Raw genomic sequence first — 72089 nt, 5'->3', positions numbered from 1 at the left:
CGTTACGTTGACGACACGTTCGTCATCTGGCCACATGGTATGGATAAACTCCTTGACTTCCTTACACATCTAAACTCCATACACCCCAACATCAAATTCACTATGGAGACTGAAACGGAGGGTAAATTACCTTTCCTTGACGTCTTGGTCAAGAGAAGGGCTGACGGCACCCTAGGTCATGGGGTGTATCGGAAGGCTACGCACACTGATCTGTATTTGCATGCAGACAGCTGCCACCACCCTTCACAGAGGAATGGGGTACTTAAAACTCTAGTACATAGGGCGCGCACTATCTCTGACGCAGAGAGCCTACCCCAGGAATTGGAACATCTGAGAACTGTATTTCGAAAAAATGGGTACTCAGAGTGGCAGATTCAACGTGCTCTCCGCCCAACCACTGCAGCACAACCTGTTGAGATGGATGAAGTCACGAGGGAGGAGGTAGGCACTGCATTTATTCCATACACAGGCGCACTCTCGGGAAAAATCGCCCGCATTCTGAAGAAACACCGAGTCGGAACTGTGTCTTGTCCTCCAAATAAAACTCGTGCACTGGTGGGGAGCGCCAAAGATGACCTCGATTTGAGGAAGGCCGGCGTGTACCAGATTCCGTGTCAATGTGGCAAGTCGTATATCGGTCAGACGATGCGTACCGTCGAGGATCGATGCCGTGAACACCAGAGGCACACTCGACTGATGTATCCGAGCAAGTCGGCGGTCGCTGAACATTGTTTGTCGGAAAATCACGCCATGGAGTATGACAGCACGAGGATTCTGGTACAGACGTCGAGATACTGGGACAGCGTTGTTAGAGAGGCCATCGAAATTCGCACCAATGACGACCTCATAAACCGTGACTGTGGCTATAATCTTAGCAAGGCTTGGGAACCAGCGATCGGGTTAATCAAGAGTAAATCGAGCAGACGTATAGTTGTGACGACCACGGCGGACAGAGCCATCACACCGACGTCATCTCAGACGCCGTCGCAATCTGTTCCACCGCGCGACCGTGGCGCTGGGCGCGGACGGCGGAGGGAGCGCGCCGCGGGCGGAGGGTATTTAAATCGACCGCCGCCGCGACCGAACCCAGTTCCCTCTGAGCAGCCATAGCGTACGGATCTCCGTGCCGGCACGTTCACAGGAGCTCAGTCCGTCAGTTCACCTGATGATGGCGACATGTTTGATCGCCGAAATATTGTGCCCGTTGGACACTATAGACCGGCAGCATACCCGTGGATATTTTGATTATCAAATACGCCGGGAGAAACTCAAGAATCACAAGTAAATTCTAAGTTCTACATATTGTCACCTCTTCGAAGTTGTAGCCGGATGTGAACAGTGAAACACCCTTGAATTTGTATCTTTTAGCATTACGGTACTAAATAGCAGTTATTACTGTTAGTTAATGCCAATAATCCCGTAATTCATATAGCTATTACTTTAGCCAGAAAGAATTTTTCACAACTCATTTGTGTAAAAATAGAATTACGTTATCTTAAACGGGTCAGGAAACATCTGAGGCGAATAGCTTTGCTGAATCTCTCTAATGCCGACTACAATTGCATCAAGCGGGGTAAACAAAACAAAAAATTAAATAAACAACCACTGTTTTTTGCCTTGTTTCACAGTTTTATTATTAATGTTACTGCAAAACCTTTGATTCGGCTTATAAGCCCATTTTCAAGTACATTTTCTGATTCCCAAATGTGACAGTGCACAGATAAACATAATGACAAGGAAAGATAATCATCTCGACTTCTTAAGGTATCGATCCACAGCTTAATGCACAATCACGTCAATGCCCATTTTTAACAAATTACATACATTATTTCACCATTCAGGAATCACACTGCAATGACAGGAAAAAAGTTAAAAAAAGTTATGCATCAGCCAAGAACTTTTTAGCTACGATGGACTGGGGCCCAATTTTTTGCTTCTATCCAGGGGTTTTGATCTCATCTAAAAGAGGTGAATTATTGAATTGGGTTTGCTCGTTTAATAATGGTTCAAATGGCTCTGAGCACTATGGGACTTAACTTCTGAGGTCATCAGTACCCTAGAACTTATAACTACTTAAACCTAACTAACCTAAGGACATCACACACATCCATTCCTCAGGCAGGATTCGAACCTGCATCCGTAGCGGTCGCGCAGTTCCGGACTGTAGCGCCTAGCACCTCTCGGCCACCCCGGCCAGCGTTGAATAATAGGTGTGAGAATATACACATGTCTTTTAATTTCTAAAATTTCTAATTGATTGAGTTTGGCCCCCGTTCCCTATGTTTGTAAAATTTGTACATCTTTTGTGTATTTGTGGTTATTGTTCAGGCAATGTTCAGGCTTCTTCAATCTTCACCGTCTGTGGTGTTCTTTAAGTATGGTACAGATTGACCTCCCCGTCTGTCCAATGTAGCAAGACTGAGACTCAAGAAATGTGATTTTATAAACCCCACTTTTTTGTGATGGCTCGTTGTTTTTTATGTCCCTCACACAATAGGTAGTTTCTTGTTCAATTCAACAGACAAACAACAAGGCATCACAAAAAGTGGGGTTTATAAAATCACATACATCTACATCCATACTCCGCAAGCCATCTGACGGTGTGTAGCGGAGGGTACCTTGAGTACCTCTATCGGTTCTCCCTTCTATTCCAGTCTCGTATTGTTCGTGGAAAGAAAGATTGTTGATATGATTCTGTGTGGGCTCTAATCTCTCTGATTTTATCCTCATGGTCTCTTCGCGAGATATACGTAGGAGGGAGCAATATACTGCTTGACTCTTCGGTGAAGGTATGTTCTCGAAACTTCAACAAAAGCCCGTACCGAGCTACTGAGCGTCTCCCCTGCAGAGTCTTCCACAGGAGTTTAACTATCATCTTCGTAACGCTTTCGCGATTACTAAATGATCCTGTAACGAAGCGCGCTGCTCTCCGTTGGATCTTCTCTATCTCTTCTATCAACTCTATCTGGTACGGATCCCACACTGCTGAGCAGTATTCAAGCAGTGGGCGAACAAGCCTACTGTAACCCACTTCCTTTGTTTTCGGATTGCATTTCCTTAAGATTCTTCCAATGAATCTCAGTCTGGCATCTGCTTTACCAACGATCAACTTTATATGATCATTCCATTTTAAATCACTCCTAATGCGTACTCCCAGATAATTTATGGAATTAACTGCTTCCAGTTGCTGACCTGCTATATTGTAGCTGAATGATAAGGGATCTTTCTTTCTATGTATTCGCAGCACATTACACTTGTCTACGTTGAGATTCAATTGCCATTCCCTGCACCATGCGTCAATTCGCTGCAGATACTCCTGCATTTCAGTACAATTTTCCATTGTTACAACCTCTCGATATACCACAGCATCATCCGCAAAAAGCCTCAGTGAACTTCCGATGTCATCCACAAGGTCATATGTATATTGTGAATAGCAACGGTCCTACGACACTCCCCTGAGGCACACCTGAAATCACTCTTACTTCGGAAGACTTCCCTCCATTGAAAATGACATGCTGCGTTCTGTTATCTAGGAACTCTTCAATCCAATCACACAATTGGTCTGATAGTCCATATGCTCTTACTTTGTTCATTAAAGGACTGTGGGGAACTGTATCGGATGCCTTGCGGAAGTCAAGAAACACGGCATCTACCTGGGAACCCGTGTCTATGGCCCTCTGAGTCTTGTGGACGAATAGCGCGAGCTGGGTTTCACACGACCGTCTTTTTCGAAACCCATGCTGATTCCTACAGAGTAGATTTCTAGTCTCCAGAAAAGTCATTATACTCGAACATAATACGTGTTCCAAAATTCTACAACAGATCGACGTTATAGATATAGGTCTATAGTTCTGCACATCTGTTCGACGTCCCTTCTTGAAAACGGGGATGACGTGTGGCCTTTTCCAATCCTTTGGAACGCTACGCTCTTCTAGAGACCTACGGTACACCGCTGCAAGAAGGGGGGCAAGTTCCTTCTCGTACTCTGTGTAAAATCGGACTGGTATCCCATCAGGTCCAGCGGCCTTTCCTCTTTTGAGCGATTTTAATTGTTTCTCTATCCCTCTGTCGTCTGTTTCGATATCTACCATTTTGTCGTCTGTGCGACAATCTAGAGAAGGAAGTACAGTGCAGTCTTCCTCTGTGAAAAAGACATTTAGTATTTCGGCCTTTAGTCTGTCATCCACTGTTTCAGTACCATTTTGGTCACAGAGTGTCTTGACATTTTGTTTTGATCCACCTACCGCTTTGACATAAGACCAAAATTTCTTAGGATTTTCTTCCAAGTCAGTACATAGAACTTTACTTTCGAATTCATTGAACGCCTCTCGCATAGCCCTCCTCACACTACATTTCGCTTCGCGTAATTTTTGTTTGTCTGCAAGGCGTTGGCTATGTTTATGTTTGCTGTGAAGTTCCCTTTGCTTCCGCAGCAGTTTTCTAACTCGGTTGTTGTACCACGGTGGCTCTTTTCCATTTCTTACTATCTTGCTTGGCACATACTCATCTAACGCATATTGTACGATGTTTTTGAACTTTGTTCACTGATCCTCAACACTATCTGTACTTGAGACAAAACTTTTGTGTTGAGCCGTCAGGTACTCTGTAATCTGCTTTTCGTCACTTTTGCTAAACAGTGACCGTGTGTGTCAGTCTTGCTACATTGGAACAGACGGAGAGGTCAATCTGTACCTGGCTTAAAGAACACCACAGAAGCTGGAGCCTTTGCAGAACATTGCCTGAACAATAACTACAAATACACAATAGATGTACAAGTCTCACACACAGAGGAAAACGGGGCTTAACTCAACCAATTAGAAATTTTAGAAATTAAAAGACATCTGTATATCCCCATACCTGTTATTAAACGAGCAAACACAATTCAATTATTCACCTCTTTTAGATGAGATCACAACCCCATGATAGAAGCAAAACATTGGGCCCCAGTCCACTGTAATTATAAAGTTCTTGGCTGGTGAATAACTTTAGTCCTGTCATTGCAGTGCAATTGCTGAATGGTGTAATAATGTATGTAATTTGTTAAAAAATGGTCGTTGACGTAATTGTACATTAAGCTATGGATCAATACCTTAAGAAGTCGAGATGATTATCTTTGCCTTGTCACCATGTTTATCTGTGCATTATTATCTTTGGGAGTCAGTAAATGTACTTCAAAATGGGCTTACAACCCGAAACCTTCGTTGTGCAGTAACATTAATAATAAAATTGTGAAACAAGGCAAAAAACAGTGTTTGCTTAGTTAATTTACAATGTTTCACCAGGAACCCACAGTTAATTCAATTAAAAAACAAAACATATTTTCGCCTTACAACAGATATATCCCACATTGGTCTTACATTCATCTACATCAAAGCCTACTATCAGTTAATGATGGACAAAGAAAATAAACTGCCTGTGATATCTAGCAGATGCAGTGAATTTTATGAACAGCAATTGGAGATGAAATCCAGATACATAAAAAGAAAAAATCAAACACGTGGGCCAGCAGCAAAAATGGAGCGTCATATTTCACGCACATAAATAATGCCAATTTTGCCTTGCTACGTGGGCTATAAATAAAGATGCAGTTATTTTGCAATGGTGCAGGTGGCAACTCACGATCGATAACCGCAGTTTCGGATTTAATTGGTTGACTGTAACACACGATGGCGCCAAATGCACAACTGATGATCGCGACTTCTGCGTCAGGGTAGGCTCTCTACATTTGTGTTACGTGCAGAAGCAAAAACTATTACGCATCGCGAAATCTGGAGTAGGCGACTAAGACAGCCTGCTACGCGTCATGTCGTTCCAAAGACGCCTCTCAGCAACGTACTCTGTAGGACAGGCTACAGATGGACAGCCACATTCAGCTGCTAATCGCAACACAAGCCATCCATAGTAGCTCTGTGTCACGCATACTATACTGGGTGAAAATAACTGTATCCTTTTAGTGTGTTTCGAGCCCGCGGAGACCATTTAATTTGTAAATATTCCTCTCCCAATATTTAACACGTTGCTGTAGTTGTTGTGGTCTTGTGGTCTTCACATCAAATATTTGTTTGATGCAGCTGTCCATGCTATTCTGTCCTGTGCAAGCCCCTACATCTCCAAATAACGACTGCAACCCACATTCTTCTGAATTTGAGTACTCTTCATCTACCTCTACGATTTTAACCCCACATCACTCACCACCAGTACAAAACTGGAGGTACCATGGTGTCTCAGAATTTGTCCAATCAATTGATCGCTTCTTATACTCAGATTGTGCTACAAACTTCTTTTCTCCCTTATTCTACTCAGTACCTGCTCATTACTTACATGATCAACGCATCTCATCTTCAGCAATCTCCTGTAGCACCAAATTTCAAAAGCCTCTATTCTCTTCTTGTCTAAACTGTTTATCATCCATGATTCACTTCCATAAATGGCTATACTCTAGACAAATGCCTTCAGAAAAGACCTCCTCACGCTTAAATGTATATTGGATGTTAACAAATTTCTGAAACTTCCTGGCAGATTAAAACTGTGTGCCCGACCGAGACTCGAACTCGGAACCTTTGCCTTTGGCGGGCAAGTGCTCTACCATATGAGCTACCGAAGCACGACTCACGCCCGGTCCTCACAGCTTTACTTCTGCCAGTATCTCGTCTCCTAGCTTCCACAGTTTTAATCTGCCAGGAAGTTTCGTATCAGCGCACACTCCGCTGCAGAGTGAAAATCTAATTCTGGTTAACAAATTTCTCTTCCTCAGAAACTCTTTTCCTGCCATTGCCAGTCAACATATCTTCTCTACTTTGGCCATCGTCAGTTCTTTTGTATTCCAAATAGCAAAACATGCCTGCTACTTTAAGTGTCTCGTCTTCTAATTTAATTCCCCAAGCGTCACCTGATTTATTTAGACTACATCCTTGTTTTGCTTTTGTTGATGTTCCTCTTACATCCTCGTTTCAAGACTCTTATTCATTCCGTTCAACTGCTCTTCCGAGTCTTTGGCTGTTTCTGACAGAATTAGAATCTCATCAGCAAACGCCAATGTTCTTATGTCTTCTCCCTGAACCATTATTTCTACTACAAATTTTTCTCTGGTTTAATTTACTGCTTGCTCGATGTACAGACTGAATAACATTGAGGATAGGTTGCAACCCCGTCTCATTCCCTTCTCAATCATTGCTTTCCTTTCGTGCCCCTCGATTCTTTTAACAGCCATATGATTTCTGCACTGGTTGTAAATAGCCTTTCAAATGGTTCAAATGGCTCTGAGCACTATGGGACTCAACTGCTGTGGTTATCAGTCCCCTAGAGCTTAGAACTACTTAAACCTAACCAACCTAAGGACATCACACACATGCATGCCCGTGGCAGGATTCGAACCTGCGACCGTAGCGGTCGCGCGGTTCCAGACTGTAGCGCCTAGAACCGCTTGCCACTCAGGCCGGCTTAAATAGCCTTTCCCTCCCTGTATTTTACCCCTGCTACCTTCAGAACTCGAAAGAGAGTATTCCAGTCAACAGCCTCAAAATCTTTCTATAAATCTACAGATGCTATAAACGTAAGTTTGCCATTCTTTAATCTACCTTCTAAGACAAGTCTTCGCTTTAGTGTTGCCTCGTGTGTTCCCACATTTCCTCGAAATCGAAACCGATATTTTCCGAAGTCGGCTTCTACCAGGCTTCCCCATCCTTCTGTAAAGAATTCGTGCTAGTATTTTGGAATCATGAATTATTGCGCTAATTGTTCGATAATTTTCACACCTGTCAGCGACTGCTATCTTTGTAATTGGAATTATTACATTCTTCTTCATGTCAGGATATTTCACCTGACTCATACACCTTCCACACCAGATGGCAGAGTTATGTTATGTCTGCCACGCCCAATATCAGTAGTTCTGACACATAGCCGTCTCCTCCAGGGACATTTTTACTACATAGGTGTTTCAGTGCTGCGTCAAATTCTTCTCGAAGTATAATATCTCCCATCTCAACTTTATCTACGTCCTTCTTCATTTCTACAATATTACCTTCATCTACCTTGCATCGACCCTCTATACACTCCTTCTACGTTCGAGCTTTCCCTTCTTTGCTTAGTACTGCTTTTCCATCTTAGCTCTTGATATCCATTCAGGTGTTTCTCTCTTCTCCGAAAGTCTCTTTTATTTTCCTGTAGGGGTACATATTTTTCTCCTAGTGAAATATGCTTCCAAAACATCACATTTGTCCTCTCGCTATCGCTGCTTAGCCATTTTGTACGCCGGCCGCGGTGGCCGTGCGGTTCTGGCGCTGCAGTCCGGAACCGCGGGACTGCTACGGTCGCAGGTTCGAATCCTGCCTTGGGCATGGGTGTGTGTGATGTCCTTAGGTTAATTAGGTTTAAGTAGTTCTAAGTTCTAGGGGACTTATGAGCTAAGATGTTGAGTCCCATATTGCTCAGAGCCATTTGAACCATTTTTGAACCATTTTGTACTTCCTGTCAATCTCATTTTTAAACGTTTGTCTTCGCTTTCGCCTGCTTCAGTTTCTGCATTTTTACACACTGAAGTGCGAAAGAAACTGATACAGGCATGCGTATTCAAATACGGACTTATGTACACAGGTAGAATACGGCGCTGCGGTCGGCAACGCCTGTATAAGACGACTAGTATCTCGCGTAGTTGTTACATCGGCTCCTGCTGTTACAATGGCGGGGTATCAAGATTTAATTGAGTTTGAACGTGGTGTTACAGTCGGCGCTTGAGCGATGGGACACAGAATCTCCGAGGCAGCGATGAACTGTGGGTTTTCCCATACGACAATGTCACGAGTGTACCGTGAATACCAGGAATCCGGTAAAACATCAAATGTCCGACATCGCTGGGGCCGGAAAAAGATCCTGCAAGAACGGGACCAACGACGACTCAAGAGAATTGTTCAGAGTGACAGGAGTGCAACTCTTCCGTAAATTGTTACAGATTTCAGTGCTGGGCCATCAACAAGTGTCATCGTGTGAACCACTGAACGAAACATCATCGATACGGACTTTCGGAGCAGAAGGCCCACGCGTGTACCCTTGATGACTTCACGACAAAAAGCTTTACGCCTCGTCCCGGCCCGTCAACACCGACATTAGACTGTTGATGATTGGAAACATGTTGCCTGGTCGGACGAGTCTCGTTTCAAATTGTATCGAGCGGATGGACGTGTACTGGTGTGGAGACAACCTCACTAATCCATGGGCCCTGCACATCAGCAGGGGACTGTTAAAGCTGGTGGTGGCTCTCTAATGGGCGTGTGCAGCTGGAGCGATAAGGAAGCCCTGATACGACTCTGACAGGTGATACGTACGTAACCATCCTTTCTGGTCACCTGCATCTCGTCATATCCGTTGTGTATTACGACGGACTTGGTCAGTCCCAGCAGGACAATGCGACACCACAGACGTCGAGAATTGCTACACAGTGGCTCCAGGAACACTCTTCTCTCTGAGTTAAAGCACTACCGCTGGTCAACAAACTTCCCAAACACGAACATTAGTGAGCATATCTGAGATGCCTTGCAACGTGATGATCAGAAGAGATCTCCACCCCCTCGTACTCTTACGGATTTATGGACAGCCCTGCCGCGCGGGGTTAGCCGAACGGACTAAGGCACTGCAGGCATGGATTGTGCGGCTGGTCCCGGTAGAGGTTTGAGTCCTCCCTCGGGCATGGGTGTTTGTCCTTAGGATAATTTAGGTTAAGTAGTGTGTAAGCTTAGGGACTGATGACCTTAGCAGTTAAGTCCTATAAGATTTCACACACATTTGAACATTTGGACAGCCCTGTAGGATTCATGGTGTCAGTTCCCCCCAGCAGTACTTCAGACATTAGTCAAGTCCATGACACGTCGTGTTGAGGCACTTCTACGTGCTCGAGGGGGTCCTACACGATATTAGGCAGGTGTACCAGTTTCTTTGGCTCTTCAGTGTATATTCTCCTTTCATCAGTTAAAATCAGTATCTCATCTGTTATCCAAGGATTCCTACTAGCCCTCATCTTTTTACCCATTTGATCCTCTGTTGCCTTCATTATTTCATCTCTCAAAGCTGCACAGCTTTCCCTTGTTCTTGTCACTCGCTGCCTAACGCTCCCTCTCAAACTCTATAAAACCTCTGGTTCTCTCAGATTATGCAGGCACCATCTCCATAACTTCCTACCTTTACGCAATTTCCTCAGTTTTGGTCTACTGTCCATAGCCAATAAATTTTGGCCAGAGTCCACATCTGCTCTTGGAAATGTCACACAATTTAAAATATGGTCCAGGAATCTCTGTCTTACAATTATATTATTGTGTCGATCGTATCATCGCCACATGTCCGACGCCTCTGAATGCCGCGAGCAACCTTCCCTCGCCGGTACTGCAGTGAGGCGCGACCAGCGTCACTCAGGTATCGCCCTCTGCCGACCTCAATCAGGGGCAGCCGAAGCCTGCTCGGGGAGAACGGTTGCAACCAGAGCGAGACGGAAGAGCGGAGTCCCGGACTGCGTCAGCCTGCTACGCGACGTGTTCCGGACAGAAGATGCCTTTGGCCGGTATCGGTGACACCTGTGATAGTACCGATCATTAACCTTTTAGGGTTATAGTGAGCTGTGGTGATTGGAACGGCCGTCGCCCAGGCATCTGAATACCGGGCTTGTTCTATGTGGCTCATATGTACTGTATTCAGATGGTTATTTTCGTGTCTCTTCCACAGACAAAATCTGATAGTTGTGTTCCCTTTTGTAACTCTTTGCATTGATCATAGATACACGACTGAGGAACTGCAGTAATTTTGATAGGATGAGCACATGTGTTATATTCACGTCTGGCTGTTTTTCTTGTCTAAGATACCAAATTAGATTAAAGTAAAAGTCTCATCGTAAACCAATTGTTGTAAATCAATCATTTCGTGTTTTTAAAAGTCTGAGTACAAAACAAAACTCCTCACCCCCGGCCCTTCCACGCAGTAATCTGTAGCAATTATCAGTCTGAAACCTTCTCGTGTCTCTAGTTCTCTTCCACGTATATAGCCTTCTTTCATGATTGTTAAACCAAGTGTTAGCGATGATTAAATTATGCTATGTGCAAAATTTTACCAGGCAGCTACATCTTTCATTCCATTCCCACAGTGAGTATTCGCCTTGTATTTTCCTGTTATCGAAATACAGTCCACCATCACAATTAAATTTTCGTGTCTGTAACCATCTGAATTATTACATTTATCTCATATACATTTCCTCAATCTCTTCATCCTCAGAGCTGGCTGGCATATAAACATTTACTATTGTGGCTTGTGTGTGTGTGTGTGTGTGTGTGTGTGTGTGTGTGTGTGTGTGTGTGTGAGAGAGAGAGAGAGAGAGAGAGAGAGAGAGTATGCCTGTCTTCACTATGGCAGTGTGTTCAGTATGCTGTTCGTAGTAGTATACCCGCGTTCATATTTTCTTATTCATTATTAAACCCATTCATGCAGTACCCTGGTGTGACTTTGTATTTTATAACACAGCATTCGCCTGACCAAAAGTCCTGTTCCTCCTGCCACCGACGTTGACTATTTCTCACTACATCTAACTTCAACCTACACGTTTCTCTTTTTAAATTTTGTGACCTACCTGCCCATGTCGGGTACCTAACGTTCGACGCTCTGATGTGTAGAATGCCAGTTTTGTTTCATCTGATGACGACATCTTCCTGAATAGTCCCTGCCTGTGGACCTAAGTGATGGACTATTTTACCTCCGGAATACTATACCCAAGACGACGCCATCATTTTTTAACGTTACAGTAGAGATGGATGCCATCAGGCAACAACACGGCTGTAGTTTCCGCTTGCTTTCAGCCGTTCGCAGCACCAGCACAGCAAGGCTGCTTTCGTTGGTGTGGCAAGGGCACATCGTTCAATCGTTCAGACTGTTGCCCCTGCAAGCATTGAAAAAGCTGCTGCCCCTCTTCAGGAACCACACGTCTGTCTGGCCTCCCAACAGATACCCCTACGTCGTGGTTGCACCTGTGGTACAGCTATCCGTATCGCTGAGGCATGCAAGCCACCCCACTGACGGCATGGTCCATGGTTCATGGGACTGTGGCTTTAACATAATGAGATTATTTTTCTCACGCCTGTAAGACAAATAATTTGTAATTAATTTCCTAAATAAAAGTGATCACCCATTCATGTTATGTTGAAAAATTATTGCATACTTGAAGCTCAAAAAATGTAATGGAACTACACTTGAGATTTATGTCAATAGAGTTGACGATTAACGAAGTCACTTCCACAACGGAACGCACTTTGAAATACGCTAAAATACAAAAAGAAATATTACTTGAGTGAAGTTCACTTGGTACAGAATGTTCTCTGAACAAATCGTAGGTAACTCAAATTGTGTGGAAGTTCACTACGGAACCAAGATTTGCTTTCCAGATCTGTGCAGCTCGCAAACACAAGGTAAAAACCGATCGGAGATAGAAGTAAGTGCAACCACAGGAAGAGTAGCGCTAATGCCAAAAGCGATACTTACTCAGGATTCGGCAAGATACGCTAGATGCTATTTTGTCGAAAACTGAAACCTGTGGCTGTGTACAAAATACAGGTTGAATCTTACATAGAAGATAACGGCAACCAGCCACTTTTTGCATTGGTATTTACTTCTTTAAATAGCGCCGTTACCGGTTTCGAACCGGCAGGCTCATCTTCAGACGGCTGATTCACGTTAACATACATTTTACATCAGCTTTCGCTTTTTGTTTTCCCAACTGATGAAATTTCCTTGGAGTGGTGGGGCCCGACAACCAAAACAAGATGTGAGACAATGTCTTTCCAACTGTAATTGTGCCTCATAACGATTTTAATCGATGTAGACCAATTATTAAATGGAAGGTGTTTTGGTTACTTACGACGAAAAATCCGCGCCATTACGTTCCAGTGCAGACTGCTTGTACCACTTATTGGCACGGATTTTGTTCTAAGACACTCGAACAATCTTCTTTGCAACATAAAATTTACTGTGGGAATAGAGAAGGACAAAAAAATTACCATTCCTAGATGTTCTGGTCACAAGGGATGGTGAGAAACTGGGACACAGCGTGTATCGAAAACACACAACTATCAAATCACCACCCGAGCCAGAAAAGAGGCATGATTAAGACGCTCGTAACGCGGGCAAGACGAATAAGTGAGCCACGACACCTCAGACGCGAAATACAACACTTGGAGAGTGTTCTGAGGAGCAACGGGTACTCCACAAGTGATATTAGAAGCATAACAGAGCCAAACACTCGGCGAAGTGAGAAATCAGAAAAATAAATGTCAGGTACGGCCTTTCTGCCACACATTCCCAGAGTGACGGACAGAATCGGCCGTATATTACGCAAATACGGGGTAAAGGCTATTTACAAACCGACGAAGAAAATCAGTGTCTCTCAGGTCGGCAAAGGAGAAGAGGGACCCACTTGCATAAATGACGTTGGAGGTTGAGGTAGGTGGAGAAATCGGCTGTGGCAGAGCATGCGCTGTGTGAGACCGACCACGTAGTAAAATTCACCGACACGGAAGTTCTGGCTGTAGAGAACTATCACACCCGCTTGCTCAGTGAAGCTGTAAAAATACACACACAAGAACAGCTTCAACAAGAAAGAGGAAAGCCTCAAGGTAAACGGATCCTCGCTTCTCGTGCTGCAGTGAACTACCGTCGCAGGTAGCACGAGGAGAACCGCATCGGAAATGACCGCGGAGAAGCTCTCGGACGTTCGCGCGTCAGGTACATATAGTCTGCGGCCGCGAGCTCGGCTTCAGTTCACCACCGGCAATGGAGGGTGAAACTTTGACACTGCCAGCCACTTGTGCTGCCGAAACGTGAGAAAAATCGTAAGATGAACGTCGGCAGAAGAACCCGAGACAGAAGCCAACAAGCAGTTTACTCACTGAAACCTCCTGGAAGATTAAAACTGTGTGCCGGACCGAGACTCGAACTCGGGATTTTTGCCTTTCGCGGGCAAGTGCTCTACCATCTGAGCTACCCACGCACGACTCACGGCCCGGCCTCACAACATTACTTCTGCCAGTACCTCGTCTCCTACCTTCCAAACTTAACAGAAGCTCTCCTGCTCTCCGCTGCAGAGTGAAAATCTCATTCTGGAAACATCCCCCAGGCTGTGGCTAACCCATGTCTCCGCAATATCCTATCTTTCAGGAGGGCTAGTTCTGCGGTTCGCAGGCGAGCTTCTGTTAAGTTTGGAAGGTAGGAGACGAGGTACTGGCAGAAGTAAAGCTATGAGGACAGGGCGTGAGATGTGGTTGGGTAGCTCAGTTGGTAGAGCATTTGCCCGCGAAAGGCAAAGGTCCCGAGTTCGAGTCTCAGTCTGACACACAGTTTTAATCTGCCAGGAAGTTTCATATCAGTGCACACTCCGCTACAGAGTGAAAAATCTCATTCTAGTTTACTCACTAATTGCTCATTCAGTAACACCCCACGACATTATCCGATTTATTTCGGTCTGTACCGCTTCTCTTTGCGAAAAGGGCAAAACATATACCTTAGCCGAAAATCTTTCGTGGTTTTTTTTTTTTTTTTTCGAAGACCTTCACTACCCTAGGAGAATCAGAAAACACCACACGGTTCAATAGAAATAGCCCTTTCAGTGTTTCCTTCGGGGAATCTGACGTGTTTAGCATGTGAAGTTTCTCCCTTATTTGGTCTCGAACCTGTTTCTGTACTGCAACTTTCCGATCCTCTTTCCTACTGTCTCTCGGAATTCTCTGTACCACTTTTAAGCCACCCCTTGGCTTCACCTTTGCCTCTTATAGTAATTGTGCTTCTAAACTACTTCCCCCATCACCATGTTGCTGCACAAATGGCACCATAACCGCCTTCCCATCGGCTCACATCTTCAAATAAAATTATTCAAAATTTACCTCACAATGAAACAGTTATAAAATCGACCCAGATAATAAAGTTTGCACTGAGTTTAGAAATATTCAAGAACATGTGCAGTATGCCAACATCCTTGATTTGCACTGCAAAGTAATTTCATGCTGTATTGATTTGGACTCCTTCCATGTAGCTCCGCAAATTTTAACATTGCGGACCGGAAACTGAAAGAAAAAAAGTCGCAACACCAAGGAGGTACTTTTGCGACATAAAAGAAAGTTGGAAGGTGTGTTTCTACATCTGGCAGATAATGTCTATTTAAATTTTTTCGCCAGTTGCATGAAAGTGACGCTAGAAGCGCTACTATGAGGCTTTCAATCAGATTTTCTCTGAATACACTCTATAACAATCATGAAAATTAGTTAGCTTCAAGATTGCACTCAGTGAGCTGATGTTAGTCAAAAATGCCTTTGAGGCGACAAATGCAACAAAGTGGTTACCCTGTGTTAACATACAGCACATACAGTGGACAACTTTAGTGCAAGAGTACAGTCTTATGCTTCAAACCGCACACACTCTTTTTTTGTTATTGATATGAGACTAGATGTTCAAGTACAGATCGTTTTTGGAAAGACGAGAATTAACACTGTGTTCCTGGAAAGGTTCTCACTTGTCTAGCTTTGACTTCTAACACCGTATTTCTACAGTAGAAGCTGCCCTGACCATTGACAACACTCCCTTATTTCATTGTTACCCCATCACTCAGTCTCCTGATCTGACAGGTATCATTAACTCTCGCAGCTTATGTTGTCGGTTTCTTTCAGAAGTTAGGGACTGCCTCAACGTCGAACTGCCTCCGTTCTGGATAGAAAGTGTTTTCCATCATGAGTTTCATCTTCAGTGGCATCCACTATTATCTAGCTTACCATCTTTTCATTGAGTACCTGAGACGTTACTGAGACAAATGCTTATTGGAATTCTAGAAATACTCCAGCTTCCAAACAGACATAATCCATGGCTTTTAGGATGTTACATGAGAAAAGTGAGTGTTTGGCTTCACGCAATCGATGTTTCCTGAATCCATGGTAGTTGGCTTGAAGGAGGTCATTCTGTTCAAGCTACCTCATTACATTTGAGCTCAGAATATGTTCTAGCAATCTACAACAAATGGATGTCAAGGATATGGGACAATAGTTTTGTGAATCACTGCTGCTACCATTCTTGTAGACATGTGTGATGTGGAATTTCTTCCAACCACTGGGCACAGTTTTTTGTTCAAGGGATCTAGAATATATTATTGTTAAAATGGGACTAATTCAGCTGCAAATCTGGTATAAAACTGAGTAAGAGTAGCAGAGCTGTGGGCATTCTGGCACATGGTTCACATTTCAGCAGCCACTCAGGACTGCAGTCCCATGGGAAATTCCAAGGAAAATTTAAACATTGGTAGAAAATTTAAAAATGTAAGGATTATGATGGTGGGAAATTCAATAATACCAAATGGGGAGAAATTCAAAATAAATATTAAATTTGTGTGTGTGTGTGTGTGTGTGTGTGTGTGTGTGTGTGTGTGTATGTGTGTGTGTGTGTGCTTCATATTCTATTAAAGTCTATATCAAACATTCTCCAAACTCTTCACCAGTATAGTACAGAGGGAATGGGCAGGAAATAAAGACTCAAACAAAAAAAATATTCTAGATAAGAAATTTATTAAAAAATGTAGTGTTCCAAAGAATGCTACATGTACACTTGGATGACTGTGCATAGTTACATATTACTAGGAATGTTCAGAGTCATTTTTTCACATTACAGAATACTCTAGTATTCTCACAACCAGTTGGTTATACTGAAACAGAATCACTTTTTATTCTATCACACACACTGGAAACATATGAATTTTGTACACATTTTAATATATCTTCACCATTTCTTTGAATATAACCTAGTGTAAACAAAAGATAGTTACAATTTTAGTAAATATTTGAGATATCTCCACCAAAAAACCAAGTGTTTAGTGCTGTATCCGCCTCAAGGGATAATGCACCATAAATTTAGGATACATACAGATTTTTGTTCCTCCAAAAATACAAGGTATTATTCTAGGCAATTTATTGTATTTTCTACCATGTGTCAGTGCCAGGTTGAATCACTATTTCAACTGTGTGCATGATATACACTCTTCTATGATATATCATGCACACCATGCCACTGTTGGAAAAGTCAAGTTCATCATCATTGCTAGTCAAGAATCTCTATGGTAGGTATACACTCAATCCTTCAGAGTGATCAACACAGTCACTCCTAATGTGGTGTTGACGGATCTTGCACTCCAGTCTGCATGCCACTCGTCATTTGTCAAGATGACAATCTTTCAGTGCATATTGTTCTTCCACCATCACCCAGATGCTTCAAGTCCTGCAACATGAGACCAGGAGAATCGCTGTTTTCTTCAGCTATAATAATTAATTGATAGGAAATACAAATTTAACTATTATTTGCAGTAGTAGTAGTGCTTGTTAAGATCCATACAGTGAAAAGCACCAACAGCAACAGCATCAGTGACTTGCTTGTATCTGTAGTTACGTTGTATTTGGTGTCTTAATTTTGCCCCTGCATGTAGATGTGCTAAACGAGAATTCTACAAACATTGCACATTCCTGCTATAGTCACAATGGGCAGCTATGATCAAGAAGAAACGCAATCTGCCAATAACTGCTAGACTATATGCTCATGGATTACAGACCAACAGTTTGTGCGTTCTTCACCAAGTGAAAATTGGCATATCATACAAAAGCTTAACCCACATGAACCACTGATTAAACTAATTTTGTGTTCAACTTAATAATAGTGTAAGCTACTTTTCCAAGATCACTGTCTTTCTAATAATTGAATCTTCCCATGCGACTGTAGTGCATTTTCTCTGTGTCTTTCAAAATTAAACATTAAAACCATAGTAGAGCAATTGATTTTACAGATATGATTTCTTCGAAAGGTTAGCACCTTTCTATAGTATCATAATTATTGTAATTAGCAGCAGAGATACCAGAGTTCTAGTTCATTATTTGACATTAATTTTCCCAATATCCATATGTACAGTCGTGTTCAAAAGTATCCGAACGACCTGAACTGCATTTCGTCTGATTCACATGCAACCCACATAACGTAGCTGTCTAGCAGGTCCTCTAAACGCTCCTCGGTACAGTCGTTTGACTATTGAAAACGGTTCCAAGAAGTCACCACTAGGAAACACTGCTTTGTATCGCAATAACTCAAGATGTAAAGTAATACCACGTTACCACAAATATCAGGGAACACTGTATCACATAAGACTGTCCTTAAGGCTTGTAAGCTCACATTTATTACAATAAATGACATACCTGGAATGTTACCACTCTCATTATTATGTCACATAGGTAATGCACAAGTTCGTCACATCCATGATTTCCTCTTCAAAGTAACATACCGTACTTATTATTTAACACAAAATGACACTAAAAATTTAAGTTATTCACGAGCAGCTAGTTCAGAATATGTATGAGCTTCAAATGACACGACGAACCGTGTCGTTCTGCATATTGATTCAATCCCAGGTCATGCAGACCAAGCAAAGATTTCGGAGTGACGGAAACTAACAGTCATTCCTGACTAGGTAAACAGAGAGTGATATGCCTCGATTTTATACTGTATCAGTTAGCAAATATCAACTTTAAATTACATAACGTAAACATTTTTAACGGACGAGAATTCTTATCCGGCATCTATTGTCCCTGTTAACGAACTATGAGAGATGTTAAATATTGCTTCTTCACAAGTAACTTACTTGAAATTCCGTTAGGTTAAGCTCTGTGTTGGACAGGGATTCGAACCCAGAACCTAATCGGATGGTTATCGAGGCATAATCAACTGTGACATATTGGATTTTCTCGGCAGTAGCTAGATGTTTTAACTGAAATGACGAGACGAAACATTAATTTCTTCCTTCCCAGGACTCCAACCCGGCACCTATCGCTGTTATATGCTAGAGAAAACGAACGTTAAATATGGGTTTGTTACACCAGCAGCGACATGTGAGCATGTTTGAACTAGAAATAATATGACGAAGAGTTCAGTGCTGACTGGGAATCGAACTCCACTCATATCGTTGTTGACTACACACAAAGATACATCAACTACCGAATTTTTCTCCAGCAGCAGCTCGGAATAACATCCTTGAACTTACAGTGATCTCGCAAATAGTTCTGTGTCTCACTGGGAGTAAAAAACGTCAGATATCGTTAGTGTTGACAACGAATGAAAATACATTAAAAATCAAAATAATTATCCACCAGCAGATAGGTATTCTCATGGTAGGGCTTGATAATACATAATGAAAACTTTATTGCCGGGCCAGGATTCGAACCCATTCACGTGCAATATGTGGAGATGTTGAGGAATCTGCAGTTTTGAGCAAACAACAAATTGTAGTCAAGCTGTATTGTCACGAAGGGATCAAATTCCGCCTTAAGTTCCATACCCAGTTCAGAACCAATTTTATCGAAATACAGAAGCTCAAATAAAAGATGGAGTAAGTGTCCTGTGACACTACATAGCGCTTGTTTCGTCGCTAGAAATAAGTAACTAGTATAAGAAAGGTTACTGGTGATAGAGTTTCTACATGTCGCCACTCCTGACTTTATTGTGGTTCAACCTAACGTCTACTTGGTAGAGAAAGAATATCATGTTGAATGTGAATGTCAGACCACAATGCCATTATACCTTCTTCATTTCACGATGAAAAGCTCATTCCATTCTGTCGTAGATACGATGTGCTTGGGCGGTGGTGAATAAGCGCTTACATCTCAAGAACTTCGGTGTAGCACATTCATCTCGGCACCGTGACAGAAAGGCGAGAGAGGACATCAGTCGCGCCTTCTTCTTCCGTCGTTGGTCAAGGCGTCGGTACAATCTGCAAATCTCCTCCCCGTAGAGGCGTAATACAAAATTGTTAAGACTTTTTTGGCCATTTGTTGACAAACTGCCTATTGGCTTCTGTCTCGGATTCTTCGGCTGACGTTCATCTAATGATTTTACTGATGTTTCGCCAGCACGAGTGGCTGGCATTGTCAACACGGAGAGACTTGGCAAGAACGGATCAGGAACTTCTGGACATTTTTATCAACTAAGTAGCAGAATGCATCGAGACGACTGGGACAAGATCGACAGCATCACTCACAGGAGCATGCAGAACGAACTAGAGCGCTGCACCGAGCGACAGAAGAAAACGTTTGAAAGATGCCGGATGCAGACCGACAGGGCCATTCCCGACATGTCACACACAGTGGTCAACCTCACTGAACGACAATTGACCGAAGAGGAAGTGTCTGTTCTTCAAAAAGGAGGGAACTTCGCTATCATCCCGAGAACTATATCTATCTCGACATCATTGCCAACACCGAAGCAGCCATTCGGACCCTTCCTTGTAAAGCAGACGAAATACGCACTGAAACAGCCAGGATATTGCGCCGAGCAAAACCACCAGCTTGCAACCTGAAGATCGAACAGATACAAGCCATTAAGAATCTCAACGCCGACAAGAGTATATTGGTACTGCCAGCCGATAAGGGGAATGGGACCGTCGTAACGAAGACTGAGGGTTACGAGCAAAAGATACGAGACCTATTAGATCCGACGACGTACCGAAAACTAAGCGCAGATCCGACGCAGCGTATCACACGGAATACGAATCGATTAATCAAGGCGTCTTCTCTGCCGGCGGACATACACAGAAACCAGCGCAACATAGAAGCCCTACCACCTCGGCTGTATGGATTACCCAAGATCCGTAAAAACAACGATCCACTGAGACCGACTGTTAGCGCTCCTGGCTCATCGACGTATAAACTGGCAAAACACTTGACCTCTCTGCTCCAGCCACACGTGGGGAAGACCGACACATACATAAAGGACTCAGGACATTTCATTTAGAAGCTGAAGAAACTGAAACTTGCACCAAACGACATCCTAGTCAGCTCTGATGTTGTGTCGTTGTTTACAAAAGTGCCACTCAGTGGCGCTCTGGAGCACATGGGTTCCATTTTCCCGCAAGACATCGAAAAGCTGTTCTAAGCATATCTCACCACGAGCTATTTCACGTGGAATGGTGATTTCTACGAACAGCTGGAAGGCGTCGCCATGGGTAGTCCTCTTAGTCCAGTGGTGACCGTCTTCTTCATGGAACAATTCGAAGCACAGGCACTGGACTTGGCGATTTGCAAACCTTAGGTGTGGTACAGGTACGTCGATGATACTTTCGTGGTGTGGAGCCATGGTGAAGAACAGCTCGCTGACTTCCTAAGACACTTGAACAGCCTCCATGACAAGATACTCGTAAAATTTACCATGGAAGTAGAATAGGACAAGAAACTGCCATTTTTAGATGTGCTGGTCACAAGGGACGGCGAAAACCTGTGACACAGCGTGTATCGAAAACCGACACACACGGACCGATACCTGCACAAACTATCAAACCACCACCCGAGCCAGAAAAGAGGCATGATTAACACGCTCGTAACGCGAGTAGGACGAATATGTGAGCCGCAGCACCTCAAACGAGAAATGCGACGCCTGCAAAGCGTTCTGAGGAGCAACGGGTACTCCACAAATTATATTAGAAGTGTAACAGAGCCAAACACTCGGCGAAGTAAGGAATCAAGAAAAGAAATGTCGGGTACAGCCTTTCTACCATACATTCCCAGAGTATATTCCCAGAGTATATTGCGCAAACATGGCGTAAAGACGATTTTCAAACCGACAAGTAAGATCAAAGAGTGTCTTAGATCGGCAAAGAAGAAAAGGGACCCACTTGCAATGTCAGGAATATACCGTATACCATGCACATGCGGAAAAGTTTATGTCGGATTGACTGGACGATCGATCGACACCAGGATCACAGAACATAAACGACGTTGCAGGTTGAGGCAGGTGGAGAAATCGGCTGTGGCAGAGCATGCACTGAATGAGACCGACCACGTAATAAAATTCACCGACACGTAAGTTCTGGCTATAGTGAAGCACTATCATATGCGCTTGTTCATAGAAGCTGTATAAATACAAAAACACGCGAACAGTTTCAACAAGAAGAAGGAAAGCCTTAAGATAAACGGATCCTGGCATCCCGCACTGCAGCGAACGACCGTCGCAGGTAGCAAGAGGAGAACCGCACCGGAAATGACCGCGGAGAAGCCCTCGGACGTTGGCGCGACAGGTACATATAGTCTGCGGCCGCGGGCTCGCCTCCAGTTCACCACCGGCAGTGGAGGGTGAAGCTTTGACAATGCCAGCCACTCGTGCTGGCGAAACGTCAGTAAAATCATTAGATGAACGTCGGCCGAAGAACCAGAGACAGAAGCCAATAGGCAGTTTGTCAATAAGTGGCCACGAAAGCCTTAACAATTTTGTACTGCCAGGTTAAATTTCACACTGGCCTACAGAAGGAGGCCGCTTTCATACTGGGACCGAGTTACATTTACCGAGGAGAAGGTATTTTCAACTGCTCAAAATAGCTCTGTCCGTGTGTATCGACCAAGTGGAACGAGATACGACCGTAAATATATCCAGCAGAGGCAAAGGTGTGGCAAGACGTCTGTCACAGTTTGGGGCTGGATATCAGCAAATGGTTGCGGTGTGCTGTGGGAACTTGAGCGTGCGCCGTGTAGTGCTCATTAGTGCGAAATACGGGAAGAATTCGTGCTTCCTTCTGTTCGTCAGCGATTTCCTGGAGGTAGAATCATCTTCCAACATGGCCGTTCCCCAATCCATACAGCCAATCGTGTAAGACATTGGTTTCAGATAAAAGGAGACATTGAGCTGTTGGACTGGCCTCCAAAAGCTACTGACCTCAATCGCATAGAGCATGTGTTGGCAGAAATGGAAAAAAATTATTAGGAGCAAAAGACCTGCACCAACATCCAAGGCAGCGTTCTCGTAAGCATTTCACGCTGCGTGGGAAGAGATGTCAAAGAGTGACAGATTCATCAGAAAGCTTGTTGCCTCTGCTCCCCTTCGATTAAATGCAGTTGTAGAAGAGGATGGGAACTGGATTCGGTACTGAGTGTACTGCGTTAATAGGAAGAAGACTTTGTTTAAAGCACATATTGTTTAATTTCAACTTGACTTCTCTTCAGAGATTAAGATGCCGTGAACAAAAGGCAAACTTCTCCTGTTTTAATTTTGGTAGTATAACTTTGATGTAAAACATATCGCAAATATTTGCATAACAAGACGAAGATGTTTATTTTAATGAAGAGTACGGTTTTTCCCATAAGACACGTAATGGCAATGAAGATTGAGGCATCAAAGAGAGACCATTTATGTTGTTTCATTTTTCTCCTTTTCTGTTTATGACAACATGAAGGCACTACTTTCAGTTCATTTCTCGTTACTTTGGTGCAGGGACACGCAAGTGCCAACGTAGGCGCAAACGAGATATCCTTAATTTTAATGCCAAGCAGAAGCCTACTTGGTGGTCAGACATCGAATACAAAGGTCTCAGGTTCTATCCCTGGTCAGTCCCACGATTTCTAAATGCCATTTTACACTAATTTCGCCTCGGACATGGTTTGTTGATGTGAAAAATGCCGAGTTGCACTGTGGTCCGAAAGCCACGTTAAACTTAGGTAAGTCATCTCAAAGATCGGAGGAAAGCAACGGCATACCACCACCAACAAGACCGTGCCTATTAAAGCACTCTGGTGTCCAAACCAATCTTCTGACCGATGACTGCTTTTCTTTACTATGGGTTCCAAAGTTAATGAACTTCGAGTTATTAACATTTTTGTGTTTTCATGCTGCACGTTTGGTATCAGTAAACGTAAGTAACCGGCCGACCACTGTCACCGTTTGAGTTGTCAAGGTGGTAGACGACGACCCTGTCGACCCCAGTTACAATCTTGGTCATGGCTATGTTTCAGTCAATTACCTCTATGTGCCTTTCTGTGTATTTCAAGATATACTTTTATACATTTGGTACGCACCCAAATTGATATATGATAGAGCTGTATTTAGCAACATCAGTCAGATATGTTTTCCGAGATATATATTGGACAACACGTCAGTGCAGCGAGATTTCGTTTGTGTGTTGCGCATGGTGCAAGAAATATTTGTGTTTTCCTTTCTTCTGTGATATGTTTCACCCCACTGAATGCGAGCAAGCTCACAAATAGACTTTCAATAATTGGAATTACACAATAATACACTTAAAAGGTGTATTTTTGCATTATGTATCCCGATGAAAATGACTCTAAATAGATTATGTGACTACTTGCTTATTACTCGCGCTTCTCGATGTTTTCCACAAAAAATAAAAATAGACAGAGAGAATGAGAGAGAAGACAGAAATGTATTTTAAATATCAGCTCGGTGACGCCATGTTCGTCTCGTGATGTAAAGCAAGGATAGTTGATGGGTAATATCTCGTTTACTAGCGATATGTATGGCTACAGAAGTCTTTCTTTTCTCTCTGCAAACAACCAGAACAGAATTAAGCAACGAAGTGGTGAAGAACACCTATGCAGTGCGCCAAATAAACATTCAGCCTTTCTTGGTTTTTCTGTTAACCGTTAACAATTGTCTGTAATGCACTAAATATCCGTTATTACTGATTTGTTATTACTACCATTGTTATTGTTATTCCTCAACTCACAACAGTTTTCCTATCACTCATTGCTACCGATGCACATAAGAAATGGATCAGGATGAATGGAATGTGGGATGTTTCGTCACGGAGAATATACACATTTAACTCGGCGTCATGTGTTCAGGGTAGTATGAAAATTTCAGTAAGAGAAGACGACTACGGGACGCCAGTGATGCAGGAAATAATACTCAACTATTTCTGTCGACTTAACACCATGACGACAGACAAATTGGCGTCTCAGTGTATTTTGATTATAATTCGTTAGCCTTCTTGCGACCTCGTTCTAGTTAGCAGGCATAATACTTTGCTTTTTGAACACTGAGGAATAACACACAAAGATAGTAGATGGAAGGATACAAAGAAACAATCAGACTAATGGTTGTGGATCCAGGTTCATAATTAGAAGACTAAACAAGAGGGAAACATTACGAAAGCAATGAATACGCTGGTTAGTATACATTTTTTGTAAATATCTGAATGATAAAGCGCAGATCTGCACAGTGCCCACATCTGCACTTTAGTTTGTGTCTTAATGGGCATAATTTTTTAGTTTCCTCTCTTCTGAATTTTCAAGTGACTTGATTATTACGTGGCACAGAATAATTAGTTAACTGTGTTTCTTATAGGTTCCATGCGCACAAACATTTTTCTACACTCTTGTGCAATTCATGAAGTTCTACTTGTATGATCACAAGACTGCACATAGATGCAATCGATTTCGAGGTGCAAAGTGTTTGTTATCTTATTTTCGTGGCAGGTGGACAAAGTTGATTCCCAAATACTTCTTTTGCACTAAAATAATCTTTTGTCACAAAGCACCAAGGTAAATGTTTTATTCATATATATTTTGTAGGAAACTATAATCGTGATGGAAGATTATACATCTGAATGTTTGACACAACTGGTAGGAGAAAAGGCTGCATATTAACCAAATCCCACATCTCCTCACCGTATCCTCCTATGACACGAGCATGGCATTCTCCTCACATACCACAACAGAGCTGTTACTAGTACAGCTGAGAATTGGCAACATCGATACAAACATTTGGCAACACTGTGACAGTGCAATCACTTCCGTGTAGGGTACTGAATTGACTCGCTAAATCACTTCATATTCCCTTTCCATTTGAGTGACTCGTGCTGTTCAATCCTCATGTAAACTGAGACACTGAGACAGAAAATTCTAATTTTTGACTTATGAAATGCTATTCTTCACATAAGTGACAATATCATGATGAGAGTGGCGTGCTTGCAGCAGTGTGTCCATATCCCTGTGTTACCGCCTGTGTCTCGTGTGGCAATGGCTCAATGAGTCATCAGTTCTAACTGTGGTAGGGGCTAGCATATGAGAGCTTTTTTCTGATTTATTTTATGGAGCAGCGAATTTCCAGAAAAAATTCTGTAACGAAATCGGAGGAAAACCTTTACACATGAACTCCTCTTGGTAGCTCGACTCAGTAAGTTGTGTTAATGGACATAGATCTCGGCTTTCTGACTGCCAAGCTGCTTCACAATAGAAGCGTCTCTGTAGAAATTCGAATCGACCGTCAACAGTACGAATTTCAATATTGTTCTTCACTTAACGCTCATATGACAGGGCGATAAGCGTGAAGGAAATGAACCTTTTGATTACTATAGGGATTCTATGCTAAATTTACACAGTATCAATTAGGAACACTCTGCAGACGTTTCCTAATAGCGACACTAGCAACTTATTTTTCCTCTGGGTAGCTTCAAATATGAGGAATTTTGTCTCCTTAAATCCAATTGAATATTTTAAATATCACTTTTGAACAGTGTTCACTTCTCCATTAATTAATGTATAGACCTCAAAACAAGCACTTAGCCTGAGTAACTATAGAGAAGGTTATAACGATATGTTTACGTAATGTGTATACATAAACATACAGTTATAAATGTCCCCGTTCGTAGCCGCTAATTATAACAATATGTTTACTTTCGTGCTGTAACATATAGCTATAATCAGCGGTGGAAACATATTTGCGAACGCCGACCGTGTGCGGCTGTTTCTTGTTGGATCGTCTGATCAGTCGGAAGTTGCATTGCGGAAGAGAGTAAATGCCTATTCAAAATATAATTATTTTTGGATAGCTCAACATGAATTTCCTAAGGGACCGTAGTTTATCATGCATTTACCAGTAGAATATGGCGCGGAGAAAATATTTCGCCGCATGCAACTTCCGTCCGAACTCGACGAAAGAATTCGTGACTGTGAACTCTCTATTTGGAAGAAACATAAAGAAAATTAAATAACTTCATGAAGGAGTGAGACATAGATTCTATATTAAATAAATAGTCCATACACCAGTTCCATTTAAGTCTGAATTTATGGCAATTAATAGACGAACTTACACTGCAATGAAGGATTTAACATGGATGCCGTTTTGACTGGCACTTCTCGTAATGAAAACAATTCCTTTGACGTTTTCACATACACGTCGCACAATAAATCTACTGCTAGGCACTTTTAGTATTACACAATTACTTTACACTAAAACAATATTATTTTTAACGATAATAATACGGCGGCAAGACATGCGCGTCCGACACAAGTTACAAGAGACAAGAGAAGAATGAGTAGCTGTTCATCGAGAATATCTCGTACATCAAAAAAAAAAAAAGTGTAAAAAAGTGTCCTTCTTCTGTCCGTTTTTCGCGCCGCTGTTTTCAAAGTCAATAACTCACTGCATCTCTGACGGCGCTTCGACAATAAACAAGTTACGTCACAGGTGGTTCACCTTTTACATTCTCGCAACATTATTTGCTAACTGTAGCTGTTGCCGAGCGACTGCTCGATTAGTGAATGATTTAAAATGATAAGGCAATCACATAATGTTACAAGGTTCTGAAAGGTATTGACACAATGTTTCGCATCCATTTACCATAGGGAATCAAAGAAAGAAACCTAACACGTTACATTGCATTTACTCTCTGTGCCTCGACTAACACATGTGAATCCATGACAAAAATATATTATTTGATCAATCTCCTGTGAAAGGAAAAAGAAGAGGATGTGACACCTTAATTATAGCACACTGGATCAGAAACAATGAAATCAATTCTGTGCCACATTGATGTATAGCATACTAGTGTAATAAAATACTCATCAAATAAAAATGGTTTAGTGCCTCCGTTGCTATAGAGCGTGAAACACAAATCGTAGACAAATTTTATGGGTCACCACTCAACAGCATTAAAGCATATTACACCATCGAGAATGAGGAATGGAGCAGATGTTGTCTGCAGAAGGCGAGGCAGGCAGTGCCTCAGCCCCCGCCGGTAGGCAGCAAGTGGGTCCCAGAGAACTCAGATGCATGTGGTGTTCAGAGGACGATGGTTGGCCAAGAAATCTCAAGCTGAAATATTGTTGACTCCAGCTGTTATTACTAATGTGACAGAAAACGAAATATGTTTTAAAAATGCTTGAATTACACTCATAGTTTCAGCACCGAGAGGAAAGGGGCGATAAAAATTATGTCAATGTGTGCTTTCAGTTGCCAGACGTCGCATTAGCTAGTTTCGCGTTTGATGTACTCAGACTGCAGTCAAGACATCCTCCAGGAAGTGCCGCAGTCTACAATGTTGCCAGATTGAGCATATTGCCGAATATTGAATTCTGAGGGGAGCACGACTGTGTTGTCCACCTTACGTGAACGACTTTGTGGTCAATTTTTTTGTCCAAGAATGTATCTACAACACATATTGCACGCTGAATTCCTAGAAGAAACAAAAAAAAAACAAAATTAGTTTACGAGAGCAACGTTAACTATAGCGTTCGAAGTATTCATAGTGTTGTATACATATGTGTAAACGCCTTCCAATGCCCACTCAAGGAAGACATGGATACACAGTCTAGCTTCAATATTATAAATACGCCTCAGTTTGTGGATGAACTTAGATGTAGGTTGATAATCATTTTGAATATTTAGCAGTACTGTACTCATTGGTGTTAAACTCGTTTTCAACCAATGATTCCCACAGCTGCAGGAACACTACTTGTGATACCTCTTAGACAAAATACTTACGCAGTGCTATCAGACGAAAATATCAACCGGACACAAACTGTGGGAAGCTTGTTTTACAACCTTTGTACCTGGATAAAGAGCTTTTCCTATTTGAGATATCTGTGAACGTTGCTGCACAAGATGATTTTAGAACAAACTAAATTCCTTCAGCTACGACAATGTATAAAGAAATCGTCTTAACGGCACTAAATCGAGGTTTGTGAACCGTTTACCGGCCGTACTCTGGCGCATTTCGCTAGTTGGAGGGCAGAAAGCTTACTGACAAATTTTACAGAAGGAAAAGGGGACGAAATGTCGCAAATTGGAAGGCAATGTTGTTTTATTTAAATGATTACAAATCAGGTAAAGCGAACAGTGAGGTTGTCAGTATAAGCACATTACTGTTGCCAGTATGATGTTGCACTGTCCAGGGCCTGTAATGATAAAGGGCCCGTTTAGGTCAGGCATATTGTATACAGAAGTAGAAGAGAGAGCACCACAAAATTCTACAATCCGTAAGCATTGCTTACACACGGAAATAACTGTTACAGTGTACTTATGGAGCCCAATAAGTGAATTGCGTATTTTCCGGTGAGAAAGATGTGCCAGTATGTAACATAAATGGACATTTGGCGAAAAGGAAAAAAATGTTTTTGCTTGTGTCATGTGTGAATTATAAATTATATCAGGTCTCTGTACGTGTGTGTGATGTATAAGAAAGATTAAAAAAGTTAAATAATACCACCATAAATTACTAACATCGATGTGATATTTAAAAAAAGAACATTTTTTTTACCTGTGTAATGAAAATGAACATGAACAGAGGCTGTGGCTTTATTCAAAACTCTCCTGTTTTGTTTCGTCTGGCGTTAGTCCGCCATTGTAGTGCTGTCTGATAATTAACGTTTAAGTTTTATCTGTATTTTTTAGAAATATAATAGAAATTGTTAATAGAAAGTGTGTATTATTGCGTTAGTTGTCACCTCTCATAGTCCCAACCATCAATTCTCATTAAGGATGTTTTTACAGAACTTCGTAGTGCGGGGAGCTCTTCTTCACTAGCAGCATTTGATCGGCCATTACGCTGACGATTCATGTTATTTAATATAAATGCGAGAGACTTCCCAATTTTGATCTTTCATTAGTTTCAAAGTTAAAGAGAGTAGTGATGGATTTCATTTACCAAAATTCACAGCACTGAATGTTGCACTGAATGAGTTCAGTATGTTTCATTGTGGCCGCCCAATGACAGATGAGATTTTCTCCAGTTTTGCCTTGCAAAAAATGAACAAGAAACATTGAAAATCATTCCATTTAATAAACTCCGCAATATCTCAGTTAATCTTTGTGAGATCTGGTACATGAATAACCCGTAGCCCCTGAGATAGTCACAGATCGCGTAAGAATACGCATATTTTCTTTTCTAAACAGCAGCGCTCACGATAACTATTTATTAGAAGGCGGTGAGTCGCTCGCTGTGTTTAAAACATATCGTATGTGCTTTGGGGCAGCCGATGCCCATATGAATGTTATTGCGGTATAAGTTAATTAAAAGTCTCATGCTAGTCCACAATATTTAAAAACACCCCCAACAAAAATCAGAAAATATAATTATAGAGATAAAAATATACAATTATCCAGTGATAAGTGGTCCCACACATACATATATACAGTTATACTGTAATAAAGAGCACTGGCAAACAGTCTTCGGTATATTAGGTTGCATAAACTGGTGTCACTCTGAGCTAGAATTTATGGTCATCGACTAAGTGTGTCAACGAGTCTAATGCGGGTTATGCAATTATGAAATACTTTCCTACATTATTGAAGCGAATATTAAATCTCAACTAATATTTCGAAACTTTTGCACTTGGATAGCTTAGAATGAAAATCTTTCTGTTTATTGCAGAGGAGAACAATTGATTTTATATAAGATTCTCTGTCATACACAACTTGAAGCAGGTCACGTCGACCAAATCATATGGAAGAACTGACAGAGACGTATATCGGAAGGCAGTAAGATCCCTTGGCTCTTGGGTTCGCCGTACTCGACAGCCATTTCTAGACGCAAGTAAATCTACATCTACATTTATACTCCGCAAGCCACCCAACGGTGTGTGGCGGAGGGCACTTTACGTGCCACTGTCATTACCTCCCTTTCCTGTTCCAGTCGCGTATGGTTCGCGGGAAGAACGACTGTCTGAAAGCCTCCGTGCGCGCTCTAATCTCTCTAATTTTACATTCGCGATCTCCTCGGGATGTACAAGTAGGGGGGGGGGGCAATATATTCGATACCTCATCCAGAAACGCACCCTCTCCAAACCTGGCGAGCAAGCTACACCGCGATGCAGAGTGCCTCTCTTGCAGAGTCTGCCAATTGAGTTTGTTAAACATCTCCGTAACGCTATCACGGTTACCAAATAACCCTGTGACGGAACGCGCCGCTCTTCTTTGGATCTTCTCGATCTCCTCCGTCAACCCGATCTGGTACGGATCCCACACTGATGAGCAATACTCAAGTATAGGTCGAACGAGTGTTTTGTAAGCCACCTCCTTTGTTGATGGACTACATTTTCTAAAGACTCTCCCAATGAATCTCAACCTGGTACCCGCCTTACCAACAATTAATTTTATATGATCATTCCACTTCAAATCGTTCCGCACGCATACTTCCAGATATTTTACAGAAGTAACTGCTACCAGTGTTTGTTCCGCTATCATATAATCATACAATAAAGGATCCTTCTTTCTATGTATTCGCAATACATTACGTTTATCTATGTTAAGCGTCAGTTGCCACTCCCTGCACCAAGTGCCTATCCGCTGCAGATCTTCCTGTATTTCGCTACAATTTTCTAATGCTGCAACTTCTCTGTATACTACAGCATCATCCGCGAAAAGCCGCACGGGACTTCCGACACTATCTACTAGGTCATTTATATATATATTGTGAAAAGCAATGGTCCCATAACACTCCCCTGTGGCACGCCAGAGGTTACTTTAACGTCTGTAGACGTCTCTCCATTGATAACAACATGCTGTGTTCTGTTTGCTAAAAACTCTTCAATCCAGCCGCACAGCTGGTCTGATATTCCGTAGGCTCTTACTTTGTTTATCAGGCGACAGTGCGGAACGGTATCGAATGCCTTCCGGAAGTCAAGAAAAATAGCATCTACCTGGGAGCCTGTATCTAATATTTTCTGGGTCTCATGAACAAATAAAGCAAGTTGGGTCTTACACGGTCGCTGTTTCCGGAATCCATGTTGATTCCTACAGAGTAGATTCTGGGTTTCCAGAAATGACATGATACTCGAGCAAAAAACATGTTCTAAAATTTTACAACAGATCGACGTCAGAGATATAGGTCTATAGTTTTGCGCATCTGCTCGACGACCCTTGTTGAAGACAGCGACTACCTGTGCTCCTTTCCAATCATTTGGAACCTTCCGTTCCTCTAGAGACTTGCGGTACACGGCTGTTAGAAGGGGGGCAAGTTCTTTCGCGTACTCTGTGTAGAACCGAATTGGTATCCCGTCAGGTCCAGTGGACTTTCCTCTGTTGAGTGATTCCAGTTGCTTTTCTATTCCTTGGACACTTATTTCGATGTCATGTCAATGAAGAAAGGCAGCGCGTTTTTGTTATCAAGTAACGTCTTCATCAATTACTTTAGTTTTAATGTAATCTATGAGTAATTGTTGATGTCTGATATTAACAAGAAAAGGATTTTGTAGATAGGGGAAGAACCTGTTCTTGGGCAACTACTTCTATAATGACCAAAAGGCATTAAATGATCTTCAAGCACGTGTGTTACAGCAGCAGTATGAGGAAAATGATAGTAATAATGACGGTAATAATCGAATTATCCGGCAACTTCACACTTTACAGTGGATTTTCTCGAACTTAGAAATTTGCTGAATTAGTGAAAGTTTCAAAATGGCTTCACATCGAGGCTATGATGCCTAGAAGAGTCTTTACATCCTGCTGACGTGAGAATAGCATAATCTGCGCGTCAGAAGTTTGCTTCTACTTAACCATTTAACAGACTAGCATTTTTTCCACCGTGACTAATTTTGTAAGCTAAGCACATCATCCGTTGTAGCACACTCCTGGGGCTGGGAAATGTGGCGACAGTGGCCTGGTGGAACGAACTATCACAGGTGCAATGCGTGGGTTCAGGCATTTACTTTTAAGAGGCACAAACAGATTTACTTTACCTATGGTAACCTCAAGAGAAAGACGTTATAATCCAGAACCCGCATGAAACATCACATTCCTTCATTACCAACTGGGCAGAGCCAGTTTACATTGTGAAATGACATTGGCGAAAATCATGGTAAACAGAAATACTGTAACCAGTAAACGTACTCACATTAGAAAATGTTAGTTTATTTGATGAACCGATACCCATTTAAAGGAACAGGGCTCTTATTTTACTATACTTGATTGAACAGAAGACGTTGAAAAATTTGGTGCTGGACTGTGATTCGACTTCTTATCTCCTCTTTCGAGTATCTGAATCTCTCGGAACAGTATAGTTCAATCATTTCGTTCCTTTTCCCATGACTGCAAGCTTCTCTAGGTCTCCTCCACTGGTAAGTATGTGGGTCCGAAACCTGATCCAATACAAAAATATTCATAATTTCATTTCAAGCCCTATCACGTGCACACCGGCCTGCTAGTGAAAATTAATTTGCATTTTTAATGTCTGTTCCCGTGTTGCCAACAATCGCAATAGGTGTCGATATTTCTGGTCAAACACCCACACATCTTACTGTTGGTGAGTAAGCAATTGATACTTAAGCCATATTCGTGGATGATAAAGAAGGACGGTAGGTGTGCGGTTCGATTGTCACTCAGGCACAAAAATTTGTATCCTTATTTTAGATTCAAACACCTAGCAGCTGGTAAGAAAAACCGATACGTAACATATGATATTTCTTAGTTAACAATCCGATTACGTGTTGGGTTCGTATTTGCGTCACAGAACTTCTCATCATGTGCTTCATCTTTAAATGCATGCACACTTTGTTACTTCTGAATGGAAGTATTTCAGACATATTTCGTGGTTAGTTAACAGGAGCGAAAGGATCTTGACAGGAGCTCCAGTTTATCACAAAAACTGTCGTCTTTTATTTTCAAGTTTACATTTGGTTACTGATATTGGTGAAAATTTCGGCAATTCCTGACTCTTCGTGGCTAGTCACCAATATATGATTATATTAGATTAATACTAGTTCCATAGATCACGAATACGACATTTCGTAACGATGTGGAACGTTTCATTTTAATGAAAAATTTCTTTACATACCATGATTCAATTTCTTTATAGTAATTTTTTACTCTCTCTCTCTCTCTCATTCTTCTCTTTTTTATTTCTCTCTCTCTCTCTCTCTCTCTCTCTCTCTCTCTCTCTCTCTCTCTCTCTCTCTCTCTCTTTCTCTCTCTCTCTCTCTCTCTCTTCACACACACACACACACACACACACACACACACACTTTTTTTTTATTTTTATTTGTTTGTTGTGCTCGACTATCGGTGAGGCACCAAACCGTCAGTGAATGAGTTTCTCAGTTTTGAGTACACTTACGAAAGAAATATAAAAACAACTATGAGCATTACTGATTTATAATGCTTACTTTGCAGTCAGTTCTGAGTATTATTAGTAACTACGCTCCAGTCCCTAAACCTAGTTACAAAAATGCGAATCACACGCATTACGTATTGCAGAACGTAGCGGCCGCGTCTTTGAGACGTCAGCTATGGTCACTTCCCAGCACACTGTAGGATCACATCATTTCGTCTTCTTCCTGCTAGTAATGTAACTGAGATTTGGCAACAAGGCAAGGTATATTTGGCAACTCTGTGATCGACGAGTTACTTCCTGGTGTGCACGGAATTAAGCCTCAAAGTTCACTTGAATTTTCCTGTCATTTCCATTGAATAATCTGAGTTATTATCGCTTGAGGTGTAACAAAGGATTGTAAATTTACGGTTTTCAACCCAGGAAAGTAGTTGCACGTGGAAATTGCAACTAATCTCGTCTTTTAAATAGCGGTTTACGAGTTCTAGCCACTACTGGCCTCGTAACGCGAAACCCAGAAACTCTTCACTAGCTCTGTGGTAACGTGCTGACGGGTAAAAAGAGTCTGTTCTGCTTTTCGGTTTAAGTCTCGCTGATTGTAACGTTTTTATCCCTTCTGTGAAAGAGCTAAAAGCAGTCCGATCAAACATCGACAAGGAAATCGCAAGACAATACTTTCGGCTCATAGTGCAATGGTGAAAAACTTACAATTCTGCACAACAGGTAACGCCCCTTTCCGCTGCTGACAAGCAAATTTTGGGTTTCCCGGAATACATTACTTTATATATGAAATCCCACATTTGCATATCTCTCGAGTATGACACAGCATAACGATTAAACACAGACCCAATCGAAATCTAAGTGAGTAGTATTTTACTAATTCGTGACAATAGAGGCACGCTTGTGTACAAGTACTCAAAAAAAAATGGTTCAAATGGCTCTGAGCACTATGGGACTTAACATCTGTGATCATCAGTCCCCTAGAACTTACAACTACTTAAACCTAACCAACCTAAGGACATCACACACATCCATGCCCGAGGCAGGATTCGAACCTGCGACCGTAGCAGTCGCGCGGCGTGGTTCCAGACTGAGCGCCTAGAACCGCTAGACCACCGCGGCCGGCTACAAATACTCAGTTTTATTAAAATAGCCTTTCGCCGTAAGGGTGGTTTTATTTCATTTCTTATAATACAGAGCACAAGTTTCGTAAGGTGTCTCTTAGTGATGTCAAAACAATAGTAAATTTGAGAGAGAAATTAATCATCAACGATATAGGCGAATTCTTTGATGTTATCTATAACAGTCTGACAATGTATATGCTGTTTGTTGATTACATGCATGTAGAAAACTTGTTCTGAGGTAAAGCTGTAAAACAAGGTTTGAAGAAGAATAAAATGCCACTATCTCATGACAGCTAATGTAGAAAATACTTTTCTGACGTATTTTGGCACGATGCACTCTCCCCATAAATAATACAAAAGTTTTGAGATGCATTTGCTGCCTGGCCGTCTATTAAACCCGAAACGAACAAAATGTCGCAGAAGTTAGCCCTTTTTCCACATGCGACTATTTTGGGTTGAGAAGTGAACGGAATTATGTTCAAACTTCCATTAGATTGATAACTTCAGCAGACAGCAAAATTGGGTTTTAAAAAAATGTGGCAGTTAATATACTCGAACTCGCGACGCTTACCATTACGTTACTAGCTGACACCTAGCTTCAACAGCTCCAGAAGTCAACAACAATTACTCCAGAACTAGTGCATTCCACAGTGCTGTGAGATAATGTATGTGGCTGGATCTAGACTTCTGAGAGACAGACAGTTACACCTTTTCTTTTGCACTGCACGATGTTTTCAACAAACAGATTGTGCAATAGAGTACCTCAAGTGGACAGAAACACTTCCTATTTAAATTTCTGCATCCAACACTGTTGGCAGTTCTGTGTAGGTGGCAGTTACGTGATTTTATTTCGGTGATTACAAAATAGACTCGAATGCATGCACTGGATAGCCGAGGAAGCTGGTTCATGGCGATTCGGTCAACCAAGTAAATGAGCGTACTGAAGATGCTGCAAACCACTATGCACTGGGTAGCTGAGGCAGCTAGTTCATGGCGCTTCGGTCAATCAAGTAAACGAATGTACTGAACATGCTACAAACCACTACAGGGAGCATCTGTGTCAGAATTCTCATCTAGTGTGGCGCAATGGCGATACGATGGAAAAATGAGTCACAGAGAAAAAAAATGGCTCTGAGCACTATGGGACTTAACTTCTGAGGTCATCAGTCCCTTAGAATTTAGAACTACTTAAACGTAACTAACCTAAGGACATCACACACTTCCATGACCGAGGCAGGATTCGAACCTGCGATCGCAGCGGTCGCGCGGTTCCAGACTGTAGCGCCTAGAACCGCTCGGCCACTCCGGCCGGCAGTCACAGAGAAGAGGATATGGTGGTGTGTTGGATTGATGATAGGTTTATATACTTTATGGCGTGGGTTCGATTCCGACTTCTACTGATGGTTTTTGATAGGGAGAGACAGATTCTATTCTCTTCTGGCTACGCCAAGTAAAGAAGGTATAATGGCATTGTGGTCCGATATTCGCATTAAACATGTTATTCTTTCTCTACCAAGTAGACGTCAGGAGTGGCGATATGTAGAAACTCTATCACTAGCAACCTATGTTATACTAGTTATTTATTTCTAATGACGAAACAAACGCTATGTAGGGTCACAGGACACTTATTCCATCTTTTATTTGACCTTGTGTATGTCGATAAAATTGGTTCTGAACTGCGAATGCAACTCAGACCGCCCTTAACGCGGAATTTGATCCCTTCGTGACAATACAGCTCAACTACAATTTGTTGTTTGTTCAAAACTGCAGATTCCTCAACATCTCCACATATAGCGGAATTTGATCCCTTCGTGACAATACAGCTCCACTACAATTTGTTTGTTCAAAACAGCAGATTCCTCAACATCTCCACATATTGCACGTGAATGGGTTCGAACCCTGGCCCGGTACTAAAGTTTTCATTATGTATTATCAAGCTCTAGCATGAGAACACCTATCTGCTGGTGGACAATAATTTTGATTTTTAATGTATTTTCATTCGTTGTCAATACAAAAGATATCTTACGTTTTTGACTCCCAGTGAGACACAGAACTATTTGCGAGATCACTGTAAGTGCAAGGATGTTTTCTCCGAGCTGCTGCTGGAGAAAAATTAAGTAGCTGACGTCTCTTTTGGTGTAGTCAATAACGATATGAGTGGGGTTCGATTCCCAGTCAGCACTGAACTCTTCGTCGTATTATTTCTAGTTCAAACATGCTCACATGTCGCTGCTGGTGTAACAAACCATATTTAACGTCAGTTTTCTCTAGAATATTACAGCGATAGGTGCCGGGTTGGAGTCCTGGGAAGGAAAAAATTAATAATTCGTCTCGTCATTTCAGTTAAAACATCTAGCTACTGCCGAGAAAGTCCGATATGTCACAGTTGATTGTGCTTCGATAACAATCCGATTAGGTTCTGGGTTCGAATCCCTATACAACACAAAGCTTTACCTGACGGCATTTCAAGTAAATTACTAATGAAGAAGCAATATTAAACATCTCTCGAAGTTCGCTAACAGAGACAATAGATGCTGGGTAGGAATTCGTGTCTGTTAAAAATGTTTACGTTATGTAATTTAAAGTTGATATTTGCTGATACTGTCCAAAATCGAGGCGTATCGCTCTCTGTTTACCTAGTCAGGAATGACTGTTAGTTTCCGTCACTCACGAAATCTTTGCTTAGTCTGCATGACCTGGGTTTGAATCAGTATGCAGAACGACACAGTTCGTCGTGTCATTTGAAGTTCGTACTTATTCAGAACTGCCTGCTCGTGAAAAACTTAAATTTTTAACGTCATTTTGTGTTAAATAATAAGTACGGTATGTTACTTTGAATAGGAAATCATGGATATGACGAACTTTCTAGGTGCATTACACATCTGACGTAATAATGGGAGTGGTAACATTCCAGGTATGTCATTTAGTGTAATAAATGTGGACTTACAAGCCGTAAGGACAGTCTTATATGATAAGGTGTACCCTGATATTTGTAGTATCGTGGTATTACATTATTACATTACATCTTGAGTTACTGAGATACAGAGCAGTGTTTCCTAGTGATGATTTGTTGGAACCACTTTCAATAGTCAAACGACTGTACCGAGGAGCGATTAGAGGACCTGCTAGACAGCTGCGTTATGCGGGTTGCATGGGAATCAGGTGAAATGCAATTCAGGTCGTTCGGATAGTTTTGAGTACGACTGTACATTCAGTGGTATATATAGATACGCTCTGACTAATGTGTTACAAATAGCCGATAGACATAATAAATTAAAATGACAAATGCTGATGTGTAAGATAAAAATTCTTTACATGCACTATAGTGCATTCAGAGTGAGGAAAATTTTTCATAATAACGTTATGAGAGTGCGACCCTCAGGAGACGCAGATCGAACGGTCGACTACACATCTAACACCTCAAGTGATTCGTTTAATGGCCGGCCGAAGCGGCCGTGCGGTTCTAGGCGCTGCAGTCTGGAACCGCGAGACCGCTACGGTCGCAGGTTCGAATCCTGCCTCGGACATGGATGTGTGTGGTGTCCTTAGGTTAGTTAGGTTTAATTAGTTCTGAGTTCTAGGCGACTAATGACCTCAGAAGTTGAGTCCCATAGTGCTCAGAGCCATTTGAACCATTTGATTCGTTTAATGGATGTTAACCACTTTCATAACTCTGGGCTGGTGCAGAACGAAGAAGAAGGAGACGAATGTATGCGGAGTACTTGTGCATGATTTTCAACTTTTGAGGCAGTATTGAAGGACAATGAGTGTATTGGTTGAGACGTAGGAAGAGTTTGCCTTGCAAGGACGATTTGCGTGTTGTAGTTAATAAGTGACGCCATTAGTGAGATGCACTGAGCGCTGGACCAATGTGGATTGTTAGTGTAAAATACACCGGTAGTTTGAAGCACCAAGTCGCTGTGTAATAAGTTGCCACCTCTGGTAAAGGTACGTGAGATCAAGAAACTGCAGTCACAAAACTTGTTTCACTATTTTGTATCTACTGTTCACAGGGGATGCAACTGTCATCCGATGGAAGCCCACCTTTTTGATATTAAAAGAGTTTTACAGCAATACGAGTGCCACCCTTGGATGCAATGGTTTGGTGAAGAACACTATAATGTTAAAGATGGAGGTAACTTGAGCTCACAAATACAAGTACGGTAACTACAATAAGGAAATATTTTGCAGTTGTAACGAATATCATGATAAAGCCTTATTCATTTTTATAGTATCGACGTTCTGCACATGTCCCCTTGTGTGTTTCAGAAAACTGGTACGAGATGCTGATTTAAAAGAATACTTTTACTCAAAGACAACAAACAAAAGAAAGCATCAAGAGAGAGAGAGAGAGGAGAGATAGAAAGAGGAAGGCCCATCTTGATAAACAGGTAGTATGTAAATGCAAAGTACTACCTCAGTGCTTAGTTGTATGGCGTGCTTAGTTGTATTTATATATCTTGAATGCACAAAGTACGTGCACGAAATTCCGTTTAACATCCGTGGATACCTCAGAAAGCTCCCCTAATTTGTCATATTTCTTCCAGTAAACCTCACCGGTAAGAGTTATAGTACTTTAATTAGTATAGATCCAGTATTACATTTTGCTCATTCAAGGTTTTCTTTCATTTTTTAAGTGGGCCACAAGGCTAAGGCTAGATGTTTCAATTTTAAAGGCCATGAATTCCACTCACTTTTGTAAAGTAATGGACACTTCATTTTGATTATTTTTTAATATGAGCCCAAAGAGCTGTATTTGGTAGTCGCATTAGCAAGATAATTGTATGTAATGGTTTTACGTAAATTTTGTTTGTCAGATGTTCTCAACTATTGCTGCATCAGGGGTTTACAAGTAATATGAGGCACATGACCTGCACGCAAACTTGAGGCAGATGTTCTGAACAAAGAAACACACACACACACGCACACACACATATATATATACATATATATATATATATATATATATATATATATATATATATATATATGTGTGTGTGTGTGTGTGTGTGTGTGTGTGCGTGTGTGTGTGTGTGTGTGGGTGTGTGGGTGGGTGGGTGGGTAGGTTTGTGTGCGTGTGCGCACTCGAGACCAGTAAAGTGATGCGACCTTGACAGTCACATACCATGGAGGCTGCACCCCGCAGAGCGACTTTTGTCCAGTAAACACAGCCGTTCTCACCTCAGCTGCCTGGAGAGAGCCACGCATCTGTTGGCTTATACCTGCTGCTACATGAGGTAGTAGCTCACCCCTTTGCGACTGGTTCCTTGCCATGAGTGGTAGCTCACTCCACTCGACTTGAGACCCCAGATACTTATGGCTTGATCGACGCTTTTACGACAGTCTCGTGCCAACCATCTGTCAGGCAACGAAGTTATGCTTCAGAGGTCGTCCAACCTATGGGTGTGGTTATAACTGAGTGAATGATTTGCTATTGCCATATGACGACTGTGAATGGAGTAATTAATTGTAGATGGTTTTGAGTATCTGTGGATTGTGAAAACAAGCCACCCATGTATGTGAAGCCAACAATGCACTGCCTTCATTCAAGAGTATTCTCAGAACGTTCAGGTTCTGTGTAATATTGTGCACCTGGTGTTCTTCTTCTTATTATCTGTATCCTGAAATAAATTTACCGGTAAAAACGAATGTGAGGAAGCTTGTGGACAAGTGCGCTTGTGTATTTTCTTGTAGTTTACTTTGGAACCAGCTTTACCCTTATAATCCAGGGCATGAAATTCATCAGACGATGAGTACGTGAAACGAAAAGCAAAAGTAATACCCATGTCCCAGTTAAAATGTTCTTGACGAACTGGTGCTACAGGTGAAACTCAGCACAATTTGTGCGCAGCTCATGGTGCGGTGGTTAGCGTTGCTGCCTCTGGATCACGGGTCCCAGATTCGATTCCCGGCCTGACTGGTGATTTTCTCTGCCTAGGGACTGGGTGTTTGTGTTGTCCTCATCATTCCATCGTCACAATCATCATTCGTGACAGAAGCTTGCTTGGATCGTGTAGGAATTGGACTGTGTAAAAATTGGTACTTTGTAAGGACGCTGATGACCCCGCAGCTTACCGCCCCAAAAACCAAACATCAAAATCATCAGCACAATTTCATCAGGATTCATTTTATTCACAATGAGAAGGTGATGTTACACAGCAGTTTATTCCTAAACTCTTACGAAGCGTTTAATGCCATATGCACATCCTCTTGGTCAATGTAGTCGAACCTTTAATTCTGCCTAATAACTGCAGATGTAATTTAGCATTGCCAGTGACTGCACATCTAATTTAACCCTTCTCTTGCATTCCTTTTATAACAGTTAAGGCAGTCATTTTCTGCAGTAATGGCGATCTTTTTGTAGGTGGCTCACCATAAGGGAGCACAATTTTGTAACTATTCTTCTGACTGGGGAGGACGTTCTTTCTTGTGTGTACCTACGTGTAACTCTATTAATTCGTCAGCTTCATAATCCTGTCGTGGACTGGGAGAAGTTTCCAGTCTTCCTCCCCACACTTTGGCATTATTGATTAATGATAATAAAATCCGCAGGAGTACGAGTCTGTTTAACTTCTGTACAAAACCATTACTGAACGGAATTTCTTGTGTGTACCTACATGTATGTCTATCAATTCGTCAGCTTCAGAATCCTGTCATGGACTGGGAGAAGTTTTCTGTCTTCCTCCCCACATCTTGGCATTATTATTATTATTTTCGATTATTCCCATTTAAGAGAGCGTTTGAACTTGGATTCCTTTATGAAGATTGTTTATGTTTTTTCTGAGCCCAAATTTTCTTCATGTGTTCACTGTGTTGTTTCTTTCGCTCCGCTGTCCATTTGCATCCTGGTCTCTTCTGTGTTGTGGTGTCAAATTTATGTTTTTTGATGATGTTCCTGAATTCAGTTCTATTTACTGCATCGTTTACTGTTATGTGTGCTTGTCTGAGGTCCTCTTCAACTTCTTTTATCCACTTTGTTTTTCCCTGCCTGAGAGGATGACTTTAAGAATTCGCTTTGAAATTCTGTTTTCATTCATCCTGTGGATATGTCCGTAGAACTGCATTCTTCTTTTCCTTATTGTATCCGTGATCTTGTCTGTGTATTTATATAATTCTGATGTTGGTCTCTTCTTCCAGATTCCTTGCTCTTGTATCGGGCCAAAAATTTTCCTTTGAATTTTCCTTTCTTGGTTCTCTATTTCTTTGATTTTAGTTTGCCCACCTATTTGTGTTGTTTCAGATGCATACAGTGCCTCCGGAAGTACGACAGTGTTGTAGTGCCTCAATTTTGCGTTAATGGATATGGACTTTTTGTTATAATAGTTCCACGTGAGTTTATATGCTTTCTGTAGTTTTTTTATTCTTTCCTCATTGGCCTTTAGGATGATCCCTGATGGCTGGATGATTTCTCCCAGGTACTTAAAATGTGGTACTTGTACGATTTTCCCATGGGTTGTCACAATAGGCAATTTGTCTTGTGGCAATCTTTCTATGTACTGGGTTTTCTCATATGAGACTTACAGGCCAGTTCTTTGTGCAATTTCGTGTAACTTCTCTATGGCGTTAGTGGCTTCTTTTCTATTATTTGTGATGATTGCAAGATCATCCGCAAAAGCTAAACACTTCACATTGAATCTATTATCTTTTCTAATGCCAATTTGGATTCCTTTGACTTCTTTTTCCCATGTCCTGATTATTTTTTCAAGAATGATATTAAAGAGTAATGGTGAAAGTCCGTCACATTGTCGCACTCCAGTTTGGATTTCAAATGGTTCCGAAATATCCCCCATAAATTTAACCTTGGAGACTGTGTCAGTTAATGTTTCCCGAATGATTGCTCTTGTCTTTCTGTCAATGCTGAATTCATCCAGCGTCTTGTAGAGCGCTACTCAGTCTATTGAGTCGTAGGCCTTTTTAAAATCTACAAAAGTGACCACTGTGTTTCGGGTGTTTCTCATCTGGAGAATCATTTTCACATTCCAAATCTGCTCTATGCATGATCGTCCCTTGCGAAAACCAGCCTGGTATTCTCCTATTTGTGGGTCAGCTTGTTCTTCTAATCTATTCATGAGAACTTTTGATAGGATTTTATATGTGACCGGTACGAGTGAGATACCCCTGTAATTATTTGGTTCAGTTTGTCCCCTTTTTTGTGGAGTGGATGGATGAGTGCGCATTTCTATTCAGAAGGGGTCTGTTCTGTTTCCCAAATGTTTAATATGATTTTGTGAATTTTTCCTGTTAATCTTTGATAATTTATTTTCCATAGTTCTGCAATAATTCCATCTTCTCCTGGGGCTCTATTGTTTTTCAGTGTCTTGATAATTTCTACTATTTCGTTGATGGTTCGCGGTTTAGTGTCAGGATTTGGTGTAGACGTCTCGTAGTGAATATCCTCTGTAGGTCTTTCGCAGTTGAGAAGTTTGCTGAAATAGTCTGCGAGGATTTGGCAGTTATCCTTCGTGTTAGTTTCTAGTGAACCATCCGGTTTCATGAAGCAAAGATTGAGTGGCTGGTATCCTGCAATATGTTCTTTAAATGTCTTATAAAAATTCCTGGTGTTGTTCTTCTTAAAGTCTTGTTCTGTCTCATCTAATAGCCGTTTGTCATAATTTCTTTTTTCCCTCCGAATAGTTTTCGATGTTTGTTTTCGGATTACTAGACATTGTTGCCATTTTTCTGATGTTTTGTGACTATTGAAGTTTTTCCAGGCATTGGTCCTTTCTTCTATTGCTTGGTCACATATTATATTCCACCACCTGTGTTTTCTCCTTCTCGGGGGTTGACCCAATTTCATCGTGGATTTGAGGACGTCCACAAGTTCTGTCCAGTTTGTGGTGTTGGTCTGACTAATTTCCTGTAAGATGTTTTCCTTGTTGAGTTTTATGTATTCGGGGTCTGGTCTCAGCACTTTGTTTAGTTCTGGCTTTTTTCTATTGGGTTGTAATCTGGTCTTTATCTGTAGAAGATGGTGGTCTGAGTCAAAAAATCCTCTTCTCGTTTTCACATTCAGAATTTCTGCTGTGTTACTCTTGGAGATGACCACATGGTCTATCTGGAATTCACCCAACATTGTGTTGGGCGACTTCCAAGTATACAGTTTCTTGTTGGGTTTTTTGAATTGTGTTGACATAATTACGACGCCGAAATTTTCGCAAAAGCTTATCAATCTTTCCCCATTCTTGTTAGTTCTCTTGTGAGCTGTATGGATTCCGGTGATTCTCCTGTATTTTTTCTCTTTACCTAAGATTATTACATGGTGTTTGACAATTTTGTTTGTCGTCTCTTCAAGGTCATTCCAGAAGTCATCCACTTTCTGGCGGTTCTTCATGTTATAGTTATTTGTGGGTGCGTGTGCGTTGATCAAGGTATATGCTTTGTTGGCCGATTTGACGGGGAGCGTTGATATACGTTCTGAGGCAGACTGGAAGTCAATGACAGAGTCGCTGATGGATTTGTGGACTGAAAATGCTGTGCCAAACTGTTTGAGTCCTTTCTCATTAGTTTTAACTGCTGGTTTTCTTTTGTAGATCCTGTAGTTGTCTGTATCAAAATGGTTTTCGTCCGTAAATCGTGTTTCCTGGATTGCAAGGATTTTGATCTGAAATTTTTGCAGCACGTCTGTAAGTTGTTTGATCTTGCCCAGTTTGAAAACAGTATTAGTATTAAGTGTACCGATGAAGTGTCTTTGTTCTGTGTGTAATAATTTGGACGTCGTCTGGTTCTCAACCTTAGGCGTAACATGATGCTCCTGGTCCCCCGGAATCCGATGACCAGGTAAAGCCAGCCTTGCGACTGGTGCCCGGGGTAGTGGATTCATTCCTTGTGTTATCATCATGTTTGGTTTTCAAGTTGAAAACTAACTTGGTGGTGGTCCTTCCGAGAAAAGATCACGAGGAATACGACTTGATTGTTGAGATCAAGAAGGTTGCTGCAGCCGCACCATCTAGGCGAACAGACACTGACCCCTAACCGCTGGATACCAGGCAGACGTTAGTGGATTTGGGTTGATAGTTTTGGTCCACCCCGGGTATTTTATTTCCCCGGTACCCTCCATATCTGGAGAGCATTCCCCTATCCACCACCTGGGGATGCACCCGATGGGAGACTATCAGCTCCACATGGGCACATCTAGGCATTATTGATTAATGATAATAAAATCCGTAGGACTACGAGTTTATTTAACTTATGTGCAAAACCATTACCGAACGGAACTCGCAGCGTGCGCTGCAATTTGCCAGCGATTTTCCTACACTTGTACAAACAGGCAAGTTACAGGTTGTTAAAATAGATCACACTTATTGCTAGCAGATTGAAGAATAAATACTTGTGGACAGGAGACTGAGAAGAATATACTTGCTGCCAGATACTACTTGCACCCATATGGATGTTTTCATTGTAGTTCCGAGTGCAGAGGTCAAGCCAGAATCAACTTTTGCCACCGCTGCCTACTGCATTGATGCTGTATGAGAGTGGTAAGAATGAGCTTTCAATGGAATCATCAGTCGATTGTAGTTAACTTCCATGAGGGCTTAACTGCACAATTTTAACATTCTCAGCCATATAGTTGCTTGTGTCACGCACTTTAGTGATTCTGCTGGTGTTCGTTCTTATTTTTCCGGTTTCTTGCTTTTAACCACATTTACTGTGCTCACTCACCTGACACAAAGATAGATTTCAATAATACAATCCTTCGTTCTTTCATTAAATGTTCGCTTGCTTATCTCAGTGAAATATATGTTGATGCTTCATGATAACAAATTTTGAGTCTTACAGTGACTGTTCTGTCCTTTAAGGATAAAAATTCCCCTCTCAGTAATGTATGCATGTGTAGTGTGGTACCTATACAAGCACAACAGTATTTTTTATTTACTTTCTTGATTAAATGAAATTATCTGGTTTTAAAATGTAAAATGATAAAAATGATACCAGTTAAAATGTAGCGGAATAGAGTGAAAAACGTCCATCTTTGTCAAATTAATAATTGTGGTTTTACTGACATCCTTCACTTGTCACTTTCCTCTTCACCTTTCCTCCTCGTTGTAAATGTATTGGTGCAAATAACTGTCTATTTTAGGCCAATAATGAGTTTATTTTTATTATTTGTTAACGATAATCTGTCTGTTATATTATTAACAGTTTAACAAGTGGAAAAGTGGGTGAGTGTTGTATAAACCTCATGACACGCAGTTAAGTTTTCATATATTTTTGGGGTATTATCTAATGCACAACCCAGTTATATTACATTATCCGTACTTTCAGAAAATAAGTATATTTATTTAATGTAATTTTATTCATTTGCTCTGAGGGGTAATGGTTGGTTGGTGGGAGTATATATTTCGTTTATCACTCAAAAGTATTTAATAATGTTACCTAAGGGTACAAAGGAAATCTGTGCCATGTACACATATAACAATAAAGCTGTCATCAACCTGAAAAGTGGTTCGAACTCCACAGTAATTTTCTAGCCATGATCCCGTTGCTTTCCCAACTCATTTATCAGGTCTGTTGTGAGCGGCCCTGCATTTTAACAGCGAATACAAGTCGTAATTCGACTTCGCATTACTAACATTAACAAATGGCTCTGCGCACTATGGGACTTAACATCTGAGGTCATCAGCCCCCTAGAACTTAGAACTACTTAAACCTGAACGCATCCATGCCCGAGGCAGGATGCGAACATTCGACAGTAGCAGCCACGCGGTTCCAGACTGAAGCGCCTAGAACCGCTCGGCCACACCAGCCGGCTAACATCAACAAATCATTGTTGATCGTGAAAGAACAGTTACGTGTAAAAAAAGTCTTTGGACCAATCTCGGAATGGTACTTGGACCGTCGTGATTTGTAATCTGACACTTATCCACTGTACCGCCGAGCAAATTGGAAATTATAATATTTACACTTTTATTAGTTATTGAAACAGATCGTCGCACCTTAATAAAGTTAAAAAGTCTTGTGAATTTTCCAAAATAAAATATTGAAGGTATTTTATTATGAGACTAAAGCACTTCACTGCAGGCAATTGATAGTAGAATGTCTGCTTTGAAAGGATAAACTGGAGATAGGACGATAAGCTTAGGGTCGCAGTGGTGAGAGAGCAGGAGAATTTGGGCTTGACAAGCCGTAACATTTTGCTATATACCAGTGTGGTAGGCACGTAGACTTTCCTGTTCTTATACAATTAGAGTTACGATTTGCATCAGCTGTGTAGGCAACTACTGTTTTTAATAATTTCTTAGTCCAGATGGTTCAAAATTCGTTGTTACGTGATGAAGCAGTAATTCTACTGAGGTTGGGTGAATGCGACTTATGATCGACTATTCACATTTTAGATGTTCTCTAGAAAGGGGCCTTAGATTAAGTTATTTCCATCTTTCCTTACTTAACTGAATTTGCTTTGGAGTTAGTAATATCTGCACAAAGTGTTTCAGATGAACACACCTTCCTTTTGTTTTCATTGGCTTTTCAGGATTATTTCATTATATTTGCCCGACGCCACATTGCAGTTGGAAAGCCCTACACATATATGCACATGTTGTCTACATTTAGCAGTTGCATAACATTTGCTGCAGCAGTCGACGTAGATATTTGCGTGATGCCCTCACTAGTTCACATATCCCTGTTAGGCATTTAGAACTACTGTGGCAGTGGTGTTGCGTTACGTAAGCTGGAAGAGATGGCAAAATTATCTTAACTGCGTGTCGACACCTCTCTCATCTTATTCTTCTCCCCTTGCCAGGCGCCGACGGAAGGTCTTATTGGCAGTTGGTTCTTCTTGTTCGTAGTAGATAGTCAAATGAGCTACTACAAAGAGCGGAAAACTGTCACAATACGACCCACCATTTCAAATGACTAATGTTTCCTAAAAGTATATTTGTTACATATCTCAGTTTCTGGCGGTTGCTATTGCTGTTTTTGGTATTGGTGGCTATTAGTCGGCCAATACACAGACGGTTAATCCTGGTTGTGGAATGAGGCTGGAATTGTCGCCCGATGATGTCCCATACTGCTCGCCTGGAGACAGATCTGGTGATCGAGCCGGCCAAAGCAACATGTCGACATTTTGTAGAGCACTTTGGGTTACAGCAGCGGTATGCGGCAGAGCGTTATCGTGTTGGATGACACAGACCGGAATGCTGTCCAACATCAACTCACCTCGTTCAATCTCAAGGGTAACTGTCACTCACGAAATTTTCAGTGTGTATTTAAAACAAACATGATTTGCATTCTCATAGAGGCGCTACTGGGCTGTTTCAGCTTTTTTTCGGTTAGTGTATGCGGAATAAAAGTACCTATTGCTCATGTGATCAGTCTCAGTGACAAATCTTCCATTTTCATGACGGAGAGATTCAGCGAAAGATATAGGAAGTTAATACACCAGAAAATGTGTTTGTGGTATCACACAAACGGACATAGAAAAATGGTGACTGTTCGCTGCACTGTGAGAATTAATTTTTGAGCGTGTGAAAACATTTAAACATATTACGTGAATGCCGGATCGAGGGCACGAGCGTGCGACGTCGCTTCGAAGCGATGCTATAATCTGAAAAACTGCAACATAAATATATGTTGCAGCGAATTCAGATAGGCACTTCTAGTACTCGAGAGAATACGGAAGTAATTGCTAGGCAACGGTCCTCGACGGTTTGGGTGACATAGCATTATTGTTAGCATAGCCTATACCCAACATAGAGGCAACAGAGCACAAAATTTTATAGGAAGGACGAAAGAAATGGTTAAACGACCACTGAAATAAAATTTTGAATAAGTTATTCTTTCGTCCTTCCTATAAAATTTTGTGCTCTGTTGCCTTTATGTTGGGTATAGGCTATGCTAACAATAATGCTATGTCACCCAAACCGTCGAGGACCGTTGCCTAGCAATTACTTCCGTATTCTCTCGAGTACTAGAAGTGCCTATCCGAATTCGCTGTTTCAGTTATTGAGTGAAAGAAGCTTTAGCTTTGATTCAAGTGTTGTAGAGTGAATATTAAGTTTCGAGAACAACTATCGAAACATTTTAAAGGTTCTTGGGGAGCTTTAGAAGCTCTGAGCGAAGCGAACACCCACTTCAGAACCGAAGAGCATTGTAAGTGCAAGAGGTATGAGCTATTCGCGTATCTGTCAATTATTTATTCACCTTTCGAAATCATCTGTAGTTAGAATATCGTAGAAGCTTTTAATTGTCTGTGTACTTAGTAGGGAAATTTCTTAGTTCCTCAATGGCAAACGTGTCAAGCGCATTGGCCTTTTCCACCCGTTTGCTTTGACTCATGACTTCCTATGTGACATCATGACTTTATGTTGAATTGGATGTAAGCGGATTGTTATTAAACGTTAGCCTGGGGTTGTGTTACTTACCAGTGTAATCTGTGATGTCTGTAAACTATGCTGTTATTCCAAATACACTCCTGGAAATGGAAAAAAGAACACATTGACACCGGTGTGTCAGACCCACCATACTTGCTCCGGACACTGCGAGAGGGCTGTACAAGCAATGATCACACGCACGGCACAGCGGACACACCAGGAACCGCGGTGTTGGCCGTCGAATGGCGCTAGCTGCGCAGCATTTGTGCACCGCTGCCGTCAGTGTCAGCCAGTTTGCCGTGGCATACGGAGCTCCATCGCAGTCTTTAACACTGGTAGCATGCCGCGACAGCGTGGACGTGAACCGTATGTGCAGTTGACGGACTTTGAGCGAGGGCGTATAGTGGGCATGCGGGAGGCCGGGTGGACGTACCGCCGAATTGCTCAACACGTGGGGCGTGAGGTCTCCACAGTACATCGATGTTGTCGCCAGTGGTCGGCGGAAGGTGCACGTGCCCGTCGACCTGGGACCGGACCGCAGCGACGCACGGATGCACGCCAAGACCGTAGGATCCTACGCAGTGCCGTAGGGGACCGCACCGCCACTTCCCAGCAAATTAGGGACACTGTTGCTCCTGGGGTATCGGCGAGGACCATTCGCAACCGTCTCCATGAAGCTGGGCTACGGTCCCGCACACCGTTAGGCCGTCTTCCGCTCACGCCCCAACATCGTGCAGCCCGCCTCCAGTGGTGTCGCGACAGGCATGAATGGAGGGACGAATGGAGACGTGTCGTCTTCAGCGATGAGAGTCGCTTCTGCCTTGGTGCCAATGATGGTCGTATGCGTGTTTGGCGCCGTGCAGGTGAGCGCCACAATCAGGACTGCATACGACCGAGGCACACAGGGCCAACACCCGGCATCATGGTGTGGGGAGCGATCTCCTACACTGGCCGTACACCACTGGTGATCGTCGAGGGGACACTGAATAGTGCACGGTACATCCAAACCGTCATCGAACCCATCGTTCTACCATTCCTACACCGGCAAGGGAACTTGCTGTTCCAACAGGACAATGCACGTCCGCATGTATCCCGTGCCACCCAACGTGCTCTAGAAGGTGTAAGTCAACTACCCTGGCCAGCAAGATCTCCGGATCTGTCCCCCATTGAGCATGTTTGGGACTGGATGAAGCGTCGTCTCACGCGGTCTGCACGTCCAGCACGAACGCTGGTCCAACTGAGGCGCCAGGTGGAAATGGCATGGCAAGCCGTTCCACAGGACTACATCCAGCATCTCTACGATCGTCTTCATGGGAGAATAGCAGCCTGCATTGCTGCGAAAGGTGGATATACACTGTACTAGTGCCGACATTGTGCATGCTCTGTTGCCTGTGTCTATGTGCCTGTGGTTCTGTCAGTGTGATCATGTGATGTATCTGACCCCAGGAATGTGTCAATAAAGTTTCCCCTTCCTGGGACAATGAATTCACGGTGTTCTTATTTCAATTTCCAGGAGTGTACTTCGCAACATACGAGGGTTTGGTTTAGGTGGAACCTGAGACCACAGATTAAACTGCCGGGGGAGAAACCAGTGACGATTATATTTTTATTCTGTTTTCTGACAAATATTTGTCTGTTTCTTTCTGCATATCGCACGATTTCCCAGGGTAAGGGTCGGCAGGACCTTCAGCGCATAAGATAAATTTTTGTGAGTGAAACGATTAGTGATTATGATTATCATTTGAGTCTTACAGTTATTTAGCTGTCTTTTTAATGTGGAAAGTTCGTCGAGAGTGAGGTTAGCCCTAACGAAATTGCATTGCTGGTGGTAATGTTATTGATCATATTTTAATTTACAAATATTTGGTCCTTTTTTCGAATGTGACTTTGACACGCTGCGCTTATGAAATCCACTGTTCCTAAGAGGTTCAATTTGTTTTTACCGGTCGCTCACCTTCGCACTGCATAATTGTTGTTTTGTGGTTCGTAGTATTTGTTTAGCTGAATTGGTTTTGGTATTTATTGGAGAATTATTTGTTTTCGGTTTTTGAGCTATTTATTTCCGTTTGTAGTGTGATTCCAGTTTTTTGTACTTCTTTTCTTTCGGTTTATTCTAAAGGAATTTGTGTATATAATTTTTCGATTAAGTTGATGTTATGTGGGTATTGTTTTGTATCTCTGTCCTTGGTTTAGGAATAGTGTTCACACGAAATATGATTACAACTGTCCACGTGTATGACTTTTTCTTTTGTTCGCTTTATTCTGGATAAATTAATGTACGACATCCTTGCATAATGAGATTCGTGTGTGTGTGTGTGTGTGTGTGTGTGTGTGTGTGTGTGTGTGTGTGTGTGTGTGTGTCTGTGTGTGTGTGTATATGTGTTTGGGGGGGGGGGGTCTTGTTTGTATATACTGCGATAAAATTTGTGTGTGTTTTTTTTATATTTTCAGGTTCATCACGGAAAAGTTCCTATGCGATATTTTTCGATTATGTCGTTTTGTGGAGCTGTGTGTGACATCGCTGTCTCCCTTTGAGCTATAGATCAAGCGAAAAATTCGATTCCAGTTCTGCCATTTTTGCAGTTTTTTGTGTTTATGTTAGAGACGTTTGTAGGGGATCTGTTGTCGCTGTCTGTTAAAGCTATATGGGAACAGCGTACGCTGCGATTACTCTTTATTTTTTTATGTTTTCGTTTGCGTCATTCCAGAAGAATGTGTGTGTGTGCTATTTTCCATTTATGATGTTTTGTGGAGGTGTCTAGTACCACTGTCTTCATTTCATCCGTATTAGTCAAGCGAATTATTCGAATCCAATTTTGTGTTTGCTATATATTTTCGTTCGGTTTATTCTAGAGAAGTTCTTAAATGTTCTTAGGTTTGGTAACCTTCTTAGTATGTCCCCATCCACAACTCTCCCATTCCTGCGATTGTCATGATAATTTCATTTCGTATGGTGATTCAAATAGTTCCCATGGTTTTTTGTTTGTTAAGAAGTGCGTTATATAATACACAACGGTATATTTTAGCAGAAACGATCGATTTCGGTCTAGGACCAAACCATCATCGTGTCCAAAAACCGTCTCAGCTATCCGTCTGAGTAAATGGAATCGCCGTTTCAGATGTACATTGTTCCGACATTGATACTAGCTGTACATTCATAACATTACGCCCATTTAACGTCGACAACGTTTTTCCCCAATATTTCATATATATATATATATATATATATATATATATATATATATATATATATATATATAATATCAATGATGGAGCTCTGTACATCTGCTAACTGCTGTTCAAATTAAACAAACGCATAGGAGAGATGGTTTTTGGACCCGACGATTTTCTGTTTCTAGACCGAAATCCATCGTCTGTAATAAGATTTGCCGTTACAGCTGTGTGCTGCATATGGCAGTTCTTAACATTCAGTTCATTAATGCTGTACAGCACCACCTACACAAAATGTTTTATGTTTGTTTTTGATTGTAATGGTCTATATTGCTGTCACCGTCTTGAAGAATGTCATCGGGCTATTATTAAATGTTATGTGTGGTTGTCGTAGTATCTCGTGTAAACTGTCCACTTTACTCCAAATATGAGTCGTGGGTCAGAGCAAACGGATAGAATTGTAGCATGCTCTGTTCGTTTCAGTTGCTGAGATTCACAACGACAACGATGTTAGTGATCTTTCTCGCTTGTCGATTACACATACATAGTGTCTGTAGTCCTAACAGGGTCACGCTGCTGGAGTTTTCTTCCTTCTGTGAAAACGAACAAATTTTGGAAACTGGTGCCAACTGTTTTGTGTCATACTGAGCTGACCTTCCACCGTAACAAAGGAGTATAACTCTCTAATTGGTTAAAGAAATTAAATTAAGAGCTTGGAGTATTTTTTATTGGTAAATTCTTTGTGAATTTATTAGTTTTTCGGACGTTTTCATCCTTTAGACACTGCTGTATATCTTTCAATAGCAAGGCATGATTATTTCGTCTGACACATATTTAAATTACTAAAAATTTTACTGCAGTAATTGTTTATCTATTGACATCGACGTACCTATAAAATAATGTGTTCTGTATTTGCTGCGATAGTTATTAGTGGGGTTGCTATTTAATGTTGATCACAGGGCATGCTAACAACAATGCTATGTCACCTAAACCGTCGAGGACCGTTGCCTAGCAATGACTTCCGTATTCTCTCGAGTACTCGAAGTGCCTACACGAATTCGTTCTGTGAGTTATTCAGTAAAAGAAGCTTCAGCTTTGATTCACGTGTTATAGCGCTGAAGTTTGTGTTTCAAGAACAACTAAGGAAACTTTTTAAAGTTCTTGCGGAGCTTTAGAAGCTTTGAAGTAAGCTAACGCCCAGCTTCAGAGCCGAGGTGCATTGTACCCGCGAGAGGTATGAGCCATTCACTTAAATGTAACCTATTTATTTACCATTCAAAGCCACCTACAGTTAGAATATCGTACAAGCATTTATATGACTGCGAATTTAGTGGAGAAGCACTGACAAGTTGAAGTTTTACGACGTACCGTGTTATGATTTCGGAACACGTAATTAGCACAGTGTAACATGTGAAAGATCACTTTGTCTTAATTTTTCATACAGGTTCATAGGTTAGGTGCCTGACTTGCAGAGACGAACCACTTTACTGAGTTTCTGATGATATTCACTTACGTTTGTCATACCTTCACAGGTTAATCACTTAGTTTCACAATGATAGTTGTCACCAACCTCCTTGCTTCTGAGTTGTACATACATGTTGGCTTTGATCATTGCACAGTCGTGCCGCTGGAAGTATCTTTCGTCTGTGAAGAAGAAGACGCTTTAGAAACTAATGGCAGCTGTGTAGAGTAACATTTAGTCGAGCTGGCTCTGTAACAAAAGAGTTTTCGTCTCCTGTTGCTTCCGGAAACTGAATTAATATCTTGGAATGTATTTAGCAGTTAAATCCACCGGGAGTTGATTAGATACTATTGGATACCTCCCAGTAGCAAAATACCATTATTTTGTGGTACATACAATGACTTATTTAAACTTTCTCAGGACTGCTCGTTTACCCATTCCTATTGACGTTGCCAAACAGTGTAGAGCTCTGCTGCTACTGGCGTTGCTGTTTAAGGTTTTTCACAGGATATGCTAACATCGATGCTATGTTACCTAAACCGTAGAGAACCGTTGCCTAGCAATTACTTGCGTATTCACCAGAGCACTTGAAATAACGATAAGAATTCATCGTCAGAGTTATTGATTTAAAAAGGCTCCAGTTTTGATTCATATATTGTATTGTTACATTTTGTGTTTCGAGTTCAAATAACGAAACATTTTTAAGTTGTTGAGGACGTCTAGAAGCGAACGCTCAGCATCAGAAGCGAGGGGCAACGTATCCGGGAGAGGTATGAACTACTGATTTAAGTGTCTTCTGTTTACTTACCATATAGAATCAAATGCAGTTTCAATATCGTATAAGCTTATAAATGACTGGATGTGTAGCGACGAACTACTGGAACACTGAAACGTTACGACGTAGTGTGATGTGATTTCGTGGTATGTAGAATGAAAAAAAAAGCAGTTCCATTGACATTCCAGTACATTGTTTCAATAAGTCATGCAGCTACAAAGGTTACGAGAGAGCGCGACTTATAGGGACAGATCTCTTTATTGAGGTTTTCACAATTTTAGTTGCTGGAACCATCTATTCTTAACTTATTATTTAATTTCACAACGAGAGTGGCGTCCCCTATCTCTGTCACCAATTTTTTTATGTTCTACCTTCTGTGAAGAAGAAGGCAATACGTAAACAAGTCCCAGCTGCGTGCAGTCGTAATGAGTTGACATGGCACCATATCAATAGTATTTTCTCTTTCTGTTACTCAAAGAAATTAAATTAATGCCTTTGAACATGGTTAAATGTTAATTCTGTTGGAGTTTATAAGGTGTACTGGCGTTTTCTTAATTCAAATATCGCTGGATAAATTTCAATCGTAAATGTGGTTGTTACGTCATACGTGTTGTTGAATAGTTCACATGACGCTGAAGAGTGATTCTAGGTTTAGTGTTGAACTTAGGTTGTTGATGGGTCTGCCAAAAAGAAGGAAATGCGCAGCCCGGTGATCATACACTGACTCAATCAACGAGTGTTTGTAAAAATCGTAATCTCTTCAGACACTGCGGAGAGATTTGGGATTTAAACCACCACACTGTTGCATAGATTATCTACCAGTAACTTCATATCACCAGCAAGATGCTCCCTTAAGTACTCACTAATTAAATTACCGATCCTGCCTCACGGTGCCATATTGAAAGAATGGATGGTAGTAACCAAATCGCGGCCTAATGTCTGTCCAAATGCGAAGTTTAAATAACTATACTTGGTGTATACCTGAAACTAGTGTAGCGATGCACTGTCTGTCTAATAGTGATAGCCTTAAATAACTGCTATCGAAACAAAATCATTCATTGCGGAATAATTGTACCTCGTAGTGAACACACCTTTGGCTGTCATCGAAGAACTAGGGTTATTTTAATTCATCTGTTAGGAATTAGTAAAAGTGAATTAAAATAATGAATTCCTCACCAGTCATAAACGGATAATATTTTTCAAGTAAATCAGTGATATTTAATCGATCTCTATGTTACAGATACTTTGTAAAACTTACTGCTCTTATTATTACAGAAGTTAAATTAAAAGACATGACATCACGGTCTCAAATTTTTCCTTGCGATACACTTTTGAGACATCAAATTAAGATTTACTCGTGGGCACGGTGTGGTCGTATCTAACGTGCTACCTGTTATCGTTGCAGCAATGTTCCGAAGCATCAAGGCGTTTTTCTCCCGGAGTGTGGGAGGGGAGAAAGACGAAGGTCTGCGACTGGACACGACCTTGGTCGCTGCTCGAGGTAGCTTTGAGGTGAGCCACGGCACGTTGCATTACTGATATCATAATAAGCAAACCACTAAAGTTTTCGAGCTACTTCATTGTCGATAGGGTGGTCAAAAGGTATTACAGACTGTCACAATGTACTGTAAATGAATCTGCGGTTCACTATAAACATCCCATGTGACAATTCACTATCAATAACACATCTAAGACAGGAATCTCTACTAGACTATTGACTGTGACGATTGTGTGTTGGTTTCCGTGCAAGAAATCAGTACGTTTATGGGAAGACTGAGGTTCAATGTGCTAAAATAGTAGAAATCCAACAAAGAATTAAAATGTAAAAAAATGTCTAAAAACCTTACTTACACACGCACACACACGCAAGAACGCGCGACTGCACACACACACGCACACACACACACACACACACACACACACACACACACACACACACACACACACACACACACACACGTAATTATAAAAATTATATTTAATACCATTTCGATACCTGATAATAAAAGTGACTGTGTTTCACTAGTTTAGTAGAATGATCTAAAGTACCAACCAAGAAACTTATTATGTCAGAACGAGCCTCTGAAGGCCCAACGGTACTGACCAACCGCCACGTCACACTCAAAAGATAGGCTTCACTGGCTGCAGATATCGAGGGATAATTGTCAGTTTTCTTGACCATATCTAAAATACAGCCACAGATAAACGTCACTGGCGAATGGATGGATTTCTTCATCACTGGAGGGAAATGGAATTTGCTGGTCACTCAGCAACACACCAAAACCTTCAACCTCGTCTCCAGAGATACACAAAATTTTTAAAATTTACCATATCTCGACTTCAAGTAAAATAAATGTCTGGTCCCCTCTTAAATTCACTTCTGCCTTCTGATCAAAAGATAACGAGAACAGAAAATATGGCGTATAAGAATATTTACGCCACAGCCATTGCAGATTTAACTGTCTTCACACCAGACTATGGAGGCATTAGTTAGAAATGAGACATTAGTTAGAAATGTAGCCTATTCATATAGGAGTCAGGGTAACTTCAGTGTGTGAAAGTGAAATATATAAGGTCGGGCTTGGTCTAATGATTGGGCAGTCACGTCTATTCCAATAGTCGTATGTCTTTCTCACCTGCAGGATAATGGCACGTTGTCTCGATGGGTTGGCTGCTCACAGGCCTCCTTGGCTGCATGATATGCTTGCTTTTTTCCCCGCATCCCACACGCTCCTGCTTTTCTCCTCCATGTTACCAGCATATTATATCCCCACTTCTGGCATTAGATAAGACGAAGTTGATAGTCTAGCCGAAAGCCGATTAAATGGTTGCAACAACTCTACTGACGGCAATTAAAATTAGCACTGACCAACCGGGAAGCTGTGTCTGGCATTAGTCAAGGAACCCTGGACTATGATGCTGATGCGGTGGCGCTTGAGAATGGAAAAGACTCTAATAAATTGTAGAGAATTATGCTGAAATTTCTAGTAAGAGCAGAGCTTCTCATAATATGCGTCCAAGACAAGTGACTGACTGAAGACAACATTGCAAACCATCTGGTTACTCTACGAGTTACCTGCTAACTGGGAGTAATACCTGATGACCAGAGGAAATGCATTCCTGAATTTCAGACTTCGAAGCCTAATGTTGTTTTCGAAGGAGTCAGAGAATAGAGAAACTGGAACTGTCAGAAAAATTGTCACAGTCCCACTTAATTCCTTTCCAGAAAAAGAACACACCAGAACAGAGAATAAAAAGATCAATGGCGACGCTGCACCTTGAATAATTCCTCTGTAGCCTTCTGTCGTTCCAGCTTAACAGTTCGCCCATAGCATAATGGTAGCAATTACAGCCAAACAATGTATACTCACTATCGCTATCTACAGGCCCATACATTCTTAATAAGTGTTACACTTCGTAACACCTGTACATATTAAGAAGTATCGCTATATCTGAATTATAAAAGTATTCTTTATGATAAAACTAATATGTTCTTTTCCAACAGGAGCGTCAGTTTATACTTGACGTGTTCTTCCTCGAGCTGCTGCAGAAACGGCTGCAGGAAGAACAAGAAATCCGTGCCGCTCCGGTGAGTGTAAATGAGATCTGTATATGGAATAATAGCGTTTGGTTTCAAAGTGTATTTTTCGTTTCCTGTTCATATGATCACTCACTCGCGAACGTGATACTAGTTAGTGCTCTGCTTCCGGGTATTTTGCCGAGTTGTTGTTTGTATTTTGTTCACAATTCTTCGATGATCGTCCCAGGCGTCTTCCTCGGGTGCAGCAAGTTTTGCTGTTACGTGCATTCACTGCCTGCATTCCAACCAGTCCGGAAACACCATACGACATGAAGAAGACGGCTCCATCAGTCGTTGAAATATTGTGCACAAAATAGGAATAAAAACGCAGCAAAATTCCCGGAAGTAAATGATTAATCAATCGCGCCTAGAAAACTTTAGATATCACGGGATATTAGTTATGTGTCAGAATTACTATTTGCTGAGATGTGGGGAAGAGTGACATTACTTGGATATTAAAGTGAATTACTTTATGCATCAACGTAAGGATGCGCTTGTGCCCTTCTCTGCCAGCGCTTCACCCTCCCTCGATTTTAACTCTTCCCCGCACTTTCTTTGCTGTTACTTCGCCTTGATGTTCGTCTCTTCCCTACCTGCGTTTCTCTAGCTTTGTGGTTGTAGGCTGGAGATTTTAGTGTGTATCAGAGTGGCTGGCTCATCCTTTTTTTTCTTGCGATCAGCCAGCCCACGCCATCTGCTATATTTTTTAACAGTTTCTACGATATTTGTTTCATTTAGTGCACGTTTTCCCCCTTTAGCTTGCTTCTTCCATTTTATCTTTGAGTTATGTTCCCATTTACTTTTACGACTTTTTTACTTTCCCAGATTCTTTTGCGGAATGGTTTTAATCTGAGACCCTTTTGAGTAAGGAAATGAGGACTGATGACCATGTAGTTTAGTCTCTTTACTATCCAAACCAACCAAACAAACAACAACTGAATGTTGCGTAATTCACTATAAATATAACACTTCGTTACACTCGGACATATTAGCAAATAGCATAAACTCTGTATTATTACACACGTTTGACAGCATAAAACTAAAGATGTCTTTCCCAACACGACCGTCAGTTTACACTTAACGAGTTTTTTATGGACCTACTGCAGAAACGGCTACAGGAAGAAGAAGAAATCCGTGTTGCTCCGGTGAGTGCAAATTAGTTCAGAATAGGGAATAATGGCGTTAGGTTTCAACGTTGAAAGGTGGCTACACTGAGTCACAGCACCAGAGATTGCGCCAAAGAGTATTATTCAGCCGCCTCCACTGGCAGTGCTTGTTGAGAAGTCGTCGTGGAGAGTGCTTGTTGAGAAGTTGTTGTGGGAAGTAGTGGTTCGGATGTTGTCGTAGAGTGTTTGCAGAGAGGATGTCGATAGCAGTAATAGTGGTGAGCATGTCGTGTGCAGTCTGTGACCAAGAGACATTGTTAGTTAGGAAATTTAAAAAAAAATAAAAAAATGTTTCTTACCTTCATATATATTGATGAAAAATACACTCTGATCATTACAACATCCCCATTCGAACAGCATCGACTGTCTAGCCCATCAGAACAACTGCACACGACATGCTCACCGCTAGCACTGCTATCGACATCCTCTCCGCAAGCACTCTACGACAACATCCGAACCACTACTTCCCAGAACAACTTCTCAACAAGCACTCTCCACGACGACTTCTCAACAAGCACTGCCAGTGGAGGCGGCTGAATAATACTCTTTGGCGCAATCTCTGGCGCTGTGACTCAGTGTAGCCACCTTTCAACGTGTACTATTCGTTTTATGTTCAGTTCAATACTCTCTTACGAAGATGACAGTAGTTAGTGCCCTGCTTCGGGTGTTTTGCCGAGTTGTTAGGATTTGTGCAAAATGCTTCGATGACCGTGACTGGAGTGCAGCGAACTTTGCCGTTATGTGCACTCGATCCCTGGACTTGTGATGTTACAAAGTAAAAGTGATGTTGTTATTCAATGGAGAGTTGGAAATTGAGATTTAGCTTACTGTTTTATCAATCACTATTGGCGTAAGAATCATGGATTGACCATTGTCATAAAATATTGCATTATGAGATGTGATTAGTTTTTACTTGCAGTTTCGCGTGGCTTGAGGCAGTCACAACTAGCGTGCTATTGATTAAGAAATCGCATTATCGTCTTTCTAATTACTTCATGATCGTAGATACGATCATACCCGGTTGTGAAGTTATTGTTATGACAAAACAATTTCCTGAGGGACCAGAAAGTTCTTAAGGGCGCAAAAACAACTGTAACATCACACAAAAGGGAAATTCAATATTAAAGCTGATGCAAGAAGACGATAAAACAGTTTTCTTTTTATCAATGTAACACGCACATTGGACTGCTGATCTCCGTGTCTGTAATATTAGCAAAATGCATAATTAAAATGAAAATAATACTGAAGAGATGATAGGAACGAGCACTGCTAAATGATTCAGTATTCCCAGAACAAATATTTATTATAAACTAAAACATATATCGTACCTTAAGCTTAGTACTACAATGACGGTAGATTTTTATGTCCGTATCATGTCCATTGAGCGCTCTTTTATATAGCCATTGTCTTCTTTGAGTCGCTCGTGCGTCGCCATGGTAAGTTATAACAGTTTCTTTACACTTCACTCAAACTTAAACCAACACGTTTTTATACATTTAGTAAAAATTAGATCAGGCTGCCACAAATCTGCGTCCGTCTTACTTGAGAAAAACAGTACAAGTCTATTTAGCGCTCAAGGCTTCATTTGTTCTCCAGCGAACAAAATAGTGAAGGATCGCATATCTATCCGTATTTTTCTGTTTATATTGCCGCCCAAAGACGACGAATTACATTATTTAGAAAATTCCACCGTCGCTATGCGACGCCTCATTATACATTAATCATTATTTACAAACAAGTACCCGCCTTCTGGCTGAAAGTATTAACTACTCGTATTTGCTGTCTTAATGAAGTCAAAAATAGCGAATATCACATTGCCTCCCATGTCCTCATGAGATATTCGTGATTTTTGGTGTGACATTTACATAATGTTACTGGCGTACTATGTACATAAATTTAAATTACATTTATAAACATATATCAGATATTTATCATTTTTCAAAATAAAGTTTTTCATTCTTTGTTCATCAGTCACTTCATTCCATAATACCAAGATTAACATTTATGTGCATATTTAAGTTTGGTTCATATTTGCTTATAACAATAAGTGAACATTCATTTCGCTCTTCAGGGGATAGAATTCAGAAATTACTTTCTCTTGAGCTTAACAACTAATACGTGAGTACAGTGAGTGCTTATTTTCAGTAAACTAGAGTGGACAATGTTCGAGCATCTGTTGACTCATTGTGGTTCAATTACAGTTTAATAACGTAGCACTACACTTCGTGATGCTTTCACTTTCTGTGTTAGCTGTCTACGGCGTTCATCATGCAGTACATCTGTCCTTTCCAGTGTGGTGCCAGGAATTCAAGTGGCTTCCCGGGTTTTTATTTACAATATGAAACAGAAGAAGTGGAAAATTATTAGTATAACTTACAACCTATTGGATACATTTGTTAAGGATCGGGACTGGTCTGGAGTTTAGGGTCTTCCTACAGTGCACATTCATTTTCTTTGTCCATCAAGAGACAGGATTATAATTCATTTTAGCAGTGTTCAGGAGTGCCGGTATTAATGGCTTTAAGGCCTGAGTAATCTAACAATCTATTTCTCACTCATCTTAACTTCAACTCAAGAAAATTGCTTAATTTACGTATGAAAATGTAGTCCCACAAGTGTACAAATGTCTTTCCTCCAGTATGTACGATGGAAGTCATGGCGGTTAGCAGTTTAAAGTTTGGATTGTTTCGTCACCCACACATCAGCCACTCACAGCGGCTGCACAGTGTTGCGTGAGCTCCAGTACTCAGTATCCGTTCGCGCTCAGGCTGTAACAGAGCTGCTGGTCGTCGATTGCTCCTTTTTTTTTTTTTTTTTTTTTTTTTTTTTTTTTGTAAACTTCGTATCACACGAGTGCATCGATACAAACACCTCGCGCGCGTTTTCCATCGGAGGAGCCGGACACTGAAGCTGCCTCCATACTTCTCTGTCAACTGCCTCCCATGAGGCTCACAGGTAAGTGACGACGAATGTTTTAGCTGTCGCTGCACTTAGAACAACACTGAATGTTGCGTTGCACCTGTTGTCGTAGCCTTGACTTCTTTTTACACTTGCAGTACAACACTACCACTAATATACAGTGAACAGTTATTTTTATTATGCACGTCGCACTTTAGTGTGCATCTTCACACAGCATTCGTGCTTAGTTCCTTCGCCGATGGAGTTCATTTACAAAACAATCAATTTTGCAGGTTTCCTCCATTGGTACAGAAAGACTTATACTCTACTATTTGCAAAAGATCACTTACGAGCTAATATTTACAATTAATGGTCACTCCTTTCGTTAAGTCCAGTGAACAACTGCTTTATGAATGGACTCTTTATATCTCAAGGTTTACTTTCACTAGTGAACCTAAAAATACTCTTTCAAACTTTCTTTTAAGGGCTCATCTCCTCATTATGAAAACTACAGGTTTCGCAACACTCGTTGCATTTATTCTTTAGTGCACCCAAGATCATTTTCTACTGCCACGCAGCATATCTACTACTTAACAAGTACGCATTTAACGCTGAATCTTTTTTTTTGTGCTTTCCTTTGTGCTTGCAATTTTTTTTTTTTATATTTGAGGGCAGACTGGATAACAATAGGTCTCCCTCTTCGCTTCATGTACTCAGCAATCGTTCTCTGTTAAAAAAAAAAAAAAGGTAACAAGTGTCTACTATTTTTCGCATGAATGGAATTACCGACAGTTCACTGGGTTTACGCAACCGGTCCATAACAAACATTACCAAAGCTAGCGAAGTTCATCACGCTACGTGTCTCATTTCTCATAAGCACTGCTTTGCCTCGAAGCACACGTGCCTTTTACAAGTCGACCCTTGGTCTGGGTTAATGAACCAGGATCAAAAGGAACGGGCACAAGGAAAATGGATTTCATAAGAGGAGTATCTTAGGACACATTTTTGCAATAAAATCTCCACGTAAATAAAATTATCATAATAAACATAGGCACATATATAAATTTCAACCTCTTTCATTACAGCATGCTTTGCTACTTCTACGTCTTACCCTGGTTATAGCCAGTATTAAGTTTAAATATCACTGCATTGCTTGTTCTTTAGATTAGCCTTCAATTAGGGTATTGAATGGTCGCTAGATTACACTACAAATCTTCTGAAGATCTTTACTTGTACTTATTTATGATACAGGGGGCTTGCTGTGTGGTTATTTAGTACCTTGATTCTACTGAAATCAATTCGTCATCTAACATTCCTCATATTCTCTTTACATTGGGCTCAGATCACAGGGAAATAGTTTACTTTCATAGCAATTAATGGCCTCGTGGAGTACTTACGCTACATTATTGATGCTTCATGGTTTGCCTCTATTTGTACTGTATTTCACCTAACCTAGTTTACTACAGCTTATTGTCTCCTTGCGTGAACACATGCGGGTTACCACTTGTTTTTCCATTTAACAGCACGCTTTAACTGAACTTTAAGCTATTTCTTCTACTCCTGTCCACTGTCTGGAGTGTTTGAACATGTACCCTTTTTTTTTAAGCAGGTAATTTGGGCTTTTACAACAGAACTTCAAGTACTTACATTACTAAAAATAAATCTATAAATCTTCTTGTACCTTGAGAGAAGTGCTTATTTACGCATCCTCCTCCATTTCTCACCTTTACATATTTATATAGATCCTGGCAATCACCCCGCAAGCACATTTTTTTTATACTAACTTAAAGCTAAATTGAAATTCTTTCTGCAACCTTAATTTCCTGCTTCAGGTTGTTGAAGAAATATCAGTTCATGGCCATCACTATAAACAATTTTTCCATACATAGCATTTAATACTTAAAGTTTACATGTAGTAGCCGTTACCATGTAGTCAGTGCGCTGTTCAACAGAATACTTATCATTAACAGTTCACACAAGGATATTTCCAGTACGCAAGAGGTAAGAAACCAAAACAGATTCTATCTGCAGTTGGAGCTGTGTCTGTAAACTAACTCTTTGTTTCAATGGACCAGTCGCTCCCGATATGGAGCAACCCTGAATCGGCAAGATAAAACTTTTGAAACAGAAGACACCTGTCTGAAGAGACATGGTGACATGACACTGATGTTTGCTCCTGTATCAACAACGCCTGTGAACGGAATGTTGGCAATAGAAATCTTAATCGAAGCCTGGACCTGTTCATCATAAATGTTGTTAATGTCTTGAGCTTCTTTGTCACGTGCAAGGTCATCTCGTAAGTCGGTCTCATGGTCGTACCGTATCGCATTAACATACTCAGAATCAGAGTATTCGTTAGTGCCCCCACTCAAAATCCGCAGTGACCTCTTGGAGGCTGAAAGGCGCTGCTTCTAATTTTCCGCAGGATGTTTAACCTGTTTGTCATTCATGGCCTTAAGTGTTTGTTCCGTTTCATATTGGTGCTGGTTATGTAGTACAAATGCCGGTGTAAAGGGGTAAAATCCACTGGGTGCATTCACTTGTGAATAAAATACTTGAGACGGCTGCTGTCGCCCGAACTTTTGGTTGCCGGCAGAACCATTTCCTTGTGAAGGAAAGTTCGCATTTGGTACCGTTTGAAAATTGTTCCGCGGTCCTCTATTCTGTGAAAAGTTGTTCTGATGTGCTGGGTGGCCTCCGCCTTGCCCATGCCACTTGCTATTTTTCGACCTATAACTTTGATTGTACACTGGCCGATCTGAAAAATTACCACTAGTTTGTGGAGAATTTCCATGCTGCTCAGGCGCAGAATTAAAGGGTGGGTTTCCGTACTGATGTTGTACCTGGTGCTTGTAAATTGGGTGGTATCTCTGTTGATTACTGTAATTGGTTTTCTGCTTCCGTTTAAAGTTATTGCCGTTTGCGTTTTCATAACGGCTGGCAGGTTGGTACCCGCGATCACAGTAGCGCACTCTCTCCTTCGGCGCATTGTTGTCCGCGTGCGATGCATTCTGCTGGCTGCCAGGGAAGAATTTGCCGCTGCCAACCTTGGAGCGCACATCCTCGCTAGTTAAATCTAAGGAATCCGGCACAGAAAGGAATACATCCGTGTCTTCTTCGGGCACATTTACTAGTTTCTCTCTAATAGACACAGGGAGTTTGCTTTTGAGAATCATAATTACGTCCTTGGAAGAAATCGGAGAATCCCAGAATTTAATTTTTGCTAGATACTTCTCGAAGTATCGCCGGAGACTTCCATGCTTCTCATTGAAAATTTCCGCACCATACACCTCCTTCCTTAATCTTTGCTGTACCCCATTACTCCAAAATTTTGCCAAGAACATTTTCTCAAACTCTTCATAATTCCTACACGTGTCTACCATTTCCGTTCCCCATAATGCTGCATCACCAGAAATAAAGCCAGTGACGAACTGAATACGCTGTCTGTCTGTCCAGCTTATAAAGGCACATTTGCATGCCGTGCGTGAGTTTCCTCGGAAACGCGACATCTTAATTAAATAATTAATCTGTGACAAATAAATAAAGCCTATGGCACAGAACTGCAGCGCTGTGTCGCTGATAAAACAAAAACACAATTACGATACTCTTATGTTTGATTAAGAAGAAGGAGGTCTGGAGAGCAACTGGTGCAGGAAGCACGTATATTTCATTGACTGCCACACCGCCATATTTGATGTTATATAAGAACACTGCGAGTTGCAATCTTACTAGGCACTCGATTCTGTAAAGAATTTATATTTATGAAAGTAAGTAGAATTATTTAACTGTAGGCTTATTCGTTGAATATATCTGATTTAACTAACTGTGTAAACTTTTTATGTTTAGTAGACAGTCACCTCTGTACGACGTATTGACATGGCTGGCAAATTATTCTAATATTGAGATTTAGATTTGAGTCCGCACCTACCGCAGCAGTCTTTGGAAACGATTTAAATACGAAGTCCGATTATTTGAGTCTTATTTCACGGTCAACGACGAATAACATTACATTTACGAAAAAGCCATTGTCAAGCGTCTGATACCGAATAATTAAACGTCCACGTTCCAGATAAGCAAATATTAATTACATCCAATCACTATAATACATAATATACAATAATTATTATTTTATTTTATTTTATTTATTTTATATTGGCGACCGTGACAGGACGTTGTTCAGTTTGTCATTTGTTACATTGTTCTCTTTGTTTCATGTGAAAAACAACTTTCTGGACCTGGACGTGAATGTATGAGAAATAACAAAAATCTGAAGATATTTTCCAATTCTAAAATTTTGCGGGAAGACGCAATGAAGCTTCCAGCAAAATAAGGTAAGACGCAGCATCTTTGAATTGGCAGGCTTGACCAGGCGCATAATTCAGTGCGTTAGCTCTTCAGTAGATTCTGTAGTATTTCTTTCGCGCGTAGCAGTTTTCACTAATAAATTTCATTCTCAGTGCTTTTCCTTAAACAATAACTTCTGCAACAATACCAATACACGAGTGTACAATATGGCCGACTTCTGTACGATACGTTGTAACATGGCCAGCAGCCATTAAGAATAATCAGATATTCAGTTTACATTTTTAAATTAACAAACAGCCATTGTTGCTACGAGCGATTCATGTTCAACTGCATTTTATTTTAAAACCAGTGTCAAACTTTATTTTCTTGAAGCATACCATACCTGTGGCATGGTCATGACTAGAAAACAATACGCAAAGATGGAACAGCAAAGACATACCATTCAGACGCAATCCGACTCGGACGAGAGACAAATGTTAGAAAATGACTTTACGACAGCAACCGGTAGTGACGATTCATCAAATATTGACGCAAGTGTTAACGGAAATTTTGACAATAGGCCGTCCACCACAAAAATTTCAAAGTCTCAGTCAGAGCCCATGTTAATACATGACGTCACGTCTAATGACGCGGCGGGGGCAGAGACCTTGCAAACAGTAAACATTGCCAACATGTTACAAATGCTAATGAAACAAAACGCAGAAAATATGGCAACCTTAAGGATGCAGAACGCGGAAAACATGGCAACCTTAAAGACACAAAATGAACCGTTAAAGACACAAAATTAACAGTTAAAGACACAAAATGACGAAATTAAATCTGACCTCATAGCAATCAAGGCATGTAATGACACTTTATGTAAACGTGTAAAACTTATAGACGCCACACTGACCAAACAGATGACTGAACTCAGTACGAAATTTTCCAAGCTTAATACGATACAAGAAAAGACTACAAATGACGTAGCACTTTTACAGACACAATTAAAAATCCTTGATGTCACGTGTGAAGCTCTTACTGAACAAATTCAAACATATCCTTCAGTACACGACAACCTTGAAAAACGAATTACTGACGTGCAGAATAAATTTGACGATGTTGAACAACAGCTGACTGACATCCTACAATCTGATGCCACAGCTCATTTTCAAAATATTAATAAAGAATTTCATGATTGTGTAGAGAACTAAGACAAACATTTTGATAGATGCATACGTGAAAATTTACCAACAATTGTGCACGACTCCGTAGCGGAATACATCACTAATAACAAACAGCTGATTAGTGACGCAGTACAATCCGTCACTACACCCATGAGACAATTCACCGATCAACCACAGTCTGAATGTAACGAATATATCAGTCAAAATGTACAGTTCAGAAACCAATATACATTCGAGTATGACGCGCACATACCGCACACGACAAACACACAAGAACAAAACACACCACGACTACAACACATACCACGACGTGCAAACACAAACACAAGCTATTATCATGGTAAACCACAGCAACATTATCGTAATTACTCGCCATCTGAACATTGCAGTAATTACAGTGGAACAAATCCATATCATAATGCAAAGGAAGAAGAAAGCTTAATAAAACACAGGCAATTTCAGACTTTTATCCCAGAAAAACGAACCATTGATCCGGTGATTTTTCTTAAATCTTTTAGTAACGCATTTCCACGCACTTGGAGTGACCGGAAAAAGATTTCATATATTGTCGGTTACATCCAAGGCGATGCAGCTGTCTGGGCATACAGTCAAGCTGACGTATGTACCACGTACAGTGAGTTTGAGCGTGCCTTTCTGAACAAATTCTGGTCGCAATCCGTCCAGGAGAGACTCAGAAGACAAATTTTAGAACCTGAAACTTTTAACAGTAAAAATGGTAACTTACGCAGATATTTTGAAAAATACTTGAACATGGGACATTTTTTGGACGAACCAGTCGCAACACGTGATATGCTCCGTGCGTTGAAGGCCAAATTGCCTTTCAACATTAAAGAAAAACTCTTACATATTCCGGATGACGATCCAGATTATTTTTTAACAGCTTTAGATTCGGTTGACATGTTACTAGAAGATCAGCGCTTCGCGCGGCAAAACAGCAGCCACAATGTTTATACTAGTGGTATGCAAAACATGCAGGCTTGCCAACTCAATTCTGGCGCGCCCACAGTTGGATACGCGGTACAGCAAAAACAGCAAACTCACATGCCGTCTCAATACGGAAATCAAAATCAACACGCGTATTCCAATACAAACAACAGTTACAACAGTAATAACACTCCATGCGGCAATCCATACAAAAGGCACCGCGGTAATAACAACAACGGTAACAACGGATACAAATGTAACAACAAAAACACAAACAGAAATAGAAATAATAATAACTACGAGCCAAGACAGCATCAAGGCTGGACTCGTAGCGATCAATACTTTCATTCAAACACTGCTTTACCACAGCAGCCACCAGGACAAAATTGGAGCATACCTTACGACCGACAGGTAAGTTATAATGCGCAACAGCAACAACAACCGCAGAAGTTTGGAGATCACAACAGGCAATATCCGAATGTGAATGTAATAGAAATGACACCTGATACACAACCTCAATCTGAGTCAGTACCTAATACAAATGCTAATCCAACAAACTAGAAACAGTCACTTCTATGCCCCAGGTCGTGGCTGAGGAATTCTTGGGGGGCGACTTCAATGTTCATCAGTTGTTTGACACCACAATTGAACAACAAAATATTGATATGCCTAATAATTCTAAACAAAAACTACCTGTTTTATTTATAAGATACAACCACAATGACAATATATCAGATGAACTTTTGCAAGACAGTACACAATGTCGTTCAAACACAAATGAAATTGTTTTAGCATCTACTACTGGTGTAGTAGGTGGGATTCCAACTACTATTATCTTAGATACAGGTGCAGCTGTGAGCGTTTTGTCTTTTAATTTCTATAAAAAGATGTGTGAATTGGAGCCTGTGCCTGAGTTTCCTGCCCAAAACTGTAAAATAACTACTGCTCTAGATAATAAGTCATGTAGGGTTACGAAGCAAGTTTTTGTAAACATTAAAATAGGGAATGGAACCGTACAATGGCCATTCCTGGTTGTACAAAACCTTGTGACAAATTGCATATTAGGAATAGATATTATGAGCGAGAAGGACTGCATTATAGACTTCTCCAAAGATAAATGCATTTTAAATGATAAAGGCAGTGTAATTATTGTTGATTTGGACAGGAGAACTCTAAAGCATGACAAACACTGTACAGGGTACAAGGTTCAGTTAGTACTTGACAATGACATTCAAGACACGCGCACACACTCATCTGACACAGAGCTAATGGACTTGAAAACATCGCTTGATCATAAGATAAATGAAGCTACAGCTCTCAGTGTACATGAACGTATAAAACTACAGGAAGTGTTATCCAAATATTTACAAGTTTTTACCAAACGATTAGGTGTTATCAACACGTATGTGTACAAGATTGAAGTTAAGCCTCACAAGATCTTCTACCACACGACATATAACGTACCGTTAGCTCAACGACCTGCTGTGTGGCAAGAATTAAAACAAATGTTAGACTGGAAGGTCATTGAACCATCCACCTCACCTTACTGTAGTCCTCTACTTGTTGTCAAAAAACCAAATGGTAGCATTAGGCTAGTGTTAGACGCACGAGCAATTAATGAAATAATTTTACCGGTTCACACAAAACCCGAAAATTTAGAAGAGCAATTACAGAAATTTCTAGATGCAAAATATTTTTCCACAATAGATCTCGCTAATTCATTTTGGCAAGTAGGTATCACTCCTTATTCTCGGAAATATACTGCATTTATGTTCGGGGGGCGAACCTATCAGTTTTGTGTTCTACCCTTCGGATTGAATGTCAGTTCTGGGGTATTCATTACAGCCCTGGATACCGTGCTTGCCGATGATTTAGTTGAGACAGTCACACACTATGTAGATGATATACTGATAGCTACACAGTCTTGGAATGAACACGTTGACACACTTCAAAGAATTTTAGAAAAATTTGCACAAGCTGGAGTCACAGCCAATCTTAGAAAATCAAAATTTGGTTGCAGTGAGATAAAATATTTAGGACATATCATTAATTCACAGGGCATACGTCCTGATCCCAGTAAATTAGATGCTATCAGAAACTTTCCTAGCCCTCGAACTAAAAAGCAGTTAAAATCATTCCTTGGGCTCTGTTCATTTTTCAGACGTTTTTTACCACAACCACTTTTGAACAGTAAACATCTGCTAAATCTACTCAGAAAGAATCAAGTTTGGATCTGGTCGGAACAGTGCCAGAATGACTTTAATACAATTAAACATGCTTTAGTGAATGCAAACATATTGAGCCATCCAGATTTCAATTTAGATTTTTGTATGACTTGTGACGCTTCACGTACTGGCTTGGGCTGTTGCTTATTTCAAGTTGTAAAGAATAAAGAAAAGGAACAGATAAGAATTATTGGGTTTGCAAGTCGTACTCTAACTGAATGTGAGCGTACATACTCCACTACTGAGTTAGAAACACTTTCCATAGTCTGGACATTCAAGAAATTCAATTATTATTTATTTGGAAAACATACAGTAATTTATACCGATCACCAGGCCCTGACATTTTTGTTAACTTGTAAACTTGTACATCCTAGACTATCACGATGGGCAGTTACACTTCAGAACTACTCTTTTGAAATTAAGTACATAAAAGGTAAGGACAACACCATTGCCGACGCTTTGTCTAGACTTCCACAAGGTATGAATGAAACCAACAGTGACTTAGAAAATATAAATGACTACAGGATTCTCTTAATCCAAGACAAGCAGTATCACCAATATTATATTGATATGTGCAGAAACATGGCTAAATTACAAAAATCTGATTCTCACTGGTATAAGACAATAACATTACTGGTAGAAAAACACAATCATCCTTTGACTAGGTATTACAAGTTACACAATGATGTGTTATTTTATCGCCGACATCCAAATGCTACTAACTGGTGTGTATGCATTCCCAAAGAGTCTGAACGTAATCTGATTTGACACACACACTTAGTTTGGGGTCATTATGGGACGAAAAAGTGTTTGGTAAAGCTCAGCATATAC

The sequence above is a fragment of the Schistocerca americana genome, chromosome 5 (genome assembly GCF_021461395.2).
Source record: "Schistocerca americana isolate TAMUIC-IGC-003095 chromosome 5, iqSchAmer2.1, whole genome shotgun sequence".
Classification (NCBI taxonomy): domain Eukaryota; kingdom Metazoa; phylum Arthropoda; class Insecta; order Orthoptera; family Acrididae; genus Schistocerca; species Schistocerca americana.
This window is presented reverse-complemented; position numbering follows the sequence as displayed.